This window comes from Talpa occidentalis, unplaced genomic scaffold (assembly GCF_014898055.3).
Source record: "Talpa occidentalis isolate TD23 unplaced genomic scaffold, MPIMG_talOcc4v2.1 talOcc4.12, whole genome shotgun sequence".
Taxonomy (NCBI): domain Eukaryota; kingdom Metazoa; phylum Chordata; class Mammalia; order Eulipotyphla; family Talpidae; genus Talpa; species Talpa occidentalis.
The window spans coordinates 8,256,327-8,324,496 of record NW_023601212.1 but is presented as its reverse complement, the minus strand read 5'-3'; the positions used below and the strand labels follow the sequence as shown (position 1 = coordinate 8,324,496).

At 52.9% G+C, this 68,170-nt stretch overlaps 4 protein-coding genes across 5 annotated transcripts in view; 2 read left to right on the top strand and 2 right to left on the bottom strand.

Moving 5' to 3' along the window:
- EEF2 (eukaryotic translation elongation factor 2) overlaps window positions 1-5,185 on the top strand; it is a 9,758-nt gene extending 4,573 nt beyond the window's left edge. Inside the window, exons 7-15 of the mRNA XM_037505078.2 lie at window positions 1-15; window positions 186-324; window positions 486-681; window positions 1,336-1,594; window positions 2,046-2,153; window positions 2,688-3,041; window positions 3,229-3,411; window positions 3,489-3,621; window positions 3,778-5,185. The exon at window positions 1-15 is cut by the window's left edge and continues 99 nt beyond it. Coding sequence (XP_037360975.1) covers window positions 1-15; window positions 186-324; window positions 486-681; window positions 1,336-1,594; window positions 2,046-2,153; window positions 2,688-3,041; window positions 3,229-3,411; window positions 3,489-3,621; window positions 3,778-3,971 — 1,581 coding nt within the window. The 3' untranslated portion in view covers window positions 3,972-5,185. The remainder of the gene's footprint in view (window positions 16-185; window positions 325-485; window positions 682-1,335; window positions 1,595-2,045; window positions 2,154-2,687; window positions 3,042-3,228; window positions 3,412-3,488; window positions 3,622-3,777) is intronic.
- A 5,245-nt stretch (window positions 5,186-10,430) lies between these two features.
- DAPK3 (death associated protein kinase 3) lies at window positions 10,431-22,744 on the top strand. Of its 2 annotated transcripts, XM_037505076.2 has the most exons (9): window positions 10,431-10,525; window positions 11,449-11,587; window positions 14,227-14,587; window positions 14,776-14,905; window positions 15,151-15,199; window positions 16,123-16,149; window positions 18,643-18,795; window positions 19,136-19,181; window positions 19,555-22,744. In XM_037505076.2, exons 2-9 carry the CDS (start codon window positions 11,526-11,528, stop codon window positions 20,089-20,091), a joined length of 1,365 nt encoding a protein of 454 aa, XP_037360973.1. In that variant the 5' UTR covers window positions 10,431-10,525; window positions 11,449-11,525; the 3' UTR covers window positions 20,092-22,744. The 2 variants fall into 2 exon arrangements, with proteins under 2 accessions (XP_037360973.1, XP_054549030.1); XM_054693055.1 differs by lacking the exon at window positions 11,449-11,587.
- Window positions 22,745-31,255: 8,511 nt separating this feature from the next.
- Window positions 31,256-35,217, bottom strand: NMRK2 (nicotinamide riboside kinase 2). Its single transcript, XM_037504711.2, has 7 exons — window positions 35,168-35,217; window positions 33,326-33,416; window positions 32,800-32,848; window positions 32,558-32,714; window positions 32,005-32,076; window positions 31,589-31,695; window positions 31,256-31,347 (listed from the first exon to the last, which is right to left on the bottom strand). The coding sequence occupies exons 1-7, from the start codon at window positions 35,191-35,193 to the stop codon at window positions 31,256-31,258; spliced, it is 594 nt and encodes a 197-aa protein (XP_037360608.1). The 5' UTR covers window positions 35,194-35,217.
- A 5,343-nt stretch (window positions 35,218-40,560) lies between these two features.
- ATCAY (ATCAY kinesin light chain interacting caytaxin) lies at window positions 40,561-67,840 on the bottom strand. The gene is made up of 12 exons (XM_054692939.1): window positions 67,764-67,840; window positions 57,638-57,696; window positions 56,082-56,303; window positions 54,099-54,284; window positions 53,628-53,730; window positions 52,500-52,631; window positions 51,670-51,756; window positions 47,049-47,147; window positions 46,129-46,170; window positions 43,983-44,054; window positions 42,856-42,888; window positions 40,561-40,594 (listed from the first exon to the last, which is right to left on the bottom strand). The coding sequence occupies exons 1-12, from the start codon at window positions 67,838-67,840 to the stop codon at window positions 40,561-40,563; spliced, it is 1,146 nt and encodes a 381-aa protein (XP_054548914.1).
- Between the last annotated feature and the right edge of the window lie 330 nt (window positions 67,841-68,170).

Sequence of the window (68,170 nt, the reverse complement as noted above, 5' to 3'; positions counted from 1 at the left end):
AAGCCGCTGCTAAAGGTACTCACCTTTAGTGGGGCACCCACCCACGGCCTCATCAGCTTGGGAAAACCAGCCTAGGGTGGGGGTTTGCCCTTGTGGACCTTGGTTCTTTACTGCTGGAAGATATACTGTGCGTGTCTCCAGTATGGGGGCAGGGGAGCTAAATAGTGCACCTTCTCCTCCCACAGGCTGTAATGCGCCGCTGGCTGCCCGCTGGGGATGCACTGCTTCAGATGATCACTATCCACCTACCCTCCCCCGTGACAGCCCAGAAGTACCGCTGCGAGCTCCTGTATGAGGGCCCCCCCGATGATGAGGCTGCCATGGGTAGGTGGGGGTGACTGTCCTGAAGGCTCAGACTGCAGGTCAGAGGTCCTGAGAGTGACCAGCGACTGCTTGGAAGGCTCATTGCCAAGACTTGGGTCAATGGGTCTGGAAGGTGGAACTGATGGGAAATAACTTTTGGGTGCATTCTTTTTCCCCCACAGGGATTAAAAGCTGTGACCCCAAAGGCCCACTCATGATGTACATTTCCAAAATGGTGCCAACCTCCGACAAAGGCAGGTTCTATGCCTTCGGCCGAGTCTTTTCAGGGTTGGTGTCCACTGGCCTGAAGGTCAGGATCATGGGACCCAACTACACACCAGGGAAGAAAGAGGACCTGTATCTGAAGCCGATCCAGAGGTGAGGCACACCTGGCGCTCTGAGCAGGAGTTGGTCTTAGCCTTCCATCCTCACATAGTCTTCAGGAAAGATGGGAGCGAGGATGTTACCTTTCCAGGTTGTAGTGACAAGCCTTTCCAGCCACTTCATTTTGTTTTCACAAATTAGAGGGACGAGTAAATTCCCCGGGGAAGCTAAGGGGCTGTCTAGGTGACATCACATCAGTGATGCTCCCCAGCTATGAGTTGGTGCTCACGTTCCTGAGCTTATGGTTGTGGCAACACAGTTCTGTTATGTACCCAAAGAGCCGGCACCAGCTCTAGAATTTGTATGTCTCACACCCCATTGCTCTGGGCACAGGTAGGGAGAGATAACAGCCAATCCTCCAGCTCCTGAGGATGGCTGTACCAAGGACTATTGGTGCCTACTATCCCCTCACCTGCCCTTAGTGCACTTGTTTTGTCAGACCTAGGTCAGATATATAGTCCTGTAAGGAGTGCTGGGACTGTTTTAGCCTAAGTCACAAAGGCTTGAGGACCCAGCAGGAATAGCAACACCACAGCCACTTCAACAGGGATGTGATGACCACAAGCCCCAGTGGCAGGAGGCTTTTCTTTCATCCCTTCAGGAATCTTGGGATGGTGATCCATATTGACATCTTGTGTGTTCCCCCAGAACAATCCTGATGATGGGCCGCTATGTGGAGCCCATTGAGGACGTGCCTTGTGGGAATATCGTGGGCTTGGTGGGTGTGGACCAGTTCCTGGTGAAGACAGGCACCATCACCACCTTTGAGCATGCCCACAACATGCGAGTGATGAAGTTCAGCGTCAGCCCTGTCGTCAGGGTGGCAGTGGAAGCCAAGAACCCGGCTGACCTGCCAAAGCTGGTGGAGGGCCTGAAGCGGCTGGCTAAGTCGGACCCCATGGTGCAGGTATGTGAGCCCCTGTAGGTGTAGGCGGGAGGTTATAGCACCCCTGGGGTGCAGGAAACCACTTGTATGGTATAGCTGAACTGGGAAGATTGGCTTCTAAGTATTTGGAAATCAGATCTTTGCTGAACCCACAACTTCGTTGGTGGATCTCCTGTCCCTTGTAGTTGGTAATTTTCTGCCCAGGCTTCTTCCATACTGAACTGGTTTGCGGTTTGATTATAGACCGGCTGGATCATTCTAGGGTTTAATGCTATGAACCAGTAGATTGTCACGCAGCATCTTACTGCTGCTATAGGACCCTTACACCTTTTTCAAGAGGCCCAATTTGGCAGTCACTTTGTCCACTAGGTGGAGGGGAGCTTGGTACCTGATATCCAACTCCCCATTACCCCCTGGGTTCGCCAGCATTTTTCCGGGGGCTCACCCCAGAACTAATACCCTGCCCTTTCAGTGCATCATTGAGGAGTCCGGGGAACACATAATTGCAGGAGCTGGTGAGCTGCACCTGGAGATCTGCCTGAAGGATCTGGAGGAGGACCATGCCTGTATTCCCATCAAGGTGAGCCCGTGCAGAGACAAGGAGACAAGACCACAAGGCCAGCCTAAACCCTCTGCCCAGCTCAGTTCTTCCCTGCATTCTCCTGATGAAGCAGCACTAGTTTACATATGCGCCCCAAAACTTGGGAGATTTTGGGAGAGGCCTGCTGTTTATCTAAAACTTGACTATTAGAAGCTTCTGAAACAGCAGAAAACTTCTGTGGTAATTGTGCTGGTGGGCCAGCCCTTACCTGTTTTTGCTGTGTCATTTATTCTAGTTTATTGATAAACCTAGAATATCAAAATCATTTGACAGCCCTTCAGGTGAAGAGCTGCATATCTCACATTTGTTCTTTTCACATTTATTCACAGATGCTGGGCATCACAGTGTGAAATCCAGTGAAATCTGGTGTCTGTATCTCCCCTCTTGGCTCTCGCCCACCCCACCCCACCCCCCATGCACACACTAGTGTTTCCTGGATCTCCTTAGGAAAAGCTTTTATTTTAGTCCCTTTTTTTGTGGACAAGCCTAATCTTTAAGCTTTTCCTTTGGCAGAAATCCGACCCCGTGGTCTCATACCGTGAGACTGTCAGCGAGGAGTCTGATGTGCTCTGCCTGTCCAAGTCTCCCAACAAACACAACCGGCTGTACATGAAGGCCCGGCCCTTCCCCGATGGCCTGGCTGAGGACATTGACAAGGGTGAAGTGTCTGCCCGTCAGGAGCTCAAGCAGCGGGCTCGCTACCTGGCTGAGAAGTATGAATGGGATGTGGCTGAGGCCCGCAAGATCTGGTGCTTTGGACCTGATGGCACTGGCCCCAACATCCTCACTGATATCACCAAAGGTGTGCAGTACCTCAATGAGATCAAGGACAGTGTGGTAGCCGGCTTTCAGTGGGCCACTAAGGAGGTGAGAAGCTGCTTGTTGTCAAGCTGTGTTGGGTTGGTCAGTGGGGGCGCGGGATCTCATACTAAGTCCTTGTGGGTGGAGGAGGCATAAAACTAGACTATAACTCAACTGTCCCTGCTTCCAAGTAGAAGAGTGGGTGACAGTCCTCATACAGGAGTTTAACGCTGGTCTGAACCCTCCTTTTCAGGGGGCACTGTGTGAGGAGAACATGCGGGGTGTGCGCTTCGATGTCCATGACGTGACACTGCACGCTGATGCCATCCACCGTGGGGGTGGCCAGATCATCCCCACAGCCAGGCGCTGCCTTTATGCTAGTGTGCTGACTGCTCAGCCCCGGCTTATGGAGCCTATCTACCTAGTGGAGATCCAGGTAAGGACTTGGTTAGCCCACTTCTGACTATCCAGTCCTGCCAAACATAGTTGCTGAGAGTCATTCTCTCCTGACAGTGTCCAGAACAAGTGGTCGGTGGCATTTACGGTGTCCTGAACAGGAAGCGTGGCCATGTCTTTGAGGAATCCCAGGTGGCCGGAACCCCCATGTTTGTCGTGAAGGCTTACCTGCCTGTTAACGAGTCCTTTGGTAAGTGCCACTCTCAGACCCTGTTTCATGTTGTACCCTCGCTTGGGGCCAGCCCAGGGTCAGAGTTGTCTGTGAATTCTGCTGTGATCCTAAGAACAGGAAACGACTCTTGGGGTGTCTGGTGACTGACCCCTGTCCCCTCCACCTTCTCTGCAGGTTTCACTGCTGACTTGAGGTCTAACACAGGTGGTCAGGCCTTCCCCCAGTGTGTGTTTGACCACTGGCAGATCCTGCCTGGAGACCCCTTTGACAACACTAGCCGCCCCAGCCAGGTGGTGGCAGAGACGCGCAAGCGCAAAGGTCTGAAGGAGGGCATCCCCGCCCTGGACAACTTCCTGGACAAGTTGTAGGCAACCTGCCCCCTGGGGACTCGGCACAGCCCCGCACCCAGCCGATGATCAACCACGCAACAAGCCCTTGCATTCTCATGACACCTTGGGACTGTCCACACAGTGCTACTCTGCCTGGCAGGTTCTGGAGCTGCTCCGTGCCATCGCTCAACATGAACACTTGATGCCATTTCTTTCGATATTTATTTCAGGATTTCAGAGGCAACAGAAATGCCCTCATAGTAGGGACTTAATTTGGCTGGTGGTGGGGAAGGCAGGTGGTACACCCAACCACAACGCTTTTTTTTTTTCCTTCATCAGAGAGAAACGTTCAAAAAATTAAAATAAATGCATTAAGAGGTTTATTTGGGTAAATGGCCTGGAGTGGATTTCCCCAGAAAGGGGGTACTTCTCTTTGGACAGAAGCTAGAAGGCAGGAAACCTTGTGTGGTGTCACCATGAGCACCTCCAGCTGTTATTAGTGCCATTGAATAATAAATTTGACATGGTGGTGACCACTTGTGTGTCAGTGCAACTTCTATAAGACTGGAACAGCTTTCCCCTTTGTACTGTGCCTGGATTCAGGGATACTCCACAGAAGGTTCAGAGTGACCTCGGGCAACTAAGTTTAAAATGGTCAGACCTGAACCCAGGGGCAAAAGGTCCTTGGAAACTGGCCCCCCATCTGTTACTTGGAACCCCCCTATTGCTGCTATATCAAAAATTGACCTCAAGTGGCTGAGTGCTCCATAGGAGACCAGTGCAGCCCAAGAGCTGATGATTAAATATTTCAAGTTGAGCATTTGGTATAGTGTGTGGCATGTAAAAATTAAGTTAGTTGCTATTAGAGGCTCGAATTTGTTTCTTGGTATTCCCCAAGTATTGAATGCATTCATTCATTAAGCGGCTTACTGAGGTCCTTATCTGTGCCAGCCCCCTTTGCTGAGAACCCAACAATTAGAACCCTGGGTCTCTGCATTTGCAGTTCACCATACAGCTGAAATCAAGCCTGAGGGGGTAAGTTAGTATCAGACCCTAAAGTACAAAAATCAAACTTGTCTGTAAGACTTGCTTTTACAGATACAGTCAAGGCTGGAGAAGGTTTATCCACAACCTTTTGAGCTGAGTGAGCTGGGCACTCGGAGGTGGGGTGCATCAACAGTAATTCAAAACTCCAGTTGTCAAAATAATAAAACTTTAATGTTTTATGCACGAGTACCTCATTAATAGCCAATAAACTTGAGCACAGTCCATATATCATTGCCCTGAAATCAATCTTTTGGTCTTTCCCTCAAGGGTATAAGCAATAGAGTTAACTGTGGCACCAGTGGCCTTTCCAGTTATGGACAAACTACTGTAAGGGCTCCCAAATCTCTGCCCCTGTGCAGGAGGAAGCAGTTCAAGAAGATGGACCTTAACCCATTCCCCCTCAAGAATGAGGATTGGCTGGGTATGTGTGTGTGTGTGTATGGGGGGGATCCTCCCTGGTGGCCTAAGGGTTAAGTCAGCGCTATCACCACTATGGCCTGAGTTCTGCACCCTGCCAGAGAACTAACCTACACGGCACAGCAGGCCTCTCCTGTCTAGTCCACTACTCCCCTCATCAGTGTTAATTTCAGTAGATCCGCCTGTTCTCCCCACTGACTGGTGAATCCTTTCACTCCTCACACCTCTGGCCTACATCCCAGTTCTATGCAAAAAGATAAAAATGGGCAGGATATAAACAGGAGAAGATGTCACCAGATCCAGTAACCATAAATTCCTTACACTTGCTTTATATGAAGGCAAAACTACAGAAAACTAAAACTATCTAGCCCTTGCCCTTGGCCAATGATACCAGCCTTGTCATTGGGTGGCCATAAGTCAAAATTACATCAACACAGAAGCTGCTGGCCACACTCACACACAGCCCTTTAAAGACCAGGTGGTTTTTTTTTTTTTTATGCATACAGGAGTTGGGGTGTAGGCCAGAGGTGTGGAACTGGGGTGGGGTGAGGTGAGAGGATTCACTAGAGACAGAGTAAGGGAATAGACAGAACAGGCGGATTGACTGAAGTACACTGCTGAGGGGAGCAGCAGGCAAGACGAGAGGTCTGCTGTGCCATGTGGACCAGCTCCCCAGCCAGGGATAGCTTCATAGTGCTGAGACTGAACCCTTTGTGCCACAAGGGAGGCCCAAGACCAGATGGTCTTGAGGCAACAATTCACCATCTCCTCAGGGTACTGACTCCCAAGAAAACCCAATTTCCTCCCACCCACTCTTGTCTCTCCAGGACTGGCTTCCCAGCAATGAGCAACTAGGTAGGCCTGGGCGCTGGTGACACAGGGAAACATGCAAAACTGGTAAAAAAAATAACCAGCCACACCCGTCAGACAAGTTCTTACCCAATTTGGCTGTTCAAAAAATGCGAGAGCAGAGTTAAAAAAATATATACTTGGCTCATTTTAATTTTAACTTATTTTTTTAAATGATTATTTAGGTGGTGCAGCAGTTTGAGTGCAGCGCTGTGAAGCTGCAGCCTCTGCAGCACGGGTTCGATTCCCAGCTGGCTAAGGAGATTCACACATGGCACGGCAGACATCTCCTGCCTCGCCTGCTGCTCCCTCAGCAGTGTTTTCGGTTGTCTGCCTGTTCTGCTCCCTGCTCTGTCTCTGGTGAATCCCCTTACCTCCCACACCTCTGACCTGTACCCCAGTCCTAGTATGAGTGAGTAAATTTTTTTTTTTTTTTTAAAAAGCCTGTGACTGGTGGCATCTGAGATGGCACAGCAACATCTAGAAGTGCATCTAGTCTATGTCACTGACCTGCTCTGTGACTTTGGATGGGTTATTTAACCTCTCTGGACCTGTTTCCACATCTGCAGAATGGGGGAAATATAAATATATTTTATCTCCTATTTGGTACACACTAAGGCTCAATAAATGCTAGCTGTAAATTTTTCATTTATCTTGGGATGAATAATCACAGAAGAATCCTCAAGCACACCTCATTTGCACTTTGGAACATGGGCTTTGGAACGTGGACAACCTTTTTTTAAAAAAAGGATTTATTTGGGGCCTCCCCAGTGATGCAGCGATTGAGCGCTGAGTTGCGAAGCTGCCCGCGGCCTTGCGGCGCCGGTTCGATCCCCGGCTGCTCCCTGGCCACCAGAGGAGGGTCCCACATGGCGCGCAGACCTCTCCTGCCGCCCGCTGCTCCCCTCAGCAGTGTCCTTTGGTCCTTCTGCCTGCTCTGCTCCCTGCTCTGGCTCTGGTGAATTCTCTCACCCTCCCGCGCTTCTGACTGTACCCAGTGCTTGTATAAATAAATAAATAAATAAATAAATAAATAAATAAATAAATAAATAAATAAATATTAAAAAAAAAAAAAAAGGATTTATTTGTACAAGAACTGGGGTACAGGCCAGAGGGGTGTGGGGGGGGCGGTGAGGGGATTCACCAGAGACAGAGCAGGGAGCAGAACAGGCAGATGTACTGAAATACACTGCTGAGGGGAGCAGCGGGCGAGACAGGAGAGGTCTGCCGCACCATGTGGGTTGCTCCCTGGCCAGCCAGGGATTGAACTTGCGCTGCAGAGGCTACGGATTGCTTCATAGTGTGGTGCTTAACCCCTTGCGCCATCAGGGAGGCCCTTGATTTGTTTCTTTGTGTACCATATATGAGTGAAATCATCCACTGTTGTCTCTCTTGGTCTGATTTATTTCACTAAGTATAATATTCTCTAGATCCATCCATGTTGTTGCAAGGATTGAATTTGCATTATAGCTGAGCAGTGGTCCACTGTATATATCAACCACATTTTTATCCATTCATCCATCAGTGGGCACTTAGGTTATTACCAATTCTTGGTCATTATGACTACTGCTGCAATGAACATTGGGGTTTATATAGCCCTTCAAATTAATGTTTTCATATTCTTCAGCTAAATACTCAGACTCAATGTAGGGTAAGTGAATTAATCAGGCTTTTTGCACCACTAACCTCTGTGGCTATCACCTGTGGCCTTGATGGTATTGATGCAGAAGGCACTTGGAAGCTTGGGCTCGGGGCACGTGTGCCTGCTTGTGAACACTTGGCGTGTGGGTATGCATGCATGCCTAAATGTGCACACTTGAACCTGGGGGCCAGGGATAGAGGGGCGGTGTCACTCAAAGACACAGGATGGCTACAAGGGAGAATGAGTGGCGTGACTATAGAAGAGGCGAGACCACAAGAGAATGCCCGAGAAAGACTAGAGAAAGTAAAGATTCACTAGATGGGGCCTCCCCTGGTGGCGCAGCAGTTGAGCACTGGGTTACGAAGCTGCCCGCAGCCTCTGCAGCACCGGTTCGATCCCTGGACACCAGCGAGGGTCCCACATGGTGTGGCAGACCTCTCCTGCCACCCGCTGCTCCCCTCAACAGTGTACTTCGGTCCATCTGCCTGTTCTGTTCTCCGCTCTGGCTCTGGTGAATTCTCTCACCCTCCCACGCTTCTGACTGTACCCAGTGCTTGTATAAATAAATAAATAAATCTTTAAAAAAAAAAAATTCACTAGATGCTGGAAGACTTGCCGGCCTCCTGGCTCCCCAGCCCCCACAACCCCCAGCCCCCTGCCCATCTGCCCACCCTGCACCTGGTTGACCCACAACACTCAGTTTGTAAATTTTTGAGAAAATGCCTGCCAGATACCTGTCTCACTATAGTATATCAGTTGTTTTATCACATAAAAATGATATTCCAATTCCTAAGTGTGGGCTGCGTACAAATAACTTTCTCCCAAAGAATACAGTATGGAAAAGACAGGAAGAAAAAAGAGAAACTTCACAGTGGAGATATGTGACAAGCATCCCTGCAGCCAGGTGAGCAAGGTCAATACTAACAGTGATAAAGCATGCTCATAGTATGGACCATTGACATGATGAGATGAAAATAGCACTTTACCTGTGATTTTCTTCCTAAAACCAGTCATCCCAGTCTAGCGACTAGGAAGACATCAAATCCCAACTAAAGAAAATCCTACAAAGCACTTGATGAATCCTCTTCAAAACTGTCAGTCATCAAAAAAAGGAAATCTGAGAAATTGTGATAGTCAAGAGGAGTCTAAGGAGATGTGTTAACTATATGTCATGTGTGACCCTAGATGGGGTCCTGGGACAGAAAAAGAGCACTGGGGAGAAATGAGGATATGCAGTAACGATAATAATAATCTGTTTATTGGTGTGACATGTAAGATGTCATGTGGGCAGACTAACGTAAAGGGGGGACTACCGATACGGAGTATGCCAGAAGGTGTTGCTTTTGCTGTGAACTGAAATGTGCCGTAGGAACTGGGTTAAGAGGAAAAGGTGATCTCCAGGCAGAAGGAACAGTTCGTGTGAAGATCTGGGGTAGGAATGAACTGCTTGATGTGAGCCATAAGGTAAGTTGGGTTAGAGTGGAGTGAACCAGGGGGCACTGAGGTTAGAGTGGTTGGCAAAGGCAAAGCTCACAGTCTGTGATTGGTGGCATCTGAGATGGCACAGCAACATCTGGGAGTGCATCTAGTCTGTGCCACTGACCTGCTCTGACTTTGGATGGGTTACTTAACCTCTGCAGAAGGGGGCATATATAAATATGTATTACCTCCTATTTGGGACACACTAAGGCTCAATAGATGCTAGCTGTAAAATTTTCATTTATTTTGGCAAGAACAGTCACAGAAGAATCCCCAAGCACACCTCCTCATTTGCACTTTGGAACATGGACTTTGGAACGTGGGCAGCCTTTTACAGAGGAGGAGAGTGCCATTCAGGGACCAAGGCTGCTCTGTCTCTTTCTTTTTATTTTTTTTTTTTAGATTTATTTATTTATACAAGAACCGGGGTACAGGCCAGAGGAGCGGGAGGGTGAGAGGATTCACCAGACCAGAGCGGGGAGCAGAGCAGGCAGAAGGACCGAAGTACACTGCTGAGGGGAGCAGCGGGCGGCAGGAGAGGTCTGCGCGCCATGTGGGACCCTCGCTGGCTGGCTGGGATCGAACCCGCGCTGCAGAGGCTGCGGACAGCTTCACAGTGCGGCGCTCAACCGCTCTGGGCTCCACCCAGGAGCCGCCACACCCGAGCTGAGCCTTTGCTTCGCGTATCTCCCGCGCCAGAAAGACAGGAGGCCTGATGTGTGACTTCATCACCCCTCCTTCCCGCTTCAGGACCGAGGTCAGAGGAGAGTGGGTGGCACCGACCAGGGACCGGAAGTTGACCTCCCGATTTCCCTAAGTTTGACCGGCACCCATGACAGCCAATCAGCTGAGGGGAGGCCAGCCTATCGACCAATGGGACGGCGGCATCCGAATGCGGTGTTCCGGGTCGAAAGTCACGGGCCTCAGCCTGGAACGTGGCCGAGGGCGGGGCGTCACATGAGCGGCGGGCTCGCCGGCCAATGGGCGGCGGGGCCCGCTCTCCGGAGGCGGGCACGGGCGGATGTGGTGACGTTAGCGCTGGTCCGCGGGGCGTGTGGGCCGAGGCGGCGGGCCCGGAGGACGCGCTGGCTGCTGGACTGGCTGCGGGGCCGACCCGGTGTTCGGGGCTACGGAGAGCGCGGAGCGGCCTGGGTCCGAGGTTGGTGGGCTGGGGGGGAGCCGGCTGCACTTCAGGGGCTCTGGGGACGTGGGGGAACGTTTGCAGACCCTTGGACCGGCCGAGCGGGAGAAGGGGCTGAACCCAGGCCTGCGAGGGGCGTGGCGGCCTCGGGGACTCTTCTGCAGGGACTTCAGGCTTTGGGGAGACCTTGGGGTGGTCTGTGAAGGGGTCTGCCTTGGAGGTTGAGCAGAGGTTGGGGGCGGAGGGGTGGAAGCGACTCCCGTGTTCTTTCTGGGAGCCCCTCTGATAGCTGGAGAAGTTGACTTCCAGGGGGAAGAGGTTAGTCTTGCCAGGACGGCGAGGTCAGGGGGAGACAAGAGTGTGCAGGGAGCTTGCAGGAGCTTGGAAGCCTTTGTCCAGTTCGTGGGGAATTCAGGATTGGAAGGAGTACGTTGCTGAAGGTGATCTTAAAAGAGTCTTGTCTAGGTCTAGAGGATATGTTGGGGGGCGGTAAGGACTCGGAGGGCTCGGAGTTGCTGATGCACGGGGAGATGGAAGTGTCTTGGGACTAGAACTAGTGACGTTGTGCAGGGAGTTAGGGAGCCCCCCCCAGGTTTGGGATGTGAAGAGTGTGGGGCGGCCTGCAGGAATGTGTGGGAGTTCTGGATGAGCAAATTAAGAGAAACCTAGGAGGGAGAGGCAGAGAAAGACTGGAACAGTGCGTGGGGAACCATGGCAGTGGCTGGTGGGAGTTATGGGTGCAAAGATGGGGCTGTGGGGCTGACTGCGACTCTTTGAGTCGTTTGGTGTCTAAATGAGGTGATGCATGAAAGTAGCACATCCAGCAAATGTACATGCCTTCTGTAAGAGTGATGTGAAACCTATTTTTGGTGCACAGAGTACTCAATTTACCTCAGAGAATGGCTGGCATCTCAGCCCCTGCCTTCCCTATCTGTATTTAGGGAACTCCCCAAGGTCCTGTCCGAAGGCCACAGTGACTTCACTGGAGTGGAAGGCACTGGAAGGAAGAACGGCCACCATGTCCACATTTAGACAGGAAGATGTGGAAGACCACTACGAAATGGGGGAGGAGCTGGGCAGGTGAGCTGTCTCCTTCCGATGGGATTCTAGGGGTGGGCATGGACTCTGGGGTTTTCTGAACATATTTCTCCTTCTGTCCTTCATCCTACACCCCAGGAAGGAATGAGTCAGTATCATGTGCTGGTGGAACAAGTTTGGGCTTTGGAGTTGTGAATTCGTGCTCTGTGCATTGTCTTTGGGAAAAACTGGACTTAAATGCATGTGGCACTTAAGGTAGTGCCGGGTATGTGGCCTGAGAACAATAGATGTTAGCAATTTCTATTAGTAAAGGTCTGTCCCTCTTTTTAACCCTGCCTTGTGGGAGGCACTTGTATCTTTCCAGAAGGCATCCTGTCTGGGCCCACACCCCTGCCAGTTGTTTAGCATTCTTGTGGGAAAAAGCGAGGTTTTGTGGTTCAGCCAGGCAGCTGATTTCCTGCCTAACTAGGCCTTGGAGTATCCCCTGGGAACTCCCCCGCCTCATACCAGGCGGGCACCAATGGAGCTTCAAACCTTATTTGGTGAGTTTGCTGCTGGCTGGCCAGTCCCATTATGTCACCAGAAGGGAATGTAAATAACTGAGCTGTGTGTCAGGCCTTTGCTGAGAGAGTATGTTTCAGGCTCACTTGGGATTCTGATATTCTTCCTTAAAGAATTTTTCCTGTTGCAGCGGTAGCTAATGCATATTCACTACACCCCCTGCCCCCCAAAGAAATCTTATAGTTTATTGTTGAAAGTATATAGGATCTCTTGAGAGTCATCATAACTTGGTGAGCCGGCAACATGTCATAGTATACAGTTGTGCATTGATTAATGCTGAGGACATGTTTTGATAAATGTGTTATTAGGTGATGTCATTGTGTGAAAACTATAGAGTGTAATTACATAAACCTAGATGGTACAACCTACTAGACGCCTAGGCAACATGGTGTAGCCTAATATAGCCTATTGGAAGCACCGTCATTGACTAAAACATCGTTTTAGTCTAAAACTAAAACATGCAGGCCTATATGTTCTCTTTAACCCACCAATTCTACTCCTAGGAATTAATTCAGTGGGAATATGTACATACATGGACCCAGTGGCCTAAGAATCATGCTGTCATGATTTTGTATGAGAAAAAACTTGGAGGCATCTATCAGTGGCCGCCAACGCACCTCATATGTGGGTGGAGTATTGCACAGCTGTTAAAAAGAGCCAGGCACCTCCTACACTGTGAAGCACATAGGAAATTTATTGAAATTTCCTAGTAGCTATGTCAATTTTATTTATTTGTTTTCTTTATTTTTTAAGATTTTATTTATTTATACAAGAGCTGGGGCACAGGTCAGAGGCCAGGAGGGTGAGAGACTTCACCAGAGACAGAGGGGGGAGTAGAACAGGCAGATGGACCGAAAACACTGCTGAGGGGAGCAGTGGGCGAGACAGGAGAGGTCTGCCACGCCATGTGGGTTCTCCCTGGCCGACCAGGAATCGAACCCACGCTGCAGAGGCTGCGGACAGCTTCACAGTGCGGTGCTCAACCTGCTGCGCCACCGGGGAGGCCCTATTTATTTGTTTTAAAGATTTATTTTCATTTATACATACAAGAACTGGGGTGTAGACCAGAGGTGCAGGGGTTGAGAGGATTCACCAGAGACAGAGTGGGGAGCAGAACACAGCGTCTTCTCTCTGATTTGGATCCTCTTCCCCCCTCTATAAGGACCCTTATGGGGACCCTGGGTCCCTGGGGATCCAGCATCTTCTCCCATCTCGGGGTCCTCAACTCAGTCCCCTCTTCATAGTCCCTTTTATCCTGTGAGTTCACATGTCCTCAGATCCCAGGACCAGGATGGGGAGGTCTTTGGAGAGACCATTATTTGGTTGCCATGATTAGTAATAATTTTGCGCCGCCCACCTTCTCCTCACCCTAGGGTGTTCAAAGTGTATCTTTGACAGCCCACTCAGGCACTCTCTACCACACTGTATATGATGGAAACATAGGATCCCACCTCTTCAGGTGTCACCTCACCACACCCACTGCTGAGGCATCCACAGTCCTCACCATAGTTCCCTGAAGTCAGTGGCTTTTTGGTTTTTGGGAAGGTGAAATACGCTGTGTAAAGGTCAGTTAGCATAGAACTATGCAAAATAAAAAAGTCCACTTTACTGTTTCCTCCGTTCATTCCCAAAGGCATCTATGGTTAATGGATTGGCTTGTGCTTTCAGATGGTTTCCCCGCATACACACATCAATACATCTGCATGTGGGTACAACATACTCCATTTTAAAATCAACAAACTCCGTTGTGTGTGCTGGTCAGCTTTTTTTTTTTTTAAAGATTTATTTATTTATGCATACAAAAACTGGGGTACAAGCCAGAGGCACGGGAGGTGAGGGGATTCACCAGAGACAGAGTGGGGAACAGAGCAGCCAGATGTACTGAAATACACTGCTGAGGGGAGCAGTGGGGATTCAGGAGAGGTCTGCTGCGCCATGTGGGTAATTCCCTGGCCGGGGATCGAACTTGTGCTGCAGTGGCTGTGAACAGCTTCATAGTGATATGACTTAATCCCTTGCGCCACCAGGGAGGCCCTATGCTGGTCAGCTTTTTAAACCGAGCAGCCTTCCCAGGCGCCTGGTCTGCACAGAGCCCTCCTCACCGCCCTCTCTGCCTGCAGCGGCCAGTTTGCAATCGTGCGGAAGTGCCGGCAGAAGGGCACCGGGAAGGAGTACGCGGCCAAGTTCATCAAGAAGCGCCGCCTGTCCTCCAGTCGCCGTGGGGTCAGCCGCGAGGAGATCGAGCGGGAGGTGAACATCCTGCGGGAGATCCGGCACCCCAACATCATCACGCTGCATGACATCTTCGAGAACAAGACAGATGTGGTGCTCATCCTGGAGCTGGTCTCAGGCGGGGAGCTCTTTGACTTCCTGGCAGAGAAGGAGTCGCTGACGGAGGATGAGGCCACGCAGTTCCTCAAGCAGATCCTGGATGGCGTGCACTACCTGCACTCCAAGCGCATTGCCCACTTTGACCTCAAGGTGAGCCCGCCTGCTGGGCCTGGGGACAGACCTGGGCCAAGGGGGAGAATGAGGGCTGGAGAGAGAGGGTCGGGCTCCTTGGCATGGCTGCACCCCTCAGATTGGGAATGGGCGGGCTCCCAGGGGTGGGGGCATTATTCATGGAGCTCTGAGCCCACAGAAGCAGCATAATTCATCTCCCATCCCAGCCAGAAAACATCATGCTCTTGGATAAGAATGTTCCCAACCCACGGATCAAGCTCATTGACTTTGGCATCGCCCACAAGATTGAAGCAGGGAATGAGTTCAAGAACATCTTTGGCACCCCAGAGTTTGTGGGTAAGCTTCGGGGACAAGGGCTCGTCAAGGGGGCATTTGAGAATTTCCCACCCCCAGATGCCTGGCCCACGGCCCTCAGGTTGCTCTCCCACAGCCTGGCATTGGGCATGTAGGAGCTACAGGCCTCAGGCTGGTGCTGACCCCATTTTGGCCTCCCTGCCCTGAGCATGGGGTCAGTGCCGCTGCCTGTGGCCAAGTGTCCAGTGCTGCCTCAAGTGCACCGTCTGTCTCTCTGTCCCTCACAGCTCCTGAGATCGTCAACTATGAGCCCCTGGGTCTGGAGGCGGACATGTGGTGAGTGGTGGGGAGAGCCAGGGGCCAGCACAGCTGCCCGGGCCTCATGTCCCTCCAGGGAATTCCTTTGCTCTCCTCAGGAGCCACTGGGCCACAGACTAGGGACAGCCAGTCTTCGTGCCACTGGTATGGTCAGACTGTTGCCTTGGCACAGGGGTTCACAAGCTATAGCCCAGACTGGGCCCAGGGTTTAGGAATGGTTTCTTCATTTTTAAAGGGTTTTAACAAAGTAGATGAACATGCAGCAGATGGTGGTTCGCAAAACTTAAAATACTTGCTGTCTAATCCTTTATTTATCTTTTTTTTTTTTTTTTTTTTTTTTGCATACAAGAGCTGGGGTATAGGCCAGAGATGCGGGGGTTGAGAAGATTCACCAGAGACAGAGTGGGGAGCAGAACAGGCAGAGCTACTGAAATACACTGTTAAGGGGAGCAGCGGGTGAGACAGGAGCGGTCTGCTGCTCCATGTGGGTCAGCTCTCTGGCTAGGGATCAAACTCAGGCTGTTGTGGTGATAGCACTGAGACTTAACCCGTAGGCCACCACAGATGCCCTGTCTGATCCTTTATAAGAAAGAGTTTGTGGGTCCCCTTCCAGCCACAGCAGCCCCCCAACAGGTTCCCACATCTGCCTGGTCTGTGGGGTCTTTGTGCTCTGTCTGCCTTACCCCCCATTGTCCAGTTTGAGCCTTGACAGGCAAGCATGGCTGGGGGGCTTCACTTGAATCCTGAGTCTCCCAGGGCCTGAAGGGGCAGCAGGTTGGGTGGAGGGTCCCTCTTGTCCCAGGTTGACTGATCTGCTGCCCTCCTGGCTTGAGAACCTTGGGTTTCTGGCTTCTCCACTGTGGACTCTGTAGAGAACTTGGGATTGGGGTGCCCCTTCCCCCATTTGGTGATGGGGCTGACTCTCCTCTCTTTTTCTGTAGGAGCATTGGCGTCATCACCTACATCCTGTGAGTACCTGGCTGGTGCTTCTTCTGGCCTCTCCCTGCAGCTTGCCAGGTCAGGGAGACTGCGTGTTGGGACAGTGCCCTTGTGTGCCTCTGTGGGCCGGGCCCTCTCGCATCACACAGACTCCCAGCACCCTGCCTTGCTGCAACACTGCAAATTCTGGATGGATGAAAGAATGAATGCATGATAGAGTAGATCCATTTGTGCAGGAGGAAAACAGTGTGTCCTGAGTCTTGGGGGTTTCTGGAGAGTTCTGAAGGCCTAGCACCCTCTGTGAGAGTCCTGCAGGGCTTGTGCCAGGGTGATGTGTCCCCTCTCTGTGTGAAGCAGGGATCTGACTCTAGGTCATCTCAAGCGCTGGGTTGGTTTTTCGACCCCGCCCCTGCATCAGGCATGCCCCTGCCTTCTGTAGTCCCCGCTTGCGGAGAGGGCATCACATACATATCTTGAGGTTTTGGGAGGTGGGTTTTTAAGCAGCTTTGGCTTACCTTTTGCATTTTTTGGTTCTGAGATAGGTTATGCATACAAGAGCTGGGGTACAGGCCAGAGATGTGGGAGTAAGAGGACTTACCAGAGACAGAGCGGGGAACAGAACAGGCAGACTGGCTGAAATACACTGCTGAGGGGAGCAGCAGGCGAGACAGGAGAGGTCTGCTGCGCCATGTGGGCTGCTCCCTGGCGGGCTGGGGATTGAACTTGTGCTGCAGAGGCTGCAGATTGCTTCATAGTGCGGTGCGTAATCCCTTGTGCCACCAGGGAGGCCCTCTGAGGTAGGTTTTGATTTGTGTAAGAGTTGCAAAGCCAGTACAACTTTCCCATCCCCCCCCTTTCTCCTTCCCCCTGCGTCCCTGGTGTTAACTTCTGACACAAACAGATAGTTTGCCAGTACTCTGTCCCTCACAGCTCCTGTGAGGGAGCATAAGTGAGTGCGGGATGATGGCAGCTTCATGCCACAATATGGAAGCCAGGCAGCTCTCCCCTGTCCTCTCTCTGGTGTAGGACACTGTCCTGGATCCTTACTATGTCTAGTCTCCTCCACTCTGGAAGCTTCCACTGCCTTTCCTTGTATGTCATCACCTTGACATTTGTGAAGAGCCCCAGGGCAGGAATTTCGTAGGCTATCCCCCAGCACGGGTCTGCTGTGTCTGCTCCTGACAAGATTGCTTTCCTCTGCACTGCACCAAGTGAGCTCACTACTCTGCCCCGCGCTGCTCTGCTCTCAGTACCTCTGGGCTGCTGGCCACCAGGTGTGTGAGGGTTTTCTACTCCGGCAGTTTTGCCATCAGCTGTGTGTCTCATCATTTAACTCAGTTCCACACCAGCCACCTAGAGATGGCGCCAGACCCCAGAGGTTCAAGGCTTGGTCTCACAAAACTCCTCTCTTCAGAAGCCAGCCACAAGCCCAGGTTGTGTGTCACTTGCGCCTTTGATCTACCTGCTGTAAGTTGGGGTTTCCATCACCCTGATCAGGTTGCATAATTTGCCTACAGAACTCAGAAAAACTTCACATACAGTTACCAGTGGACCCAAGTGTACAGGATTCAGATGGGCAGCCAGATGAAGAGGTTCATGGGGCCCAGGCTGGGGAGGGCCCCGCGCATAGGAGCTTCTTTCCCTGAGGAGTTTGGAACACACCACACTCTTGGCCCATGGACGCTTTCACTAACCACCCAAAGCTCTCTGAACCCCATATTACAGAGACTTTGAGGGTAGTTACATCATGTAGGCATGATTAATTAAATCATTGGTAACTGAGGATTAAATTCCAGCCTCTCCCTTCGCCAGAGGTCAGAGGTGGGGATGAAAGATCTACCCCCTAGTCCCAGGCCTGGTTCCCCAGCCCCCATCCTTCACAACTTTCTAAAAGTCACCTTGTTAATATGAACTCAGGTGTGGTTGAACGTGTTCCTTAGGAATAGCAAAATGTGTACCTCTGTCACTGGCGCTTTTTCAAGGCACAGACCAACTACTACAACAAAATAACACTCTCCCTGCGTCATCTTTGGGCTTAAGAGATTGCAAGGGCTCGGGAAGCTTTGCCTGAGCGAGGGCAGGGATTGCAGCTAAGGGTTTCTTACTGTCCATCACATGCCCCTTGCCCGGAGGCCCACGGTGTGCGGCCTCCTCGGTGCCTTGTTTTGGGAGGCTTGCCACGCCTGCGGCGCTTGCCTCGCCCACATGCTGCGGTGATTTTGGCTGGGACTCTCCCTACCAGCCCCTGGTTCCTCCTCTGATTACCAGACACTTTGGGGGTGATGCTTGGAAACTTCATGTCTTTTTAGATACTTAATAGTTTCTCCAGAGACTTGTCTGTGTGTTGGTTGCTGCCTGGGTGATGAATTTTGATGCCTTCTGATTGGGTTGGAGGTTCCAGGGAAATGGGGGGTGTCTGTCATGGCTTGGGGTCCAGAGTCCACCTCTCCTCTGCATCTACCCCTCGCGGGCCTAGCAGGGCAGGGTGAGTAGCCCTACTGAGCCCCGAGTTCATCTTCTAGCTTGAGTGGTGCGTCCCCGTTCCTGGGTGAAACCAAGCAGGAGACCCTGACCAACATCTCTGCTGTGAATTACGACTTCGACGAGGAATACTTCAGCACCACCAGCGAGCTGGCCAAAGACTTCATCCGCCGACTGCTTGTCAAAGACCCCAAGTAGGCGCGCAGAGCTGGGCAGGGGGCTCAGGAGACAGACCCTGGGCAGGGAGTGTCAGGGTATCCCCCAGAACAGGGGTGTGACTGTGAGCTAGGGATCCCCCCTACGCCCCCAGTGCTCTAACCAAGAATGGGGTGTGGCTTCCATATTGGGCTGAAGATAGTGGAAGGAGGCTTACCTTGGCATGCACTGTGCCTTAGGAAACTTAATTCATTGCCGAGGTCTAAGTAGGTTTCATGTAAAATTATAGCAGCCCAGAGCCCTCGTTTATAGGGGATGCTCCCGTTGGGTGTGGTCCTGAAATTTGACTAACCACACACGGGGGGTGGTTTCTTCCAGGAGGAGAATGACCATTGATCAAAGCCTGGAGCATTCCTGGATCAAGGTGAGGCAGATGAGCTGCTCCTTCTCGAGGCTGGCAGGGGGCATGGGGTGGGCATGGAGATGGTGCTGGAGCCACCTCGCTGAGACCCAGCTGCGGTGTTGAGCCCCTGTGTGCTCGCAGCAGGGCCTTCCCAGTAAGGGCACCCCTCCGGCGGGGTCGGCACCCTTCTCCAAAGAGCCAGATTGCTGGTGTTTTCAGCTGTGTGGTTTCTGCCAAGGCTACTCAGTTCTGCCATCCAGGCAGGAAGGTGCCAGAACCACGTGGATGCGAATGGGTGGGGCCACCTGCCAGTAAAACTGTACAGGTGCAAGGGGAGGGCCAGTGTGGCCCCTCCCCCTGCTCACCTCCACACCTGGTTTCCCCACCCCCGCAGGCCATCCGGCGGCGCAATGTGCGCCGGGAGGACAGTGGCAAGAAGCCAGAGCGGCGGCGCCTGAAGACAGCGCGCCTCAAGGAGTACACCATCAAATCGCACTCAAGCATGCCCCCCAACAACACGTACATCAACTTCGAGCGCTTCTCCAAGGTGCTGGAGGAAGTGGCGGCGGCTGAGGAGGGCCTGCGCGGGCTGGAGCACAGCCGGCGCCTATGCCATGAGGACGTTGAGGCTCTGACCGCCATCTACGAAGAGAAGGAGGCCTGGTACCGGGAGGAGCACGAGACCATCGGCCAGGACCTCCGGCGCCTGCGGCAGGAGCTGCACAAGACTGAGGCGCTCAAGAGGCAGGCCCAGGAGGAGGCCAAGGGGGCTCTGTTGGGGGCCAACGGGCTCAAGCGCCGCTTCAGCCGCCTGGAGAACCGCTACGAGGCCCTGGCCAAGCAGGTGGCCTCCGAGATGCGGTTTGTGCAGGATTTGGTGCGTGCTATGGAGCAGGAGAAGCTGCAGGGTGGGGAGTGTGGCCTCCGCTAGGGCCCTGGGGGGTGGGAGGGGAGGCAGCTGGGGAGGACAGGCCAGCCTGCGCTGTGGGGCCAGGGGAACTGGAACCCAGGAATTCATGGCCTGATGGAGGGGCTCGGTTTGCTCTGGGCCCTGCCCCAGGAAGACTTGGCTGGTCTGGGCCTGCAGACTACCTTCTGTCCAGCTTAGCTGCTTTCCTGAGACATTGGTGACTCGGGGGTCTTTGGAGGCCTCGTGGCCTTGGGGACTGAGAACTCTGCAAAGGTTAGTACCGCCAAGATGGAAGTGGCCATGGAGGACAGAGGTGCTGCACACCTGGCTGTGGGCAGGGTGGCAACGTTCCTGTCTAGGGCCTGGGCTGGGGGCTCCAGGTGGTCAAAGCACACAGCAGGGCCTGGGTCTGTGTTCAGCCCCTCCACGCCAGTCCAAGTTCTCAGGAAGGGTTTGCCAACTGTCCCCACCCTCCAGCTCCCTGAGCTGGGAATTGAGGGGCCTCTGAACACAACTCTTGTGATCCCCGAGGCCCTCACCCTGCCCTGACCCTGGGTAGGCACAAGGCTCAGAGTTTGAGAGTAGTCCTCCAGGTGCCCAGAACCCCCAGTGCATTTTAATTTCTGGGGTAAGCTGCCCTAGACCAGGTGTGTGTGTGGGGGGGTGCCATGGGCCATGCCACCATGCATTGCCAGGGGCTGCCCTCAAGCTGGGTCTGCCTCCAGAGGACTTTGCCTGCCGCTGAGGCTCTGTGAGGAGCAGGGCCCTGGCCCATGACTGCTCTGCAGCAGGTTATGCCTCTCAGGGGGGCCCTGAGCAGCCCCCTACTCTTCCTCAAGCCCAAGAGGAGTTCTCAGGACAGAGGCCAGCCTGGACCGAGTGCAGGGACAGACTAGGAAGGGAGGCTGGTTCTCTAAATGGGACCGCCTGAAGGGTCCCCAGGGCCTCTGGGTGTAGCATGGCCCAGCCCCAGGACTTGCGGGTCCTGTGCGTGCCCCTCCGAGGGCGCCCTGGTGTCGCTGTGCATGTCTCCGCAGCACTTGCCTGTTGAAAGCCTAAAGGAAATAAAGCCTGTTTCCTGCTGCCCGGCTGCTCGGCTCAGGCACACGCCCTCTTGGCTCCCGGGTCTCTTCTGTCCACTGCTGCGCCCCGGGGCTCCTTGGGAAGAAGAGGGAGAACCTGGGAGGCCGCCCCACTCTTGGGGCTTGGCTGGTTTCTGGTTTTTTGGTTGTAGCAAGATGGAAGCTCCCAGGTGTCCAGTGTGGGCCCAGAGGCGTTTTCTTTCCTTTCGTGCTGCCTCAGAAGCTGCAGGTTCACAGTACGGGCTGCACCCTTGCTGCTCCTGCACCACCTCGGTCCGGAATGTGGCTCCAAGGGAATGTGGCTCCAGAGGGAATCCTTACCCTCCCCCGGGAGCTCTGACTTTCCATAGCCCCATTATCCTTCCGGTAGCTCCTTCCGGACACCAAGGGGCATGTTTTCCTTTTTTTACTTAAAACAAAAATGAGACAATACCATCAATTCGTGTTTTAATATTTTCGATGTTTTTGATGGACAGCCTTGAGTTTTAACGTTTCAGTCCCTCTCAACGCCGCGAATGCTCAGACCATATGGCTGTTCCTTCAGCACGTGGCTGGCCTTTCCAGCCCTTGTCAGGTAGGATTTGGCCTGGCACATGACTCGGGTCCCTCAGGGGCTTTCCTGGGGGGCGAGGCCCTGAGCTTGTGGGGTCTGGCACTATGGGTAGGTCAGGGGCAGCGCTGCTGGATGTGAAGGAAAACCCTGTTTGCTCACAAGGGTTGAGAGTAAAGAAAGGGAGTCCTCTTTTGCATTCCGATTCAATTGTGTAGCCCTGGGCCCAGCTGGCAAAGGGGTAAGTTGGTGATACATGCAAGGTGGCTATGGTGGGGTGAACTGTGTCCCCCCAAAGGAGATGTTGAGGTCCTAACCCCCAGAACTGGGAGTGTGTGATCACATTTGAAAACGGGATCTTTGCAGATAGAATTAAGATGAGAGCAGACTGGACTTGGGGCTGGGGGCTCCTAATCCGGTGACTGTGTGTGTGAGGCCACAAGAAGCAACAGACACGGGCAAGGCCACGTGAGGATGGAGGCCGAAACAGGAGCTATGTGGCCACCCACTGAGGGCTGCCGGCGTTGCCTGCAACACCAGAAGCTGGGAGAAGCAGGGAGGATCCTCCCTGGAGCCTTTGGAGGGTTCACAGCCCTGGGATGCCTTGATTTTGCACTTCTGCATTCCCGATCGGAGAGAGAATAGACTCCTGTTGTGTAAAGCTGCCCAATTTTCTGACATTGCTCCAGAAACCACAGCAAACACAGGCTCCGGGGTTGAAACAAAGCCGTCTTGGGCATCCGCAGTTGGACACAGCACCCGGCACACAGGGATATTCATAGCCAACCCCGAGGTCATTTCTACAGTTGGTCCATACCTGGCAGTTCCAGACCTCAGCTCCCCCAAGCCCATGTGTCACTGGTGTGGTTTCCAGGTGGAAAAATACATTGACAACCCTGACAGGGCCCCAGCCTCCCCTGCAAAACCTGGCCCTGAAGGAGTCCCCACCTTCAGGATGCGACGACAGGGCAGCGCCAGACAGCTCCCCATGCAGGCAGACCACCCACCGGGCACACCAGTGGCCAGGGAGAGCATGTGGAAGGGCTGGGGCCTGGGGTTGGCGGAGGGGGGAGTGGGGCGTGGTTTCAAGGACACCCTGGGGCAGGGGTTTGGCACGTGGCCGGCTGATGTTCTGCAGCAGCCTTGTGGCTGTCCCTGCTGCTTCTGTTGGTTCGAGTGGTTATGTAGGGTCCCTCTGGAAGTCAGTGGGCACAGGCAGTGTGGTGCAGTGGTGAGATGCCCTCGGGGCATGGCAGGCTGGGTTCAGAATTGACCCTGGAACAGCTATACATTCCTGCTCCCCCACTGGGCCTGTTTTCTTCTCTACTACTTGAAATGCTAAAGGGCAATCAGGGTTAGGGGGTGAACAGGGTGGGTAGCGCTCCAGGCAGGCTGCGGTGGTCCTGGAACGGGGAGCCAGGGCTGGGTGGGCTCAGAGGTGTTAGCCATGACTGTGCTGCTGACCATGGGCCACTGGGTCAGTGATTTGCGCTTAAGTCACTTCTGCACCCTGTTCGAGAGGGCGGGAGTCCCACCCTGGGCCACCTGACACTGGACAGATGAGTGGACAGCGGTTTCACTCACTGGGCGCGAAGGCACGGTGCACCACACAACCAGGCCACGCGGGGGCGCACTTGGGTGAGCCCAAGGGCTTTGGGACCTGGACTGCTTTGTAGTCACAAGAGGGTGTCACACCCTGGGGAGGATGTGACTGGCTTGTTAGAAAAATACTTGGGGTTGAGCACGCGCTGCGCCCTGTCCCTCCTTTGGGAGGGTTGGCAGAGCTTGGGAGGCAGCGTGCAAGACCATTTGAGACCCTCCCAGTTCCACCAGTACATAAGATGAGCCTGAACTTAACTCATGCCACAGCGTGGAAAGAAGCACGCGCCCTCACAAAAGGGGTTGTCACCCCTGGGCTCCAGTTCAGCCTGGGGGCTCCTGCCTGCGGGTAACGGTCCTCTTCCTGTGTGCCTTCAGCTCGGCCTTCCCTTCGGGACAGCGCTTCTGTCTGCCTCCTAGAGAGGTGTAGGGGGTCAAAGGAAAAGAGGGTGTTGGGATCCCGCACACGCCAGCACACCCCTAAGTCTGGGTCCTGGCAGATTTGGGGGCTTGGGGCTAGAGGCCACTGTGACACTCAGTGCCGGGCAGAGCGTTGCCAGTCCCTTGCCGGTCAGATGTGTGCTGTGTCCCGGCCCGGGGGCCACAGGCGGTGCCAGGAGAAGGCCTGGGCCAGCCAAGCCCGCAGCTGCTGCCCTCTGACCATACTCGGGCAAGAAAGAGCAGCGCGGGGAGGGCCGCTATTAATAGCCGCGCGGCCTGCCCGGGGCTCAGGGCGCCTGCGGCTCCTATAAAGCCAGGCCCGCCGGCCGCCAGCGGCTCCTTCAGCCCCTGAGACCTTTAGCCCCCCTGTTGTGAGAGAAAAAGAAAAGTAAGTACCAAAACCATTCCCCTGTCCTCCTGCCTGGCCCCACCGTGGGCCTGAAAAGTGAGACACGGAACAGTGGTGAAACGACATACCCCATCCAAAGGACGTCTGCAACACAGCCTCGGTGGCACTTAACTGTCCCAGGCGGTTGGGGGCCTGTCCCAGTGGGGGAGAGGGCAGTGAGGAAGAGAAGGGGGCTGGGCCTTCTCCTGTCCTGGAGGGGACAGAGCCGGGACCTCTACCCCTGGCCAGGAAACCCCAGAGTGCATGTGTGTCTGGCGGTGATGCGGCCACAGGGATGACTCCCTCCGGGAGTGGACCGGCAGGGACGGAGACCTGGGCGCCCTCCCTGCTCCACCCCCCCCACCCCAGACCCCTGACGTCCCCCCTCCCGGGGTTGTATGTTTTAAAGGTCCCTTTATAGGAGTCTCACAGGCCAGTGTGGGATGAGCCCTGTTTTGTCCGTTGAATGCCCTGTTTCTGGGGCTGCCAGACTGCTCCCCTCCGCCTGCCCCCTCCCTCCCTTCGAGGGGGCCAGACCCTGTACTCCTGGACTTAGTTGTGTTGTGACCTTGTTGAATGTCAGAGAAGCTGAAAGGGAACAGGGAGGAGAGGAGGCCATTTCTTATGCTCCCAGCTCCCCCAATACAAGCTGGGTAGATTTGGGGGGCTCCATGGCAGTGATGGAAGGCATGTGGGATTTGTCTGCAGCCTTTAGTTGCCCCTGTATCAGCTGGCCCCCGGTAGACCCCAAAGAACCCCTCCAGGGGCCTGGCACTGGAAGGATGGGGTGGCAGAGCTGGGGGTGGCCTTAGAAGTAACCTTCTGGCCCTGTTGGGAAACGGGTGGGGGTGGGGGCCGCCCCGGCAGAGTAAGTGCTGATTAAGAGGCCTGCTGAGTGCTACTTGACGTGTGTGGCAAATGCTTGGGGTGGCGTGGGGCTCTGAAATAGAGTGCGTTGGGCGGGGGCGGGGGGGGGTCTGGGAGATGGGCCTGGCCTGCCACCTCTGGGCCTCTCGGCTCTATCACAGTAGATTTCAGTGTCTCTCCGCCCGCGGCGGTGAGGACATTTGGAGAAGGGCACAAGGTCCGGGTTCTCGCGTGACCTGGTCTGGGCCAGCCGGAGGCACAGAAGGCCTCCTGTCCCTCTGTGTGTTTACAGTGGGCTGGGTGGGGTAAGGTCGCCCCAGCAGGCAGGGGGTTTCAGATTGGTTTCTTAATTGGGGGAGCTGCAGTGGAGCTGGGTTTCAGCAAGGGGTCTTGTGGGGCACCCCCATCCTCTCTGCTCCGGCAAACCTGACCATCCCTCTAAGTGACCTCACAGGTAGGCCGGGGTCATTCCTCTTCCCTCCACGGGGTGGCTGCCCTGTCACCCTGGGGCTCCTCAGGAATCAAGAAAGGGGGGCTGAGGCCTGATTAAGTCCTCTGGGCAGGGAATGACTTGGCCCGGGAGGGTGTGAGCCACAGGATGGTCAGGCGCGTGGGAGCACGTCAGGGTCGTGCCCATGCTGGGCTGTCTCCTGCTCTCTGTGGCCTTTCCTCTGCAGTGCGCCCCATGCCAGGCATCTGAAGGGGACAGGGCAGGGTTTGAGCCCATTTGTGTACCTTGGGGCAGGGCCCGTTCCCTGTCAGAGTCCTGACATGGGGGCTGGGTTACCTCTTTGGGGCCCAGCCTGGGCCCTGTGGGGCACTGTGGGGTGCCTAACAGCATCCTTGGCCCCTCCTACGCAATACTGAGAGCACCCCCAATGTGACAGCCACCCCAGGACATCCCCTGCTGTCTCCTGGGGGAAAGGATCACCCCCTCCCACCATTGAGAACTGCTGACCTGAGGTTGATCTTGGCTTTGAATGTTTGAAAGGTGGGGTATGCATTGATGGGTGACCCCGGGACGATTTTAGGTGATCCGTGGGCCAGCCTTTTAGCTTTATTAGTTATGCGGTTTATTCCAATGGAGATCACACAGTTCAAGTCTTCCCATCAACACCAACACCTTAAAATTTCCCCTTCAAAAAATTTAAGTAAAAATCAATAAAATGAGTGAGCCTTAGAAAGGTGATAAATGCACACACGACTGTAGGGGTGCCCATCGCCTAGGCCTCCATCATGAGGACTGGAGTCAAAGGTCCCTTGAAGGGTTCTCGGAGGCTCTGGAGCCTGGTCCAGGACTCCTGAGATGGTGGGGGGCCCTGGGAGCTGAGGGGCTCCTCCAAGGGAAAGGGGAGCCCACAGGTGCTGAGTTCTGCCCCTGACTGTGGGCACAAGACAGAAGACACAGCTGGGTCCCCAGGTCACCTTCACCTGGAACCCTGTCTTTGCTTTCTGTGAGTGACCTTGACAGAATCTCCGCCTCCTGGAGCCTCAGTTTCCTTTTATGCAAAAAGCCATAAATTGTGCTGTGTTCAGGCAGGGGTGGGGAGGGTTCCAGACCCACCTGGAGCCAGCCCGGGTTTGTGAGGACCCTGGTCACAAAACCAGCAGCTGCAAGTGTGCCAGGCTCCCTGGTGAGGAAGGTGAGTGTACAGGTGGCGTGTCACCTGCCTGAGGACTGGGCACGAGCTGGGGTCTGGCGCTGGGGTCTGGCGCTGCCTACTCACGCTCTGGGCAGCCTGCTTTTGGGCTACCTCATCCTAGAGTCTGGGACACCACCCGGCACTGACTGGGGCCTCGACCCACAGCGTGTATGGTGGAAATAGGAGGGGACACGTTGGTTAGTCTTAGGGAGCTGCCCAGGAAGGACAGGGGCTGCGGGACAGGCCCAGGTGAGCTGACGTCACCGAGCGCTCGTGACGCATGCCACAGGGTGTCCATCCAGCCACTTGTTGATCAAATGGGTCTCGGGTTACTTCTCTACTTTAGCTACTGGGAATCACGTTGCTGTGAACATGGGTGTGCAAATATGCCTTCAAGTCCCTGTTTTCATTGCTGTGGGGTGTGTACCCTGAAGTGGCATTGCTGGGTTACATGATAATTCCATGTTTACCTTTTGAAAGAACCTCCATGCTGCCTCCCACAAGACAGCACGCATGCGGCGTGCCATCCAGACACAACGCCACCTGCCCCATTTTCCCTTTCCGCCAGTCAGGCCCAGGATTCCCTTCGCCCCATGTGCCCATCAATACTTGCTACATGCTATTTTTTTGAGCTGTTCACCAATGGCTGCTGCTCTGTGGTGACCCAGGGCTGGTGGCCGGCAGCGCTCTGGCAGCCCCAGCTCCCCTGCGTCCCTGTTCCATCCTGGGCTATTTTGGGCCAGTGACCACAGATCATCCTCACTGTGCTCCGTGCTGCAGGCAAAGGGCAAGGCTTGGCGCCCTCCAGGCGCTTCCTCCTGGCTGTGTGCCTGCGCTCACCTGTCCTCCAGGACGGGTGACAGGGGCACCGCCATGCCCCGAGGCAGTGTCTCCACCCAAGCCCACCCGTCAACTAGGCAGCAGAAAGGAAATATTCCAGCTTGGCAGGCCACAGGGTCTCTGCGGCTCCAGAGAGGCCACAGATGACGCGCGTCCCCGTGGGTGTGGCCGTGAGCCAATGCAGCTCTTCACAGACACCGGAATTCCGATGTCACTTAATTTGCATGTGTCACAAAATGGAATTCTCCTGTTATTTCCCCCTCTGATTAAAATTATGAAGCCACTCTTTTTTTTAAATTTATTTTTTAAAAAGATTTATTTTTATTTATTTATGCACGCAAGAGCTAAGGTGTAGGCCGGAGTTGCCGGGGGTGAGAGGATTCACCGGAGACAGAGTGGGGAGCAGAAGAGGCGGCTTTACCTGAAATACACTGCTGAGGGGAGCAGCAGGTGAGTCAGGAGAGGTCTGCTGTGCCATGTGGGTAGCTCCCTGGCCGGGGATTGAATTTGTGCTGCTGTGGCTGCAGATAGCTGCATAGTGTGGCGGTGGAAACACGGAATCAGTAGGCTGCAGTGTATTTCCCTTTTGACTTTGGGGATGGTGCTGTCTTGTCTCTAGCTTACCTTAGTGTAAGGATAGTCTAGAACACATGCAATATGCAAACTACCTGCTGCTCCACCGCTTGTGATGTAAGGTTTCTGATCAATAACAGGTGATGGGTAGTTAAGTTTTTTTTTTAAAGATTTATTTATGCACACAAGAACTGCGGTACAGGCCAGAGGTGTGTGTGGGGGGGGGGGTGAGAGGATTCACCAGAGACAGAGCAGGGAACAGAACAGGCAGACTGACTGAAATACACTGCTGAGGGGAGCAGCGGGCGAGACAGGAGAGGACTGCTGCACCATGTGGGTAGCTCCCTGTCTGGGGATCGAACTCGTGCTACAGTGGCCACGGATAGCTTCATAGGTTGCTTCTCAACTCCTTGCACCACCAGGAGGCCTGGTAGTTAAGTTTTGGTCAAAAGGTATACGTGGGATTTTCAAGTCACGGCCTCTAGCCAGGATCAGCTGTAATGTGATATTAATGAGCAGATGGGTATTCACACTTTTTTTTTTTTTTTTAGATTCCTTCACCTCTTGTTGACATTTTCTCCAAATGTTTGGCATTCTTGGATAAAGCATTAGGTTTAATTTTTTTTTTTAAGATTTATTTATTTATTTATCTATTTATTTATTTATTTATTTATACAAGCATGGGGTACAGTCAGAAGCGCGGGAGGGTGAGAGAATTCACCAGAGCCAGAGTGGGGAGCAGAACAGGCAGAAGGACCGAAGTACACTGCTGAGGGGAGCAGCGGGTGGCAGGTGGCAGAAGTCTGTGCGACATGTGGGACCCTATTCCGGTGGCCGGGGCGCAGCCGGGGATTGAACCGGCGCTGCAGAGGCTGCAGGCAGCTTTGCAACCCAGCGCTCAACCGCTGCGCCACCGGGGAGGCCCCCACACATTTTTTTTTAATGAAAGTTGCAAATGTCCAAAATACTGAATAAAATAGAAGTCACATTGGGTGTTTTTTTTTTTCTTATCAAGTCCTAAAGAATTTTTAGGTGGTTTTATTGAGATATAATTAACAAATCATACGATCTGCCCATTTGATGTGTACTTTTTATTTTTTTTTACAACATTCACAGGCCTGTGCAACCATCGCTTCAGTCAGTTTTAGACTCTTTTGTCCCCTGAATAAAGAAACCTTGTCTCCATTGGTGGCCACCCCCAGCCCTCTCCCCCAGCCACTCTCTGTCTCTGGTTTTTCAGGGTTGCTACCTCCTGAGGCATCTCTCCCTGACTTGCTCACGGCAGCCTTTGCACTGTGTCTTTCACGACCCCCCCCTCCGTGCCCACGCGCCCCTCGGTGACCGCAAGTCTCCTCTTTGATGGATGCAGTCATACTGGATTAAGGTCCACCCTTGCCACCCCATTAACTGGAGCACCTCTTTAATCTCTCCCAAATGCAGTCCCATTCTGAAGAGCTGGGTATCATGAACTTCGGGGGGACAAAATATAGTTCCTACCAGTGTCTGTTTCTATTCTGTAAAGAGAGAAGATTTCACAGATACACGAGCTCATAGGGCCCTGAGCTGTTAGAGACCCAGACTTGTACCAGCTTGTCAGGCCCATGCCCGGGTCCTTTTAACTTCCCTTCTGTGGTGTCCTTCCCAGGAGGACGAGTTCCCAGGTCTGATCTATTTCCCCCCTTCTCTTTCTATTGAGGTGAAATTCACATAAACCAACTAATTCTAAGGGAGCCGTTCACTGACATTTCACATACTCTCAGGGCTGTGCGGTCATCACCTTTATCAAGTTCAAAACTGTTTTCATCACTCAAAAGGAAATCCTGTTCCCATTAGCCGTCACTCCCTGTCCCTTGGCAACCACGGATCTGCTTCCTCTCTTTGTGGATGTGCCTGTTCTGGACATTCGCATCAGTGGGTCACCTGCTGTGACCTCGTGCGTCTGGCTTCTCTCCCTGAGCACCACGTGTCCAAGGTCCCTCCCCGTGGAAGCGAGCATCAGCGCTGCCTCCTTTTCAGGGTTGACTAAGATTCCAGGGTGTGGGTGGACCACATTTTGCTTATCCATTCATTTATTGATGGATGTTTGGGTGTTTCCACCTTTTCATCATGACCAGCAGCGCGCTACGAAGCAAAAACCATGTGCAGGTTTTTGTTTGAAAATCTGCTTTCAGTTCCTTTGGGTCCACCCCAGGAGTGGAGTTGCTGGGTCGTACGGTAATTGGGTCTTTCTTTTCTTCTCCCCAGACCCCCATCGTGTCCAAGCGTTCGCTGGCTTTGTCCAAATCTGTTTTAAGGGCAGCTTTTCCCTGCCTTTCTGGACTGAGAGGGCCGGCGGGTGCAATTCCATGGCCGGCCATGGGGTGTCTCCCTCAGGCCGGGGGCCACCCCAGCCTTCCACCTCCCTCCCTGCGCCTCCGTCAGGGTCTCCACGGGACCTTCTCACCTCCCTTGGGCATAAAGAATGGGGAGAGGGATCTGCGGAGACTCAACTCAAACCCCAGCTCTGCCAGGCCACTGGCCGCCTCCACACCTCCGTCTCCCCGTCCGGGAAGTGCGTGTAAGTGATAAAGTCTCCGTGGTTTCTGGGAGGACTGAGGGGGATGGGGTTTCTGAGACAGGAAGTATGTTCTTTGCCAGCCTGCTGGGTAAGAAAGCTTCCTGGGAACCCCACCCGTAGGTGTCAGCTGCCAGCACAGAGCAGACTCGGGGTGAAGGCAGGTCTCCGCCCGCCCTCTGCTCGGGCAGGTGCCCCCTGTCTGGTGAAAGCTCACAGTAAATTTCCCATCTGGGGAAACTGAGGCCCCAAGGATCCTCAAGCAGTCCCTTGCTGTCATATCAGCATGGGTGGGGATTAGGATAGCCTGGGGGTCTCAGTGCTGTCTCCAGAGGCCACCGACGAGCCAGGGAGAGGGCACAGGAGGGAACGTCTCGGCGATTCAAACCACAGGCAGGACCCAATTGTTAAAAAAATAGGACTAGGTTTAATACCTAAGCCTCTGTGAAGTTACAAAGGCATCTTGGGGTTGGATCCCAGAGCCCCAAGAGTGTGAGCTGTGAGTGGGGCCTCCACTCTGATATGTACAGACTCCCCTAAAGGGAAACGGTCCCGCCGGGATGCCACAGACCTGGCATTCTTGCAGCTGGGTTTGTGCACGATTCTTCTGTGGGTCCCCGCGACTGGGGCTGGGCCCTCACGCCCCAGTCACACCGAGGAGTGATTCAGGAGGGAGTTCTGAATGTCTTCCAGGACTTGATAGAAGAGCTCCTCGCGGGACTTGGTGCCATCCAGGTACACTGCACCAGAAAGGCCATGGTCAGGGGCAGGGAGAACTGAGCTGTGCCCAGGAGATAGGTGGCCAGCTCACAGGGAGATGGGCAGACCAGGAGGAAGTTGCCCTGCAAAGTTGAGCTGCTTGAACAGTCCTCCAGGGCCAAAAGCAAGAGGGGCTGGTGGTGAGACTCGAGGAGGGACTGCCAGGTTCCCCAAATGGTCCCGAATGGGGAGGGGCCGGGTTCATCGCACTCAGGGTCTTACCCACTTCCACATTGTTGGCCTCCATCTCCTGCTTATACTTCTGGTACATGGGCCACACATGGCCATCGAAGATGCCAGGGGGATCGGGGACTGTGTAGTTTCTAGTACTGGGGAGAGAGAAGAACAAGAATGAGTGACACCCATGTTGCCCACGGATGGTACCCTGGGCAGAGACTGGGGAGGTGTAGATGAGGTCAGGGATCACCAAGAAAAGGGACCCCAGCTGAGGTCTGGATGCTCCAACTTCCAGCATTCCATGGGCCTAGGAGATGCTGGCCCTGTACCAGCCAGCTGCATGCCTGCTGCTCATCAGACTCAGTGGCAGGGCAACCCATGTTTAAGGGGCTACATCCAGGCACCTGATCCCACCTGGGCGGCCAGACGGGCCAGGGAGCACGGCCGCAGCCCCGGCTCACCTTCTCCTCCACTTGCTCTCTTCGTATGGCACCGTCAGGAAGTACCTCCGGCTGTACAAGTCCAACAGGGGCCTGGGTGGGGTGGGACACGCGATCAGTCCCCATGGGAGTCAAGACCCCCCAGTCTCCAGCCCCCAGCTTGGCTTCTAGCGACGATCTCTGGGGGTGAGGGTTGGGGGTGTGTGAGTGGGATCTGGGCTGATTGGTTTTAGGGGTCAGGGAGGGAATAGCATCAGCCAGCCTACACATGCCCCGGCAGCCGCCCACAGCAGCTCCGGATTCAGACAACCCAGAGGGCACAATGTGTAGCCCAAGGTCACACAGCAGGACTGGGAGTCCGGGAGCCTATGCTCTGCCTGAGAAAGTTGAGGGTCTAGAAGGAGAAGTCAGTTTCCTGAAGAAGCGTGGTCACATGCCCCAAGCCCTGGATCCGAGCCCAGCCCTGCCCTCCACTCCAGGTCCCCGGGGTCTTTTTCTCCCCTCTGGGGAAATTGAGACTCAGCAGCCCCTGGGGGGCCTGGAAGGTCGCAGGCCGCTGCGTGCAGAGGCTCACTTGTAGCTGTAGAGCAGGAAGCCTTCCAGGAGGAGGATGTGGGTGTCTGACGCATCGGTCTGGACACTGACCCCATGGGCTCGGGCGAACTTCTGGGGGTTGCTCTCCCAGGCCCGCACGGTGCTCAGCATGGCGTCCATGTTCAGGGACTCCAGCACTGGGGACGAGAGCAGGTGTACCCAAGGGGGCCGGGGCCCAGGCCCATCTCAGGAGGGGGCGCCAGGGCAGCCCTCTGTCCTTACCGTCCCATTGTTTGAAGCCGTCCTCCCCAACTGCTATTTGGTCTTGGGGCTGAAACAGAGGAGCCCATGCCCCAGGTTCAGTGCCCTCCTGCCCACCTCACCCCCGCCCTGGGGTGACAGGGTCTCCACAGGCCGCTGGGTGGCCGCCCCCTCTCCCTGCTGTTGATGCTCACAGGCTCTGGGGTCCCGGGGCGGGGGTCGGGGCACCCCAGGGACTCATGAGACCAGGAGGGAGGGGGCTTTGTATCCTCATCTTGTCACCCTTCACCTTCCACAAAGCATCGAACTCTTGATGGCAAAGTGGGGGTGCAGAAGGATGAAAGATTCTTGGGGTGAGATTACCATCTGCTCTGGGAACTCCCCTGGCCCTCCTGGCTCAGGTTAGCTCAGGCAGGACAGTGAGGGTCTGCACCTACCCCTGCGGGCAGTGAGCAGTAGGGGTGGGAGGGACGGGACCCGGATGCTTCCCCCTAATTTCTTTCTCAAGGGGCCATCCCCACCCCCACCTCTGGGTGAGGGCAGCCACCTTGAAAAAATCATCCTGGTGAATCACACAGCAGTTGGGCAGGGACTTGAGCAGGCTGTTGGTCAGCGTGGTCTTGCCGCCATTGGTGACACTGTGGGGAGAGCGAATCCCTGAAGATGCTGCCTGGGGGGACCCCCCACACTGCTGATGGAGGAGCCTCCCTGCAAACAGGCCTCCTCGGAATCAGACCCTGATGTCAAACTCCAAATTGTAAAACCCGCCGAGAGTCAGAGGGCCTTTTTAAACAGAAGGAAGGTTAAAAGCATGAAAGGGGGAAAAAAAAAAAAAAAAAGGCAGCATCATTCAGCCCTAGGGAGCAGGACACGGAGCCCTGCTGTAGTTTACACTCATTCATTGTGGCTGCAATCGCGGGGCTGGGCCACCGGTTTCTGTGGACAGAACTCCAGGCGTGACTCCCAGGGAGGCTTAGGAAACAAGGCAAAGTGTTAAAACACCTGTTAGTAAGATGAGGTCTAGCCACACTCTTCACCGGGGAGAAAGGTGAAATACAGTCATTTTCAGCAAAATGGAGGGAATTTGAGGGAGTTACGCGCAGTAAAGCAAGTTACAGGACATCTACATACTAGATGACTTGCTAAAGAGAGACGGCCTCTTCCTTCAGGTTTTGCAAGCTGCCAATTTTCCTGTTGCAAATATTTCATTCTCCCCCACTTTGTTTTACCATTTCCCCACCACCCCCCGGTGCAACTCCTGAGCTTTTCTCCTTCCACCGCCCTCCCAACCTCAGAGCCCGACGGGGTTTGCTTACTGGGGAAAAAGTGCTATTGGCAAGGTGGAGTGACCGCGCGCTCAGGGGTGCCCCCACTCCCCTGGTTTTAGCTGTGACCATCCTTGGGTCGGTCACCCAGGGAGCAAGGGCTCTCGGCTGACTCCTGGGCTCAAGGAGGTCAGACAGATGGAGGTCAGAGAGGGCACGGTCAGAGCTTTTCTGGAAAGGAGTGTTCCTTGACAGGGTTATCCCTGTCCGGGGACTCAGTGGTGCAAAATTGGCAGAACAGGAGAGATTGCAGCCATTGAAAAGGGGACCACCCATATATTGGGGGTGAGCGCACACCCCATATTAATTTGGGTCCGTACTGAAAGACACATCTTGTGCTGGTAGTTTGCTTTAGAATGTGGAGCCCCCACTCCTTCAAACACTTTAGGAAGTTCTAGAGAGTGCTGAACTGCAGGCAGGGGCCCTGGGCAACCGCCTGGGGGGAGAGTGGCAGCCACCTCTTCCCCCCCCAAATGCCTTCCGGCCATTTAAAAGCATTTCTTCTCCTGATGCAGAGCGGGCATCTCCAGGAGAGGGAGAGGCCCCTGCCAGAGGTCACCAGGCGTGGCCAGGATGGACGGCAGGCGCCGTCACATGGAAGGCCTTTCTGGGGTCGCCCCACCTGCTGGCGTGTGCCCCTGGAGTGGGGAGATGTTATTCCCACCCCCAGCAGGGTGCGGGTGAGATGTCCCCCACTCCCAGCACCTCCCGCCCCTCAGGACGCCCCGGGTTTTAGGAGGGTCTCCCAGAGCTTTGCATAGTCCCCACTGACTTCAGTTTGACACTGAGCACAGTTGGGGAAACTGATTTTCTTTTGGGAATGGAAATCTGGGCCCTGCGCCTCGCACCCTCTGCCCCTGGGGAAGCCCAGCGCCCGGGGCCCGAGGTCCCTCCACTGCCACAGGCCTTGGGCGGTGGCCCAGGCTGCTGCAGGTGCCGGGCAGCCTTCCATTCATTCCCGGGCCTCCTCCTCCGTCCAGGGCGCCCCCGAACCCCATCCCCCCTCCGGCCCCCTCCCCCGCGCTCCTCTGCGCCTTCCCGCGGGGCGCCTGCCCGGCGCTCACCCTCCGATGCCCACTATGTGCTTCATCTCCGCACGGAGGGCGGCGGGGACCGCGCTCGAGGCCACTCCCGGCACCTGGCGGGGCCCGGCCTGCAGTGCCCGGCGCGTCCCGACTTCATTGAGGGACCCCGCGCCTTTATAGGCCGGGGCGCGGGAGGCCACCCCGGGGAGGCGGCCCTCGTGGCCCGCGGCCTATGGGGAGCAGCCGGCGGGGAGGGGGCGCGGGGCGCCGCACCTGTTCCCACCCGATGGAAATAGCTCCGCGACGCCTTTGCCTAAATTAGTCACGGGTCGCCGGGAGGGGGCGGGGAGGGGGGTGCGGGTGGATGTCACCCCAGCTGCCTCTCCCCGCCTCGCGCTCTCTGGTTCCTTCCCTCTGCGCCCTCCCTCCTTCCCCCTCGGAGCCAGAGATAACCGGCCACACCTCTTCTCTCCCTAAAAATACCCCGCTCGGCTGCGTCCCCTGCCTTGACCCTGACTTTAGGAGCCGCCCGTCCCCCCCAAGCTGCAGCTCCCATCGGCTCAGCGGCGCGCGGGTCCCAGAGGCTGAGGTGCTGGGAGAATTTCCCTTTCCAGGGGGGTCCGGGCCAACATGGGCTTAAGGTCTGGCGTGGTGAAGCCCAAAATAGCTTTGCTCTGACGACTGGGGGGCCGTCAGAAAAATGTCTGCGTGACACCAGGGATCTTCATCCTTCATCGAGTGCTCAGGTGAGGCCTGGGTCACTGGATGTACCCTCAGCTTCTCAGCTGCCTGGGGCGTGGTGGGCATGACCTGTCATCCCTGCTCTGTACCCCCAAGCCAAGGGGCCATGACCTTGGTCAAGTTGGCAGTCACTTGGCAGGACCCACATTCAGACTGGGTGAGAGGCCCCTCCCCACCCCCCATGGACCTTTTGGTTGCAGGATTGAGGGCCCTGAAGACCTTTTGTTTACAAGGATTATAGTTACTGGTGATATTTACCACGTTATAAATCAAAGCTTTTTATTTAAGAACATTTATTGACATTTTAGAATGAGAACCATCAGCCATTACGCGGTTAGGTAAATATGTATTTTATGAAAAAAAACACTAGTTTTTAAAATAACCTTTAGAGAGTGATCGTGATAAAAAATTTTTAAATGTGCATGGAAGGACATTATTAAGAAAGTGAAAAACTAGGGAAGGAGAGAAAATATTTGCCATTTTCATATATTAGCCGTGTATCTGGTAAGGGTTTGACGTCTAGAACACTTAATAAAGAGGGCCTTTCTGGTGGCACAAGGGGTTAGGCACCACACTATGAAGCAATTTGCAGCTTCTGCAGCACGAGTTCGATCCCTGGCCAGGGAGATACCCACATGGCACAGTAGACCTCTCCTGTCTATCTGTGCTCCCCTCAGCAGTGTATTTCAGTAGATCTGCCTGTTCTGCTCCTAACTCTGTCTCTGGGGACTGTTCTCCCCCCACCCCTTGCCTGTACCCCAGGCAGAAGGTACAGGTGGCCTTGATGGGCGTTTTCCAAGCTAGTCCTTCCCTCTCCTCCTGTCCCCACCTTAAGCCCAGCCCCACTTCCTCTCTCTCCCTCTCTGAGCCTTGGTTTTCTCTCGTTTGGCAGCTGGCTGGATCTGTGACCCCTGAGTTCCACCACGTACCAGCAGGCGGGAGGGAAACCCCAGCTCTAGGGATTGACCTCTGGCCCAGTTTCGAGGCAAGAATTTCTAGGAGCCTCCGGTGGAGCACATGACCTGGGCCACAGAGACAGTGACAAGCTCAGCACCAAGGCCCTGGTCAGCGCCCCTGGAGCCCTTCTGGTTGACTCATCTGGCACAGAGGCTCCCAGTGCAGCCTTCCCAGCCCCCAGGCGGCACTCAGGGCCAAGGTCAGTGAAGACTGACCTTTCTGCCACAGGGTGTGTGATTCCCTTCACGTAAAATAGACAAAGCAGACAAATCCATGGACACAGAATGGTGCCAAAGGCTGGGGAAAGGAGATGGGGAGGCTGCTAGTGGGGAGGGGTTTCCTTTTGAGGTGATGGAATGTTCTGAAACTGGATAGAGGTGGTGGTTGTATAACACTGAATACACCAAATGCCACTACTGGTAAATTAGGAGAGAGACAGAGTGGGGAGCAGTACGGGTGTACTTAATGAATTATACTGCTCAGGGGAGCAGCAGGCGAGACAGGAAAGTTCTGCTGCGCCGTGTGGGCCAGCGCCCTGGCTGGGGATGGAATTCCTGCTGCAGTGGCTGCCCATAGCTGCATTGTGCTGAGACTCAACCCCCTGTGCCACCAGGGAAGCCCCTGTGTTAGGTATTATAAATGCATTCTTACAATAAAGTAACCTGTAGAAAATATGAAGAAAATCGTGGAAGAAAAAATACACCTACAGTATTTTCAACTGTGCAGTGTTCAAGGGTGTTGTGTATTTATTGGAAAATATCTACATATAATTGAACCCAGACTGTTCAAGTTCAGCTGTGACTCCAGACAGAAAGAGGTGGTACTTAATAAGCTCTTGAACCACACCCGAGTTTAAGCTAAATGAGGTGATTTTCGGAACACCCTGTAACCATGTACGGGGGCAGGGGGACCCGCCGTGGGATTAGAGGGATGAAACCGTGACCCCTTCTCCTGGCCTCCAGGGAGAGGAGGGGACTGGAGGTTGTATTAATGACGCATGACCAACAACTTAGTGCCTACAAGATGCAGTCCCCAGAGGGGCCCCTGAATGAAGGGGCTCAGAGGGCTTCCTGCTGCGGGCGGGAAGGTGGCTGGAGAGGGCATCTCTTTCCTGTCTCTGCCTGAGTTCCATTCTTTTATAGTGAATTGGAAATCTAGTAAGTGAACTGTTTTTCTGAGTTTTATGAACCTTTCTAGCAATTATGGACTCTGAAACAGGGAGGGTGTGGACAGAAGTGCGGGTAACCTGAGGACCCACTACTTGCCACCTGAAGTGGGAGCAGTCTCGTGGGGCTGAGGCCTTACACTGTGGGGTCTGCACACACTTCGGTAGCTAGTGTTAGAAATGGAGTTAACTCGCAGGCCACCCGCTGGTGTCTGTTCAGAACTGGAGGTTCATTTACTTGGAATCCCCCACCCACACCCCCAATCTGGTGTCAGAAGCGCTGGTGAGAGTGTAAGAAGGAAATTGTTTTTTCTTTCAATTATTTCAATAATAACATTAACTGTCGACTAGGTTTGATACTAGAGAGGATTGGCGCAGGGAAGGAGCTTGAATCACAGGGAAGCAGAGCCAGAGGGCCTGGAGGCTAACCCGCTGCACCCCATTCTGCAGATGGGAGATCGAAGCAAGGGAAGACAGACGTGGCCCAAGGTGGCCCAAGGTTGCATTGCATGGAGCTGTGCCCGCTCCAGGGTCTTTTAAAACTGCAGCATGTCGGGCCTCCCCTGGTGGCGCAGCGGTTGAGCGCTGGGCTGCGAAGCTGCCCTCAGCCTCTGCAGCGCTGGTTCAATCCTTGGCCGCCGGCAAGGGTCCCACATGGCGTGACAGCTGCTCCCCTCAGCAGTGTACTTCGTCAGTCTTCTGTTCTGTTCTCCGCTCTGGCTCTGGTGAATTCTCTCACCTTCCTGCGTTTCTGACTGTGCCCATTGCTTGTATAAATAAATAAATACATCTTTAAAAAACAAAACAAAACTGCATCACATCTACGACCAGCGTCGAATCCCTTGGAAATGGACAAAAGTCACAATTCTCCCTTCTCAGTTACGGTTTATTTATTTCACATAAAAACCCCCCATAGCTTATGGAAATGATGTCTTCACATCACGACAGTAATCATAATGAATTTTTTTTTAAAAACTGCAAAACTTGCCTCTGGAAGTATGGGCGTGTGCACTAGGACTCGGGGGGAGGATTTATGATGCATCCCACTTGTCACAAGAACCCAACGCCCCTTTATGACAAGGACTCAGGGTCTGTTGCATTTTGACCAAACCTGCCCCACAGTTACAGCAGGTCCTCAAATAACAATGTTGCCTCGACATAACATTCATGAGCCGACGCTGAACAAAGCACTGCCGTCGGAGGGTCTGAACTTCTCTCGTCATTTCGAGGCCCAGGTTTTCAGGACTTCACGGACAACATTAGTGAGGACTTACTGCACAAACTATTACAAAGTCAGCTTTGGGACGGTGCAGGCAGTAGCCTGAGTGGGCACAGTGGCCGTTTGGACAGAGCTGTGGGGCGGGATTCTCACACCTGTGGACAGGTGGCCGACCTGGGCCCTGCGGGTCTCTCTTTATTCCGAGGGGTTGATGTGTGCTGAGTCGGGGTCCTTGGTGCCTCTTGCCCATTGTCTGTGGCTGCTGGTGGTGCAGAGAGCTGGCAGGTGGGCCACGGTGAACCAGTGGGTCCCTGTTAGAATTTCTGGTGCAGCCAGAGTTAGCCCGCAGCTTCCTTGACAGGATGAGGCTGCCTCAGTGTCTCTCAGGCCCGGCCTTCCAGGAGTTATTGCGTTCATTGGCATGGGAGTTTGGGGCCTTCTGGGCCACATGTCCCTCTCAGATCAGCAGCACTGGCCACCTTGATCTGTTGGGGAGGGTACCAACTGGACCTGGGTTGGCGAGGGCTTTTGGGGAGCAGCTGGAAAGGTCCACCACCACCTCTGCTGCCTCCAGCTCCAGGGTGACACACCCAAACCTGGAACACCATCTTTTATTTGACAACTGGGAAGCAGAGAAGAAACACCTTCAAAAAGTTCCACCTGGCCCCCAAATGTGCCAGCTTTTCCAGGATATGTGCCAGATGTGGGCCTGCGCCCCCTCAGAAATCTGGCATTTTTCAAGGTGGGAGCTGCTGGCATTGGGGTCCCTCCTTTGTGGGGACCCTCTCTTCAGTGGCAGACTTTTGAGCACCCCTTTCCCTCAGCACTAAGTGCCATTGGCTCCCTCTTGTCTTTGGGATAATCCCATATGTACCCCCTTACCAGCCCGGGTTGAGAAACATTCCACAGAAGCACTGAGGTCAAGAGCTTCATTCTTGAATGGTGGGGCCAGCGGACCAAACCTTGGTGACGCTTATTAGGAGCCGGCAGAGGCTCCTGGAGGATGTGCCCGCTCAGCTTTTGCTCAGATTCACAGAAATAGACTCTTGGAATTCGAGGTAAGCATAAGGGCCACTTTCTGCAAGCACCGTCTGGCCTTTTTCTTAAATACCTGCAGAGACGGGGAACTCACTACCTTAGTGGCCACCTGACTGCTGTTTGGACATTGGAAAATGTCTTTCATCCCAAGGAAATCTGCCTCCTTTGACTGTACAGCATCCAGGTCCCTGGGATTTATTTGCCCAAGTGATGTCCTCAACATTCAAATGTCCAATATCCCATATCTTACTTTGTCTCAGTCTGTGTTTCCAGGATGAGTCTATTTCAGTAGTTGGCTCCTCAGCCTCCGCTCTAAGGGGGTGTCAGGGGCACGTCCTGATCCTGCCTGGGGGGATTTGGGGACAGCTCATTCTGCCTATAGGAGGTATTGATTGAGATTGCCCTGTGGTGTGGCATCCACATTGAACAGGTTCTAGATTGAGGGGGAGGGGTGTGTTTTTGCAGCTGTTGGACAAGGATGATTAGCAGGGGCTCTCACTTGTGCTGTGGGCTCTGATGCTCCCAAAGTAGGTGGGTGTTACAAGGAGGTTATGAGGTCAAAGGTCAGGAAGTACCCAGGGATAGCCCTGCTTGGGGGCTCAGCTTCCCGGCCAGATGCCCAGAGTTGTGAGCGCTGTTCTGGAAGGAAAGGCACAAGAACGAATCCAGACCCACCCAGGGAGTCGGTGGGTAACTGTGGCTCTGACCGGAGCCAGTGACAGATAAGAGAAAGGTCTTGAACTGGGGCTTTGTGCAGTGGGAGGGTTTTGAGGCCCTGGGGGTGGGGGAGGAGCAGGAGCAGAGGCCACTACGGACACAGGGGCCACTCCCTGCAATTCCTGCTCTTCTCAGCCATGAATTCATGAATGTGGAAAGGTGGAGGGCTGAGAACGGGGTCCTTTTCCAGAATGCACTAATACTGCATTGTTTAAAAAGATGTTTTCAAGCAGCTAAGAAGAATGTTGAGTTTCAAATGTGGATGAAGATACTGGCACTCTGTGAAGACTTAACTCGGGATGAGGCAGGGACAAGGTCTGGGGCCAGAGGGCATCTGACAGAGGTTTTCTGGCATCTGGAATCTTCCTTCACGTCCATGTCTATATTCACCCAACTCAGGACATGCTGGAGAGGGAAAAACAGAGTTAGTGGGAAATGCTGTTCTATGTGTCTGAAACCTAAAAGAATGAAGTAAGGCAACATTGGGAGCCCTCGACAGCAAGAATGGCCCCTGGACGTCAAGATCTCATAGCTGCCACCCTCGTTCCAGTTCTGAAGAGAACCCAGCAAAAGAACAGGCCCTTCACTTCAGAGCGAGGCTTCAACTCGCTCATCTGCTCATCCTCCCTCACTGCCCATGACCCAGCCGTGCGTCCATCACCCGTCCAGTCATCACCCGTCCATTCATCTGTCCTTCCACCCCACAGTTTCTTTCTTCGTGTCTGCAACCACTTTAAACATGCTTATTTGATCATCCCTATTTGAGGATTTTTGGGAGGGGATCTGATTCTGCTCCTTGTTATATGTGCCGACTTTCACCCATGGTGGATGACTCCCTTGTGTCTTCTGTCGGGGGATGAGAATTCATCTCCAGAAGGCATGGATTGAGAGGGTCCTGCCCGAAATGCTTTGCGGGCTTGCTTTTCAGTGTCCCGGGGGACAGTACTGGTCAAAGACCATTTTATTTCTCAGCTTGGGGCTTCCTGAATCACATGGCAGTACGAAGGCATGCATTCAGGCCGCGTTAAAGGTTTTTAAGAAGTGTGTGGTCAAGGACAACCCTGCACATTCCAAAGAACGCTTTGGCCCTTGCCTGGTTCCTGGGAGGTCTCTTCTAAGCCCTTAGCTTGATCAGTGTCTTTATTTGCTGGGACTCGGCGCACACCAGAGTGTATGCTAACCATGTGATTTAGGGCGGGGCTCTTTGTGATCAGCTCAGCTTCTGGAAATGCTTAGGACTAAAGTCAGCCACCTGGGGGGTCAGGCGTGCTGGTATGATCACCCCCAATGAATATCCTGCAAACCAAGATCAGGTGAGCCTCCCAGGTTGGCAACATTTGGTGGGTATTGCCTATGTTGTTGCTGGAAGAATGACGGGGTGTCTGAACAGCGCCCCTGGGAGAGGACCACGGGAAGCTCACACCTGGTCTCTCGTGGTGCGCGCACCTTCTCCTGCTGCTCGTTTTCGTCTGTACCCGTCCTTGCACCATGCTCAGCATACGTTGAGCATAATGGCTCTCGTGTCTTTGGGACACAGAAGCAGGAACCAGGTGGAGACACCGGGACAGGCCGTGGGCCGCCTTTGCACCTTCGCTGAATTATATCCTGAACGTCTGGGGACCAGTGCCAGGGGGGCATCCTTTGGTGCCACATGTTGCTCAGCTCTGGGGCCTCATGTTAATGGTGCCTCCTTGGAGCTCGGCAGGGCAAGGGTGTCCTGCCACAGGGAGGCCCTGTTGTCATGGCAACCACGGTCTCCCGGTCTCCCTGGCAAATACACCCCCTACCCGCAAACAACAAATCATGGGGCAGTAGTCACAGCGGTGTAGACGCGACTTCAAACATCAAAAAAAAAAAAGGCAGAGAGGTCACTCCCCTTTCCACACTCACCTTGTTTCCTGATCTTCCGTGACCAGAGCAGACCTGTGGGAGAGGCAGGGAATCTCAGCATGATTTCCCTATTCTGGGGGAGACTTGGCATCTGGCTCTGAGCCCCGGGAGGGCCCACACTGTTTTGTCTTCATCTGGTACAAAGCACTAGCACGTGTGTGCTGGGAACAAATGGCTGGGACAGGCAGTGACGGAGACCAGGTCCTTCCAGGGACACAAAACGATACCACTAACACTGCTCAGGGTGCCCCAGGCCGGGGGAGGCTGAGCCACCCATGGGGATGCCATGGGGATGCTGGCACTTTCTTCTGGGAGGAAGGTCTGATCTCACAGCGGCAGGGCCAGAGCCAGGTGTCTCACCGTCCCCGAGGCTGGCCAGTAGAGGCTTGTTGGATTTTAAAAAAAGAAGGGAGGGGGGTGTAGGGTAAGTGAACTGGTCCAGCTTTTTGCACCTCTAACCTCTGTGGCTCTCCCCTGTGGCCTTGGTGGAGTTAACACAGAAGGAGCCTGGGAGGGTGGGCATGGGGCATGCGTGCCTGATTGTGGACACCTGGCGTATGGGTGCGGGCCTGCGTGAGTGTGCACACCTGAGCCTGGAGGCCAGCTAGATAAGGCAGCATTACTCAGAAGATGGCCACAAGAGGGAGGGCAGCTGCAGAGGCAGAGACCATAGGAGAAGGCCCGAGAAAGCCCAGAGGAAACTGCACATTCGCGGGGGGCTACGTTGCTGTCTGGAACCAAAGGTGAACCCACCCCGCCCGGGATGGTTGCAAAACAGGGGGGAAGGGCTGAATGGAAGCAAATGTTTAATGTTGAATGGTATAGGGTCTCCTTTTGGAGTGATGGAATGTTCTGGAATTAGAGAGAGGTGATGGTTGCACAGCCTTGCAAATGCACCAAGTGCAGCAAATCCAGCACTTTAAAAGGGCTCATTTGCTGCATGTTATGTGACTTTCACCGCAAAAACAAACAAACAAACAAAAAACCAAACAAAAAAAAAAAAAAAAAACAAGGGAGAAGGCAGGAGGCTTGGGACACGTAGTTCTACTTTCTGTCCCTTGACGGAGGCCAAGTTTTCTCCCCAGGCCCCCCAGGGTTCAGCAGCCAGTGGTAACTTGGGCATTTACCTGTCCTCCTCTGGCTCCACCTCTGGCTTCTCTTCAGACCTGGGCAGGACAAATTCCGGCTGCGGCCGCACGCTGGGGTCAGAAAGAGGGGGTGAGGCAGGACAAGCCAGTGCGGACTCGGGGCTCTCAGCTCCCACTGCTGCCTGCACTGGCCTGTCTGGAGTGTGACCTGGGAGGTTGTTGCTAGGGGGAAGTGTGGCCCCAGAGTCTGCCCCACCACTGCCCAGGGGGATTGAAGCTGGAGGTGACCGTGAGGAGGACGGTGTGGGCCTGAGCGGGGAGAGGCAGGCCCTCGGCCCTCCTTTGGAGCACTTATCGCTGCACATCGCTGGGGAAGGACTTATCCACGCGCGGGGAAAACTGCCCCTTCCCAGGCTGTGATGCGGAGGGTGGGCCCTGCGTCCTGTCTGTCCCCGACCACAGCTGAGGCATGGGGCGGGAGGAGAGTCATGTGTACACATACACACACACACGTGTACATAAAGAGAGACACAGCTATGGAGAGACAGAAAAGACAGAACGACAGGGAGACAGAGAAGGGAGCTACAGGAGGGAGGAAGAAGGGAGGAAAAATAAAAAAGGCCGGTGGACAGACCCACCTCACAGCCATGGGGATGGCCAGTGCATAGCAACAGAGAGGAGCAATGGTGGGGGTTGCAGCGGAGAACCCTGGGAGGAGCTCAGCGTGGAACCCTGAGCACTGCTGGTGGGAAGGTAAAATGGTGCAGGCTCTAGGAAACCAGAATCATGGTTTCTCAAAAAACCAAACAGATAATTACCACACACACCCAAAAGAATTAAAAACAAGGACTTAAATAGACATTTGTAGGTCCACATTTGTAGCAGTGTGATTCACAACAGCTGAAATGCGGACACAACCCAAGGGTTATTGAGGGAGGAGAGGGCGCACGTGGTGTGTCCATCCAGATGCGGGAGTAGTATCCAGTCATAAAAAGGAAGGACCCTCTGACAGCTACAGGGTGAATGGACACGAGGACATGGAGCTCAGGGCCATCAGCCAGACACAGGGACAAATGCTGTGTGATCCACTCATGGGTGGGGCCGGGAGTCACATCCAGAAAGACAGGAGTGGATGGTGGTGCAGGGGCTGGGGGGGTGGGAGTAAATGTTTAATGGGGTCGAGCTCCAGTTGAGGAAGATGGGAAAGTTCTGGAGCTGGAGGGTGGGGACAGCTGCACAACAGTGTGTGTTTAGTGCCACTGGTATGCTTCAAATGGCTAAGAAGGTACATCTTATGTTACTTGTATTTTGCCAAAATGAAAAAAAAAAAAAAGACAGGATGGAAGGAACAAGAAGGCACAGGTGAGTCCTACCTTCCTGCAGCTGCCCCGCCCTCCAGCCACCTCTGGCTGGTCCACCCTCCATCAGTATTAAATGTCTCTGGGTGACACAGTCATGCTTTTGCTTATTATGTGTCTCCTCTGCTGAACCCCCTTCTTATCTCCTGGACTCCCCGTCCTGGCAAGCCATACCCCTCCTTTGCTGTCAGAGGAAACTTCTAGATCTGGACTCTGTCTTATTTGCCTCTGTCTCCCGCAGGGCTGGCAGTGATGCTCACTCGCGACCCACTCAAAGTCTGGTTCTCTCAGGAACTTGCTGGTGGCCTCGGGCAGGTAGGTGCCTCGCCAGTGTGAGTCTCAGATTTCTGGGCCATAAATGCCAACAGGCAGCCTCGCCCTGCCCAGCTCTCGGAGTGGGTGGGAATGTAGCCGGGAGGGCCAGGGAGGCCTGAGGCTCTGTGAGCACTGCTCAGGGTATGCCGCCAGCCATGTTAGTGCAGGAACGTTTCTGGGTTGGTCAGCGCTGAGTAGGGCTTGTGTCCCTCTGTAAAGGGGAAACTTAATATTCTCTTTGCTGCGGTGACTCCTGTGGAGCCCACCATTTTGTCCAGTGGGTTGCACGGTTCCTGATTTCTTACCGTAACTCCTAAGGAGGTTGTGAAGTTTTTCATTGTCTAATATCACTCCAATTGGGGACTCAAACCCAGGTCTGACCCTAACCCCTCGAAAGAAGGGCATGAGCTCCTGAGCCGTCTGTATTCATGACACTGACGTTAGGTCCTGCGGAGCCTAAACCACCATTCGGCCCTAAGTGTGACCCTGGCTCAGCCCTGACCCAAACTTACACAGACGTCTCCCTCCGGGCCTTGAGCCTTTCCTCGTCATACCTGGAAGAGAGAAGGGAAGCAGGTGAGACACAGCCTCCCTCACCTGCAGGGAATCCCCTCCCCTTCGGAACCAGAGAAACAATTCTCTGTCCTAACTGAACGCACACCAATCTGTAGAGATATTTTTACACCCATGTTCACAGCCAAGACATGGAAACATCTCGGGTGTCCATCGGTGCATGAATGGATAAAACAAATGTTAGCGGTCAAGTGTCCCTGAAAGACCTCTCTGTCACCGGGACCACGCGTGCCATGGTCCCGAGGGCCGGCGTACCATCCAGGTCTGTGACTCCACTGCATGACTTTGTCACAATGGTGCAACCTCTTAATGATGCATTTCTCGGAAGGTGTCCCCAGAGAGGTCGGTGACTGTACAGACCAGGGAATATTACTCACCCTTAAAAAGGACACAGCTGCAGTGGGGATGGACCTTGAGGACATGTTGCTCAAAAGGACACGCCCTGTGTGACCCACTCAGAGGAAGGCCCTGGAGGAGCCACATCCAGAGAGACAGGAAGTGGATGGTGCGTGCCAGGGGATGGGGGAGGGGAGGGAGTTAGTGTTTAATGGGGACAGAGCTCCAGTTGGGGAAGATGAGAAAGTTCTGGAGCCCGAGGGTGGGGATGGCTGTACAAAAATGTAAGTGCTTAATGCCACTGAGCTGGTTAGATGGCAAAATTTAAATTATTTTACTGCAATTTGATATAATGCTAGTGCAAAATAACAGGAAACACAGCTGTTGTCCTCAAGTTCTGGGTGGCCCAAGGGTCGGCAGGATGTGGAGTGTGTGGGCCCCCATCCCCTGTGGTGTGCTGACCCCCTCTTGGCAGGCTTTGGGGGGCTGGGGGTGCAGGGGTTGCCCGTGCCGGGACACTCACTGTAGCACGCAGTCTGGGATCTGCACGTGCTCCATGGGGATGAGCTGCTCCAGGTCTTCCAGGCTATGCACATACTGGATCTTGTTGATGAATTTGACACTGGCAGGAGAAGAAGGAAGGGGTATCTGAAGTCCTACCTTGGGCTTGGTTGCTTAGGGCCAGAAGGAGCCAGAGCTCACAGGGGGTATCCACACAACCTGATTCCAGGCGCCTCTCCCCAGCCTGCCCTCCCCGTCCATGGCAGCCTCGACCTCCTGCCCCTCGTGGGTGGGTGGACAGAACAGAACTGGGGGGTTCTTGCCCTGCAAGAAGGGTACCCAGGGTCTCCTTGGTGCAAGGGGTTAAGTCTCAACACTATCCATAGCCACTGCAGCATGAGTTCAATCCCTGGCCAGGGAGCTGACCCACATGGCACAGCAGACCTCTCCTGTCTCCCCACTGCTCCCCTCAGCAGTGTATTTCAGTCAATCTGCCTGTTCTGTTCCCCACTCTGTCTCTGGTGAAGCCTCTCACCCCCCACACCTCTGGCCTGCACCCCAGCTCTTGTATGCAGAAATCAATAAATCTTAAAAAAAGAGAGAAGGGTCCCCAACCCCCAGGAGCATCAGATATGGGTCCTTGCCGAGTTGAGGAAATTGTTTGAAAGGAAACAGAAAGGCAAGACAATCTACCAGATTCTTGGCTGTTTTTCCATCCTCCTAGGACTGCTCCTGAGCCTTAATTTCCCACCAGGATGCTTTCCTACCACTGCCGTCAGCACTGGGGATGGCACATTAGTCAGCAGGGCACGCGGAGGGCATGCGTGGGCTTGCTGACTCACTGGCCATTCTCTGGGGATGAACGGCCTCTTCTGCCCAGCCTGCACTCAGGTCGTCTGTCACATGGAGTGCTTTGTCACGCCACATTGCTTTGAACTCATGGTTATTCAAAAAATGTTTTAAACCTAATTTTGGTAAAATCAACTTTTTTCAAGGTTAGACAATCTTTTCTATTTTTTAAAATTAATTTACTTATACAAGCACTGGGTACAGTCAGAAGCGCAGGAGGGTGAGAGAATTCACCAGAGACAGAGCAGGGATCAGAACAGGCGGACTGACGAAATACACTGCTGAGGGGAGCAGCGGACGGCAGGAGAGGTCTGTCGCGCCATGTGGGACCCTCACCGGCGGACGGGGTTCGAACCGGCGCTGCAGAGGCTGCGGGCAGCTTCGCAGCCCAGCGCTCAACCGCTGCGCCACCAGGGGAGGCCCCTAGACAGTCTTTTCTAATGATGAGAAATATAAGGCCAAGATTATTAACTAGTATACTAATAATCAAAGAATGAAGTAACAGTTAAAAGGAGCTAAAAGGAGCACAAGGAGCTAGAAGTCTCCAAAAGTGTGTCAAGAAGTTTTATAGCTATTTTTAGAGGTTTGATAAAGGTTTGGTTCAAGCTTCCTGGCAACCAGTGTAAAGTGAGCCACGTGATGAATGATGCAGTCCAGAGCATCTAGAAAAGGACATTAAGCCAGGTACTCAGCAGAAGGCTGATGGGCGGTGATTAAGTGGAATTTCTCCCTTTGCAGTTAAGTTGGTTTCCTGGACAGAAGCCTCCTTTTTTTTTTTTTCCTTAAGATTTATTTATTTATGCATACAAGCTCTGGGGTACAGGCCAGAGATGCGGGGGTGGGGGGTGAGAGGATTCACCACAGACAGAGTGGGGAACAGAACAGTTTGGCAAGGACCCATATCTGATGCTCCTGGGGACTGGGGACGCTTCTCTCTTTTTTAAAGATTTATTTATTTCTGCATACATGGATGTCTCTCGCGGGGTCACAAAGTGGCCAGGTGTTCAGAAACGCACATCTCCATCTGCTCAACACTTTTTTCATGAAAAAAATTATCCTCAGAAAAGAGGCATCGGGGCCTCCCTGGTGGCTCAAGGGGTTAAGCACCGCACTATGAAGCAATCTGCAGCCTCCGCAGCACGAGTTCGATCCAATGCCAGCCAGGGAGCAACCCACATGGCGCAGCAGACCTCTCCTGTCTCCCCGCTGCTCCCCCAGCAGTGTATTTCACTCGGTCTACCTGTTCTGTTCCCCACTCTGTCTCTGGTGAATCCTCTCACCCCCCATCCCCGCATCTCTGGGGCTCTGGGGGTGGACTGATTGGATTTGTTAGAAAGATTTTTTATTTATTTTTAATTTTTTTATGGTGCATAGAGCTAGCGCCTGATGCTCTGAGCACCAATCTATAAATACGGGTAAAAGTCACATCCTGAGCCTGGTGTGATAACAGCTGCAGTGCCCAGGGCTGGAAGCCGACACCGAGTCTCGGTGTAACGATCCTCTGCCTGGCTGGGTCCAGCTTTCTGTGCCATGGGGGACTCTGGGGAGGGAGAATGCCAGTCCAGGGTGAGGCACATTCCCCATGTTTAGCTCATCAGAGGACAGCTAGGAGTGTTCTTCGAGGTATAATCAGTCTCTGAGGGCTGGATTGATTGCAGGTCAGCATCAGCCCACTCCCCTGCTTTCCCCACTTTTAAATAGGTAAGCTGACTTCTCTTGCCCCTCTCTACCTTTTCTTTGTTGTTTTTTAAAAAAAGATTTATTTATGCCTACAGGAGCTGGGCCAGAGGTGTGGGGGTGGTGAGAGGATTCACCAGAGACAGAGTGGGGAACAGAGAGGCAGACTGACTGAAACACACTGCTGAGGGGAGCAGCGGGCGAGTCAGGAGAGGTCTGCTGCGCCATGTGGGTCACTCCCTGGCCGGGGATCGATCGAACTCGTGCTGCAGAGGCTGCGGAGGGCTTCACAGCGCTGTGCTTAACCGCGTGCGCCACCAGGGAGGCCCTCTCTATCTTTTCTTTGAAAGCCCATAGTAGCATCCTCAAAATTTGTCATGAAGAAACTCAGAGGGAGAGAATTATCTCTATTCAAGGCCAGTGTACCTTCCCATTGTGGACACTCGAGGACGCAGGCTGCTCTGGGACGTGTGTGTTCACCCTTTTGTCTGGTGCCTTCGCCATCAGCGCAGATTATCCATAAGTAGCGCGTCAGTCACCTGACTTTTCTAATACGCAAATATTTTCGGATGCTTGGAGCACAGAACATAGGCTCCAAGGCCACCACCTTGCCGGCCTGTCATGCTGTGAGTGAGCAAGGCGAGATGTCAGAGCAACGTCTGACTCGCTATTCAACTCACCCAGCCAGATCTTTCCGCTGGGAAAGTGGAAATTAAGGATCTTGATTTAATTCAATGCTTTGAATTACATTACATTAATGTACATTCAGTTTTATTTGATTGACTAGGGCATTCAACGGGCCTCATTCTGTTCTACTCCGTCTGTATTCTTCTGGGTGCCTTCACAGACCCGTGTGGTTAGTGACTTTTTGCCGATGCATATGACGGGGCCCCAACAGGCTATGCTGCGTAGCCGAGGTGTGCGGGGCTCACGCAGGCCCCTGGGATGACGCTCTATGACTCTGGCGGGACAATACTACGGAACCAGGCGTTTCTCAGAACGCAGCCCGTTCTGTGAGGGATGCACGCACCTGCTGGAGGTGCTATAAGGGTGAGGTAAGCCAACGGGCTTGAGCGCCCAAAGTGGATTTGACCTGCATGCTTTTGCTGTTGTAACCACGAGTATAACAATCTGAGTTTTGTGAATCCTCCAATCTGAGAGTGGTTTTGGGGACTCCCCAAAACACACATGGATTGGTTTATCGCATCACTGGCCCAGAGTGGGTCAGCCCCCCTAGGGTCACCCCCCACAGCTCTGGAGTGGTGGGAACTAGGCTTGTTTCTAGGGGAGTGTGGTGGGCTAGCCATCTTGCTGTGTGATAGGGTGAGTCCCTTGACTTTTTTGAGCCTCAGTTTTCTCATCCATAAAATGGGCTTAAAAGTATCCAGCATCCAAGAGGTGTGGGCTGGTTGTTGTTATTTTTCCTTTGTCATTCAATAACAATACATGGATCTTGCAGGTGGGTTCTAGGCCACTGCAATAAAGCAAGTTGCAAATTTTGGGGTTTTCCAGTGCATATGAAAGTCATGTTTATATAATACTGTAGTCTAGTCAGTGAGACAGCGTTATGTCTAAAACACCAATACACATACCTGGGCCTCCCTGGTGGCACAGGGGTTAAAGACTCAGCACTATGAAGCTGTGGGCAGCCACTATGGCCTGAGTTCAATCCCTGGCCAGGGAGGTGACCCACAGGGTGCAGCAGACCTCTCTTGTCTCCCCGCTGCTCCCCTCAGCAGTGTATTTCAGTCAATCTGCCTGTTCTGCTCCCCACTCTGTCTCTGGTGAATCCTCTCAACCCCCCATACCTCTGGCATACACCCCAGTTATTATATGCATAAATAAATAAAAATAAATCTTTAAAAAACCCTAATGCACATACCTTACTTTAAAAATAAAGAGCAAAGTGAGTACCTGCAGTTGGAAAGTGGCCTCAGACTCAACTGACACAGTGTTGCCATAAACCTTCAATTGGTAAAAAAGGCAACATCTGCCTATACAGACTCTAAAACTTTTCAAAGCTGTGATATTCATCACAGGGGATCTAGAAAGTGCAAATGAAAAAAAAAAAGAGGTGCAGCAACCCCCATGGGGAGCTTCACAGGTCACAACCTCACCTGATGAAAGGGCGGGAGATGGCCAGCACGGTGCGGATGAACCAGGATGGGTGGACGATGATTAAGGACTTCAGATTTTTCCTCAACCTGTGTGGGGAGGCAGAGGAAGTCAGATGGCTCCCGGGGGAGCCCTTGGGGAGCAAGGAGCACAGGAGGGTCAGGAGAGGGAGTGGAGAGCAGAGAGCAGCATGCATTTGCCATTTGTTAAGTCCATGTGGTCACACTGCCTGTCAGATCCCAACCCCCGTGGTGGTGTTGGGAGTTCGTGGGGGTCCCTAAGGCCCCAGAAGCAGAGTTGGAGGAGCCCTGTGGTGCAGAGCCAGCAGCCAGACGGGCAGGAGCTGAGAGGCCAACATTGTGCAGTCATCACTGAATGTCCAGGGGTGTCCAGTCCTGCCTCCAAGCTTCCACCACTAACCTGGGGTGCAAGCATGCATCAGCTGCTTGAGTTAGAAATCGTTCATCTTGAGGCTATTCATAGTAGCCAAGAGGTGGAAACAACCCAAGTGTCCACTGACAGATGAGTGGATAAATGAAGGTTATCTATACAATGGAATACTACGCAGCCTTAAAAAGGAAGAAAATTCTGACACGTGACAGTGTGGATGGATCTGGACTGAGGACACGATGCTCAGTGAAATGAGCCAGACACAATAGGACACAGCAGTCATGGCTCCACCCCCAATAGTGTTAGGATAAAGGTTTGTCGGTTATGCATCCTTGTCTGTGCTGCGCCGTAACAGTTGCCTGAGCTAATACACAACCTTCCAGAGGAGCTCAGACTTGGGAGTCCTTGGTCCTGGGGGTGGCCCCCAGTCCCACCCACTCACCTCCTGTCAATCATCTGGTAACACTTCTTGAGCCACCCGATGCCAGGCATCTTCCGCCGGGGGGTAGCACCATTCAGGTATACGATCATATAGTCCTCCGCCACCAGGAGTTCCAAGCTGCTGATGACATACCTGGTCACAGGGCACACACAGGGTCATGACGGGGGGCCGGACTTAGGAAGTCCCAGTCAAGAGTGACCACCTGTGCTTTCACCTGCTTTACTTCTCCTGGCTGTGCTAGGGTGTTCTTGGCTATCCTGGCACACTCGAAGGTGGGGGTGGTGTGTGTGTGTGTGTGTGTGTGTGTGTGTGTGTGTGTGTGTGTGTCCCGTCCACCCTGAATGTGCATCAGTGGGCATAATGACAGAAGTAGCTGCCATTCTATCGAGCACTTAATAAATGCCAAGTGCTTTAGATTCGTGGCTACATTTACTTTCTCCAAAAGCCCTGAGTGGTCTCTGAAGCCCCAGAAACAGGCAACAACAGGCACTTACAGCAAACAGCCCACTGCATTGGACTTTAGGACCCCGGAGCCTGTCCCTGTGCCATCTCTTCCTGAATAGTTTCGGAAAAATCTTTTCCTCCATCCATCTTTATGTTGGGGGAGGGACTGGGCTGGACGCCCTGGTATCTTAGGCCACTTTCCTGTCTGACCTTCCAAGGGGACCTGCTCATCCTATGCCCTGCTGGGTAAGATGGAAATCCTCAAAACAATGATAATATGAGTAATAATGATTTATTGAGCTCTTTATGGTTATCTGTCAGGGGCTTAAGTGTACCAGCTTTCTCCCATGTAACAAAACTATGCCTATGTGTCCTCAGTTGAGTGTCTTAACCTCTCAGTGCCTCGGGCTCTGCACCTGTACAGTGGGAGACACGGACCTACCCCATGGGGCTGTGGTGAGGGCAGAGCCATTCATCACTGAGGGAGCCCTTGTGCGGCCACATAATAAATGCTCAATAAGTGAGTGACGATCATGATAATGTTGCTGCTGATTGTGCCAGTGAGGTCCAGGGGGCAAGCAGGGGACTCAGGTCCAAGTTGACCAGCTGTGACCAGCAGGCTGAGGCCACACCCACCATCTGGGACCCCCAGAACTGCCGGCAGAGTGGCGGAGGGGCACTTACAGGAAGAGGTTCTCCATGATGTAGTGGTAGTCAGGGGAGCTGCTGTCCGGAAGGAAGCAGGCAGCAAAGACAATGATGGCGTTGAGACCTTCGCCATAGTACCCTGGGGAGAGGCGGCCAGTGAGTGACCCCAGGCGGACCTGGGCAGCACCTTCTCTGAGCTCCAAGCCGGGTCTGGGTCACCCCAGGCCCTCACGGGGTCACCCCAGCCCTTCCCGCTGCCCATGTTCAAAAGGTACAGATTTGAGTCACAGCCGCCTAGCTGGGGGAGCCCGCAACCCCCGGCCTGTCTCTGCCTTTGATGGGACCACCGGCCACCCCCGTAGGCACCCCCTGTGTGCTGTCTATGCCTCGCCCCAGGCAACTTTCCACCCCTGCCCACCCAGAGACTCTGGGACTCAGATGAAGGGGCCGCTGAGCAGGCTCAGGTGCCCAGCTGGAGGCGCGAGGGGGCCGAGGGCGCGATCTCACCTCCATGGGTCACCACCCTCATGTAGGGCCGGATCATGTGCAGGTCAATGCGATGTTCTTGTTCTCCGATGATCACCGTCCGCCACAGGCGCCCGTTGGCCGCCCCGCCCTCTTCCGCAGCGCCGTCCCCAAACAGATCCGCGCTGTCCCCGGGCATGTTCTTGGCGGCGGCCACCGGGGTGTCATCTGGAAGCAGGTGGGGTGAGCAGAGCAGAAGCCTGAGTCCGGACTCCCTGAGCTGCCGGGACCGCTGAGTCCAGCTCACAGGCCAAAATGCTCCCCCGCCCTTTGCTGGTGGAATGTCAGACTGGGCGACGGGGCGAAATGGTGGGTCTGGGAGTCAACATACGAGGTCCAAAGAGTAATTTTTTTTGCAACTGTGGGATATAGGAGAGCGTTTGGGGCAGAGGTCAGGCCGCGCACCTCGGTAGAGCTGCTTTCTATGAACGACTTGCTGTGTGATCGTCCACATGTCCTTTCCCTCTCTGGGCTTTTCAGGGTATTAACGGCTCTTAAAATAGCCACCTCCTTCTCGGCTTTCATCCTGCGATCTTCCCGCCTTGGGAAATAGCTCCTCTGTATTCCTAGCTGCGCAGGTCCCGAAACCTGGTGTCACAGTCACTCACTTTTCTCCTTCCTGTCACATCCTGTCCCCCAGTGCTGTGGGCTCTGTGTCACCTCCTGGCCACCACCATGTCCTGTGAGGACATCCAGCCACCCTTCTCTGGGGCCTCCCTTCTGTCCCCAATCCCGTCCCACCATCAGCTCATCCCCCAGCCCTGCAAAGAGAACATTCCAAATACAGATTGGAAATCAGACAGGTCCACCCTGCTGCAAGTTTCCGGTGAGTTGGGAATAAAAGCCACACTCTTGGAAGTAGCCTCCTAAGCTCTGTGTGATCCATGCAGCCTCTGCTGGCCCCTGAGTCTGGCTCCTTTCAGCCCCCCATACTCCAAGCACACTGGTTGCCTTCCCCATGTTCTTGCTTTAGGTCAGCTCAAGTAACACCCACCCAGTGAGACCTGTCCCGACCGCCTTCAACCACCCCCACCATTGCCCTAGCTCATGCTCTCCCCATTGGTTTTGTGGATTTTTGAACCTGGGTCATTTTCTGGGGTGGAGCATCTCCGGCCTGACCCACTCCACGCCAGGTGCATCCCCAGTCATGACAATCACAGGTGTCCCCAGACTTCACCCAGTGTCCCTGGAGGGTGAATCACCCAGGGGAGACCCCGTGTTCCACTGACCCCAGGAGACTCTGTTCCATCCTCATCTGCCCTCTGGATGTCTTGGGAGTTGCACACATTTAAATATACACACTGAGTCAGAGGGAGAGAGGAGCAGGGGTCTACTTAGTCCCCCCTCCCCAATAATGTCAGGGCCTCTCCTGTTGGCTATGTTGATATCAGGTGGGTTGTCGGGCACTGTGGGGTGTTGGGTAGCATATAAGCCCCTACCACCCAATCATAACCTCCACAGGCATCCCGAGACATCGCCCAGTATTCCCTTGGACAGAAGTAACCTCACTGAGACCCTCTGCTCTATCCCACCACTTCACCCCAGTTCCCTGCAACCAGCTGCAATTACCTTGCACACATTTCATCTGGTGGCATCTGTCTTTCTGACCCCCTGCATGTGGCAGGCACATCCATTCCTGACACATCGCCACCGTATCCCCTGGGCCTCAGCCAACCCCAACTTCTGCATATATAGTCTACAAACACTTGCTGAATCGGTTGGCGGCACTTTGTTTTGATCTTGGTTGCTTTTGAGACTCAGATGAAATCTGTTGCCCCAGAAAAACCCACTAGAGAAATATGCATGAAGTCAGAGGGGCAGATAACCCTCAGGTGTTAGAACCCCAGCCCCACCCAAGCTTGTGGACTTGCATGGATGGCTCCAGTAAGCTGGTCCAGGAAGCCAAAGGTGCACTGGGGTTGGATTTGGGGGCTAGGCATGCCGGGAGAGGAACCCCATCCTTACCTTCCCACTCCAGTTCATTGCCATTCCCCAGGAACTCCAGCGAGTCAGTCTCATCAGGGGTCTCAATGTCATCCACGTTAATATCCAGGTCATCGGGGGTATCCAAGAAGTCATCAGACAGCAGGGAGCCCTCACTCTGATCCAGGGAAATGTTGATCTCCGGGGCCACCAGTGTCTTCCGCTTGCGATGAGCCCCATTGAAGTTTAACGTGTTTGGAGGGGCTGCCGGAAAACAAAACAAAACAAAAATCCCATTGCTCTTTCTGTCTCGCACCTCCTCTTCATGCCCCCGCCTGGTGGGAGCTCCATCACGTCCTGGGCATGGATAAGGTTCAGAGGACACCCTGTCACAGCAGCAGTTAGTGTTATCAGTGCCCTGCCATGGAGATCAAGGACAGGCACTTGGATGCGGGCAGACTGGGGTTCCAAGCCTGAGCTTGCTACTCCTGAGCTTCATGACCCTGGAGAGCCACCTCACTGCTCCAAGTCTGACTTGCTTTTACCATCTGCAAAATGGGATTCACGGGAGGGGGGTGGGGTAGCCTGCCAGGCTCTAGACTTATCTATAGTGTGATTATTGTTACCCTTGAATAGGACCAGCAGAAAATGCCACATTCTTTTTTATCTTTCTCTGATGTTGGACTCTTTAATAACCAACATTTATTGACCATGTACCAGGGGCCAAACACTCTGTGAAGCTCTCCCAGGGCATTTTATGTTTTAACCTTGCAATAGCCCTATGAGATGAGTTCGGGGTTCAAGCCCATTTACTTGATGAGCAAACAGAGGCACAGGCCACTCAACTGGTTGTGTGGCTATTCTCTCAGGACTTGGACAGACTCTTAGCTTGACTCTAGTCTCCCTGGAGAGGTGGTTGCTCTTCCTGGGCTACCCTCAAGGCATTCAAGTCAATCAGATAACTAGCTGGGACAGAGAGAGTCCTTCCAGGTTTACATTGGAGGAAAACCATCATCTGTCCCCAAATCTAGTTCGAGGGAAAGGGGCTGATCTCCCAGAGACTTTAGGAACTCACCCTTGGTTTCATTCCGTGGTCAGGGATGACAAAATTAATAAACCTATAGGACCATCTTGTTCCTGCTTATAGGATGGAGATTCAGCCATAATGAAATGGCCAGTTTCTTAGCTTTTTTTTTCTTTTGAATTTTTTTCTTGGACTTAGGGTAATGGGACAGCAGAGCTCTCCCAGGACCGACTTTACACCTGGAACCCCCTGGGGAGTTTCCTGGAATCACCTCGTTGAATTCTTCCAAGCCCTTTCTGGAGGACGCTCACTACCTGTGTTTACTAGGTGAGGCTTTGACAGTACAGGGAGGGTAAGCAGCTGGCTCAAGGACACACAGCAGCACGGTGCTGGCTTCATGCCTGTGCCCACTTGCCTCAGGCCACCAAGGCTGCTGTTCCTGCAGGCCTCAGAGCAGAGCAGCCCCCGTTCCCTGACACTGCACCCGGAGACACGGCTTCTGGCATTTCTGCAACTACAGTCCCAGGCAGAAGCTAGAAGCAGAGCTCCCATTTCTGCACGTGTGCAAACTTACAGGATGTGTCTTCTGCAGGGCTACCAAGGGTGTCCATCCCTGTGTCTTCTGGGAGTGGTCTGCAGATCCAGCCAGGAGTGGACATCAGGTACCCCAAATCCAGTCACAGGAGTGTGGGGTTCAGACAAAACAGCAGCAACAAAATCTGTTTAGTTCTGGGGAATCTTTGGACCAAAACACATTTGTTTATTGGCACAAAAAATCATAAAACATCAGTGCTACAGGGTTTCCTTCATCGTCCAATAAATAAGCCTCTCTGTTCTTTTCATGCAGGGAAAGCTGGAACCCAGAGAGAGCGAGAATGTTGTCCAGCACAGGCTCGCATACCTGGGGATCTGAGTAGCATTGCTCATATGTGACCCTACAGGGCTTGGTCTTTGATGATTACTGCTACTAAGAGCAGCAAGAAGTAAGTGATGTGCACAGAGCAGTTATCGGAAGGGGCTCTCTATGGCTAATGTTGGCTCCATTTGTGCAACTAAGTAAATAATGGAGCATTGGATTGTAAGCCAAAGTACAAGGTAAGTGCCCATGGGTCTATGCGGATATTAATAAATGATTAAATAAGTAAATAGGGGAGAAGAGACGATCCCCTGCAGAAATCCAGGTAACATATGTAGATACTCAGTCCTCCACTTGGTCATTGTGGGTTATGCAGAGTGACTCCCTTCCAAAGACAGCAAGATGGGGGGAAGAGCGACTTTATAGAGGGGTGATCTGGCCGCATACCTTGGCCAGAGGACCAAGGTCAACTCGGCAGCGAGGAGCTGTGGGGATGGCACACCCCAATACCTTGAGATGAGAAGGACCCTCACCTCTGCGCTCTTCCTCCCCAAACCTATCACTCCAACCTAACTATGAGAAAATATCTCATAAACCCCAATTGAGAGTATTCTACAGAATCCTGCCCAGTTCTCTCAAAACTGTCAAGGTCATCAAAACCAAGGAAGTCAGGGCCTCCCTGGTGGTGCAAGGGGTTAAGCACAGCACTGTGAAGCTGTCCGCAGCCTCTGCAGCACGAGTTCGACCCCCAGCCAGGGAGCTACCCACATGGTGCAGCAGACCTCTCCTGTCTTGCCCACTGCTCCCCTCAGCAGTGTATTTCAGTCAGTCTGCCTGTTCTGCTCCCCACTATCTCTGGCGAATCCTCTCACCCTCTGCACCTCTGGCCTGTACCCCAGTTGTTGTATGCATAAATAAATCTTTAAAAAAAAATAACAACCAAGGCAAGTCAGAGAAACTCTCCAAGAGTTGTCTAAGGAGAAGTAATGAGCAAATGTCATGTGGGAACCTGGACAGGGTCCTGGACAGAACAAGGACTTTAGGAGGAAACCAAGGAGATCTGCATCAATTGCAGACTTCAGCTAATGCTAATGTATCAATACTGGTTTATTAACAGTGACAAATCTACCAGCCTAGTAAAAATGTCACTCCTAGAAGAAACTGGGAACGGGGGGGTGAGGGGAGATAGTATATAGAAACTTTCTCTAGTATCCTTGCAATGTTTCTGTAAATCTAAAACTTTAAAAAGTTTTTTTTTTCCCCTTTATGACATGCAGGCAACTATGCATGTGTGCCCCTTGAAACTTGGCTAAGCATGGATTCGAAAAGAAGATCTGCTTCTCTGGCAATCACTGGCCTGCTTTTTGGATCAGCGGCTCACGCTACCCGAGTTTGACCCAAGCTCTGGCTGCTTTGCTCTCCGGGGAAGTATTCAATTGCAGGGAGACATGTCAGAGTGCACGTGGCTTTCAGAGGCTCTCGCTGCAGGTCGGGCTGACTCAGGGAAACTGCAGTTAATTCATCTCTGCAACTCTGCTACTCAGCAGTGCCGCAGAGGAAAGCTGGAGAGGGACTGAAAGGAAGCTGAAAACACAGGAAGGCCAGGAGAATGCTTCTTCCCTTTCCTTTTCAAAAACAATTTCTTCCCTTGCCTCTGCTCTTTATTTGGTGCAAAGTGCCGGTTTTTTCAGGGTGGAATCTAACCAAGCTTCTTCCTTTTCCTTCCCCCAGCCTTTCTCCCATTCACCATGTACCCAGAGGTCTTTGAGTCACCACTTCCTCCCAGGTGCATTGGTTGTCTTAGAGGTAGTGGATGAATCGGACACCACCCTCCTCTCATGGAGGTCAAAGGCCAACACAGAACTGAGGTCTAAAGGGCATGAAGACCATGTCTACACAGAAACTCATATGTGAATGCTCATAACATCATGATTCAGAAGAGCCAGAAAGCGCAAAAAACCTAAATGTCCATTAGTGAGTGAATGGAAACTCATATGTGTCCATCCCCTCAACTGGAACAATCACTCCGCCATGAAAAGGGCGTGGAGTGGGCTTCCCCGGTGGCGCAGCGGTTGAGCGCTGGGTTGCGAAGCTGCCCGCGGCCTCTGCCGCACCGGTTCGATCCCCGGCTGCTCCCCGGCCACTGGAGGAGGGTCCCACATGGTGCGCAGACCTCTCCTGCCGCCCGCTGCTCCCCTCAGCAGTGTACTTCGGTCCTTCTGCCTGCTCTGCTCCCCGCTCTGGCTCTGGTGAATTCTCTCACCCTCCCGCACTTCTGACTGTACCCAGTGCATGTATAAACAAACAAACAAACAAACAAACAAACAAATAAATAAATAAATAAATAAATAAATAAATAAATAAAACATGCCTCTATTTAAAAAAAAATAGTTAAAAGAAAAAAAAAAAAAGAAAAGGGCGTGGAGTGGTGGAGTGGAGGGACCTTGAACACACGACGCTCAGGGGGAGAAGCCAGACACAGCAGGCCACACGGTATGAGTCCACTGATGAGAAACGTCCAGGACAGGCCCAGCCACAGGGAAATGACAGAGAGTCATGGACGCCAGGAATTGAGGGGACCGCTAATGGGGACAGAGGCTGCTTTTTGAGGTAATGGAAATTTTTTTGGAACTAGAAAGATGATGATCGCACAATACCATGAATGCACTGTTACTGGACAGTGTGTTTAAAATGGTTAATTTTATTTTACATGAATTTCACCTTAATTTTTTTTTACCTTGGCAATTTTTAATGTTTCAACTGTGCAGAACTAAAATTTCTATTTAAAGCCACAGAAGGAAGAAAAGGGAGTTATCACAGCATGAATTCATAGAAAAAGGATGTCACCTCAATTTTGAAAGAAAACACAAACTTCAAATAAAGTCAGAAGGTTGTAAGGAGCAGGTGGGGCTGAATAACTCCCACACCCACTTCATGAGCATGCTCTGCCCCTCTTGTCTGCAGGTGCAACCCCTCCCCTCAACATGGGGTGGAGGAGCAGCCAGTGGCTCCTGAATATGGTCTAGGGGCCCCAAGAATAGAAAGCACACTGCCATCTGCAAGGTTACCCAAAACTTCAAAGTTCAAGACTGACTGCTGAAGCTCTGTCCTGGTTTTCTTCTGCCCCCACACAGCATTTAAAAATATTTTAAATTTGCTGTCAAATCAGAGATGTGACATGAAAAATTGAGATTTCCACCGTTTTTGCAATCAGATCTGCCCTTCACATGTGATAACAGTCACCAGGCGCTGAGTGGCCACTCCATTCCTCTGGGCCTTACTTATTTCTTCCTGATCTCTCAGTTACACTGCCTGCCCGTCAGTCAGAGGCTGCAGTTCCTGTTGTTCCAGAGTCAGCTAAAATCTCTACTTACCCCACCGACAGGGCACTCACTTTGTGCCAGCTTGGAATGTTCACAGCATGATCTTATTGGGTCCTCACAGCAACCCTGCAAGGCGCCTGTTTCACAGAGGTGAGAGCGGGCTGGGTTGCAGAATTGCCCTGGGGATGAACCACCCAGAGGTGTAGGCGGCTCTAGGCGCTGCCCTCTATTGCCCCCTAGTGCCCGCCCAGAAGGTGTGTGTCATCCCTTGTGGGGACAACAGGGAGGAAACCCAGGGACCCGCATTCCCCTGACCCCCGGCAGCCAGGGACCCTTTGGTGCCCTGTCCCGTCACTGTCACTTCCAGAGGAAAACTATGTTGTAGCCCCCCTATCTCCTGTTCTCCTCAGGATGTGATTCAGCTGCTTCTCCCTGGACCATCCGCACAGATGCTGCTTCGGTGACTAATCTGTCTGGTTGCAGGAAACACCGAAGTGAGAACCTGAGGATGACGAGGGAAACTGCACAGAAGTCTGAGAGCCGACAGCCCATGCCAGCCCTGAGCTCTGCAGCGCTGTGTGTCCGGTGTACTCTTCCCGCTCCGGGCCTCGGTTTCCCTCATCAGTAAAATGGTTAGTATTAGTGCTTTTCATCCATCTAGCAAATACAGCTGGCCCTTGAGCTATGAGGGACATGAAGGACTACAGCCCTCCAGAGGCTAAAACACCCCTCTAACATTTGACTGCCCCAAAACTTAACAGTCTTCTCTTGGTATCCACGGAGAATTGGTGTCAGGGTCCCCTCACCCCAATATGAATGCCAAAAGCCACAGAATTTCAAGTCCCTTATAGTTGGCCTTCCATACCAGTGGGTTTCTCATTTAAGAAATCAACCAGTGCGGATGTCAGATGGCAGTGGGTTGAATCCACACATGCCCAACCCTCAGACACAGAGAGTCAACTGTATTTATTGGGAAATTTATTGGCTCACACAGTGTGAACCCCTGTTGTTCAAGGGTCAGCTGTGTGTCTTAGGTATATAGGTAGAGGCAGGGTCCTGGCTGGGAGAAGAAGAAAGTCAGTTTGATGCCAACTTGGTTAGGTTCTAGTGCCCATCTATTGGATCAAGCAAAATTCAGGAACTGCTGTGAGGTATTTGGTACATATGGTTCACATCTACTATCTTCTGGCTTCATAAGTGGCTCCTCAATCCAATTCTACTCTCTAATTCTAGCCTCTGACTTAATATTACTTGTGCTGTGAAAAAGTGCATTGGAAATGCACTGTGGGCCTCAGGATCCTTGACAATGCCTCCTGTGTCTCCCAAGCTGTGCTCTGGGGCTTGAAGGGCATTTAGCCTCCTAGTGCCTTAAGTGTGAGCAGCACAGCCTTGGTCTCTCCTCTAGGGCTACCTAGCCTCTGTTTCTGTCTGACTGAGTCCACTTCTGGTGCATGGCAACAGCAAAAACACTTTCTAGACTGGGCCAACAGTGTTGAAACTCAGTAATATGATGTCCAAAGAGTTAAGCCAAGGGAATCGGAGAACTTCTGAGAAGCATTAAAAAAATATTGGCAAGTTGTTGGTTTTAGATGCTAAGACAAATCTGTGCCTTTTCTTCCCTATAATTTTTATTTCCCTGTAATTACCTCTGTCTACTCATCTTGGTCTGTTGACTCTTAACTGGGTTAGAAGGGATGGGGCAGCGATCAGGACCATGGACAGTGACACCAAGATCTTTGCTCCTAGAGGTCATGCTTAGTCTTAGCAAAAAGGATGTTAGAGACTAATTTGATTCCCCACCCCCAGCCCCCACCAAAATCCACACATTGAAGGAATTCCCCCAATCTGTTTTTGGAAGTAGGGTCTACAGGAGGCAATGAAGTTTAAATGAGGTGATAGGGAGGGACCCTGATCCCATAGGGAGGGAGAGAGCTGTCTGTATAAGCAAGCCCAGGGGAAAGTCTGCTCAAGGACACAGTGAGAAGATGGGCATCTACATGCCAGACACAGCTCTAACCAGGAACCACCCTGCTGGCACCTTGATCTTGGACTTCTGAGATCCAGAACTTTGAGAGAATAAATATTATTCAAGCTGCCCAGTCTCCAGGATTCTGTGTGGCAGCCTAAGAAGACTAAGACAGACAAAGAGACAAGCAAAAATGATCTGGGTGTGGCTAGAACACAGGAGAGAGAGAACTGTGGAGTTGAGGCAAGCAGAGGGAGTTGAGAATGCTCTGAAATCTCCATCACTTTCTGTCCCAAACCCACAGTTCCTAGAATGGCTGAATTGAGTGACACAAAATTAGCTCTGTGGGTATGTTGGGCCAGGGGCGGGAGGAAGGGTGCATGGGTATACCCTGCACAGGGGTGGGTAGATTCGAATAGGAACTGAGCTTATGTACATGGAGAGACACAGAGGAAAAAAAGACACAGTGGGGGAGGGGAAGGAAGCAGAGGGAATTTATGACAATGCAAAGAGAGTAAAATGTTGAAAATTGGAGCATCTGGGTAAAAGTTTACAGATATTCCTTATGCAATTCTTTTTTTTTAAATAGAGGCATGTTTTATTTATTTATTTTATTTGTTTATTTTTTGTTTTTTGTTTATACATGCACTGGGTACAGTCAGAAGCGCGGGAGGGTGAGAGAATTCACCAGAGACAGAGCGGGGAGCAGAGCAGGCAGAAGGACCGAAGTCCACTGCTGAGGGGAGCAGCGGGCGGCAGGAGAGGTCTGCGCGCCATGTGGGACCCTCCTCCAGTGGCCGGGGAGCAGCCGGGGATCGAACCGGCGCCGCAGAGACCACGGGCAGCTTCACAACCCAGCGCTCAACCGCTGCGCCACCGGGGAGGCCCTCCTTATGCAATTCTTGTAATTTTTTCTGTTAAGTTTGGGGCCATATCAGTCTACAAACTTACAAATAAATAAATCCTGTGCTACTCAGTTGTGTAGAGAAGAGTCGGCTGAGGCACCAGTCAGACATCTAACCCTGCCGCTGTCTCACCTTAGCTGTGGACCCTGCACAAAGTCCTCCCCACCAAGGTGGAGAAGTTTCTTTCCTTTGCCTTCTTTCAGCTTTCCCCAGAACACTGCATCCATTGACTTCAGGGCCTTTGAATGTACCACTCTCTGCTTGGTCCCTACCCCCAGCATCCTTCCCCTGTTCACCTCTCTTCAACCTTCAAAACTCAGGGTCAGAGCCCATCCAGGATCTTTCCAAGCACCATGGACCCAGCTGCAATTTTACATTGGGTGGTGATGTCCTAAGAGGACAACCTATCTCTGCCCCAGACTGTGAGTACCCTTTGAAGGGGGCTGCCTTGTTTTCCATGTGCCCCCAGCGCCCTGGCATATAGTTGGGTCAGATCATTAGAACGAATGAATGGAGAAAATAAGGCAGTGAGCTAGATGACCTCCAGGCTGCCCTCTGGCTCCACAGGAGTCTGCAGGAGGGCACGAGGCAAAGGAAAGCTGAAATTAATGGAAGGAGGAGGGGGTTGGGGGCACAGAACAAGCACTCTGACACCCCTGGAGAGGCAGGAAGACAGAGAAGGGACCACTGGGCTAGAAGGAATAGAATTGTAGGCTGTCTAGCACGAGACAGAGGTGCTTATGTTGAGATGCAGCTGGGCCCTGCATCAAGGAGCTGCACTCATTTCTTCCAGAATGAGGAAGACAGAAGTCTTGACAAAGGCATGCCTCCTGACTGGGGGCCCACACAGCGAGACCTCTATACTACAGACACTGGCTTACTGAAAGGGGAAAGGCACCCTCTGCAGCTGGGAGAAATTCACATTTGCAGCTGTCTTCAGCTCCATTTTTGTCCCATGAAGACTTGGAAAAGGGGGATCGCTTTTGAAATATGGAGGGGGCAGAAAAATGGAACTGGGATGAACAAGATACAAGCTCATGTACTTGGGCAGCACTTAGCATTTCCATAGCCCATCTCCCTTCACATGCCTACTAGGATTCTCAGCTTCGTGCTTCCTGCGGGCAGGACTGTTGTTCCTAGTTTACGTATGGGAAACAGAGGCACAAAGGTGCAGCTCTGAGAGTCAGTCAAGGTGACTGAGCAAGCCTGTTGGAGAATTGGGATCTGAAATCATGGCCATCTGGGTCTGAAGCTCATACCTGTGGTTTGCGTTGTGCTGCTGAAACAAAAGTAGAGTAGGTAAGGTGAGCACTGAGCTGAGTCCTAAGATAATTTCTCATATTTAGGGTGCATTGGGGTTTGCTGCTGCCTGGAGAGATGAAGTTGAATCAGAAGGTTCTTAAGGTTGAGGTCCAGGGTTGCTTTGGGCTCAGCAGAGGCCAGAACTTGTGGGATCAGATGGTAAATGAGGCAAAGACTGGCCAGAGACTCCACCCAGCCCAGACATTTGGTGCCTCTGGAAGGAACCCATGGAGAGCTGCTTTCTACATAGGATGAAACAAACCTCCCATGCTAGGAGCAGTGACCACCGTAAAAACCAGTTCTTGTCTATTCCAGAGAATTCCTAACAAAAGTTCATTGCAAAAAAATACCCTTAACTGTCCAAGCCTCAGGAGACGCTTTGTGCACAGGCACACATCAGTGCTTCTTATAATTGCGTTCAAGAGAAGGGTGTACAAGGAAGGAATACATCTGAAAGGGGGAAAAATTTAAAGACAAGAGGACAGGAGGTTGGAGCTGACAAAGGGGCCATCTTTTTCCCCAGAACACTTGCTTTCATGAAGACAAACTCCTGTAGACAATGGAACTGGACATAAGAGATTCTCAGCTATTCTGAGAAAGGGCACCTGTCACTATAAAGAACCTCAAGTATAATCACTCAACAATAGGGACATGTCCTGTGAAATGTGTCCTCAGGCAATTTTGTCTTTATGCCAGCATCATAGAATATAATTATCCAGACCCCGGTGGCACAGCCTGCTACACGCTAAGCCTCTAAGGTATAATCCACTGGGACTGTCTTCATCTATGTGGGCTGTCATGGACCAAACTGCTACGTGATGCGTGGCTACATGAGCTTGAAACTTAGAGACTGAAGACAAGTAGATTCAGAAAGGGACTAAAGTTCCCAGATGAGGCAGTGACACCCTCAACATAGCCTGGACTCAATCAACAGAGTGCTAGTGACCTCCCCAGCAGCCCACTCTGTCTTGTAACGGGGCCAATCCAAAACATGTATGGCCCATCGGGTAGTGTAGTCTGTCTTGGACTTGAACTCATGTCCCTTTCATGCCTGTTCATCAGCCTAGTTTTGCTGTCTTGGGAACGTCACTGACTGAGATTTTCTGGAGCTAGAGATCGTCTTTTTTTCAGGGTGAATGTGCTCAGTTCCTTTGACAATTCTTTCCCAGATAGTTATAGAGCGAACTCTTTGGTGTCATCTCCTGAGGGCAAACTCTTGCTTTTAAAGGGGGAGGGAGATGAGCAGATATAACCTGCCAAAGAATGAGGGAGAGACTGTGCTGATGTTTCTCCTTACCTAGTGCCTCTCTGGGGGAGAAAATGAGGCGGGGGGAGAGTTAAGGTGTGGTGGCAGACATATCGCTGCAGCAAATGGCAAAGTTTTCTTTCTATGCATTTTTTATTTCCACCAGTGGCTGTCACCCCTTCCCCCAATATCTATTGAGCACCACTGTATGCCAAATGCTGCCCTTGTGCTGGCATACAGCAGTCATTAAACCAAAGACCCCCGCTCTTGCAGGGTCCCATCTGGTGGGGAAACACACCACGAATAAGAATGTAAAATATTTAGACTATTAGGACAGTATGAATATCCTATACCTGCTTGTAATAAATTACAACCATGTGTTACTTAGCAATGTTTCTTTTTCTAAAGATTTAAAAAAAATTTATGCATCTAAGAACTGGGGTGTAGGCCAGAGGTGTGTGGGGGGAGGGGTGAGAGGACTCACCAGAGACAGAGTGGGGAGCAGAACAGGCGGATCTACGGAAATACACTGCTGAGGGGAGCAGCAGGGAGACAGGAGAAGTCTGCTGCCCCATGTAGGTAGCTCCCTGGCCAGGGATTGAACTCAGGCTGCAGTGGCTGGCAACAGCTTGATAGCACTGAGACTTTAACCCCTGCGCCACCAGGGAGGCCCTGCTTAACGATGTTTCAACAACGTTTGGGTCAGTGGTGGACCATGTGTATGATGGGGTCCCAACAGGCTACGTCAGAGAGCCTGGGGGTATAGTAGGTTACACAGGTTTGTGTCCTTAAACTCTATGACATTTGTGCAACAACAAAATGTCCTGACACGTTTCTCAGAATATATCACTATTGTTAATGAGAAATGACTATAATAGCCCATGAGATAGTTTTAGAAGAATGTTTAGAGTTCTTAAAATAGTGTTGGAATGGGAGCTTTTTTGTGTGCTTTGGGTAGTGGGGAGAAGGGGAATCCATCTTAAAGAATTCGTCAGATCTATGTGCCTGGCTGGGTCAACTGGCAGTGTCTCCAACACCCCGAGCTCAGAGAAACATCAACCCACTCTCTCCGCGGTTGGCATGTAGCCCTGAGAAGCTGTACCTGGGAAGACCTTCGTCCTGCCATTCTTCCTTCACATCTACATTTTCCATCCGGAGGGTGGCTTCAGTAGTCCCCATGGGTGCTAGGAAGAGGGGCCGACTTGAAGCAGGAACAGGCTCTGCAGGAGAGTCACAGACAGAGGTTTTACTGGCAAATCATCATAATGACAACCCACTGCTCACACAAAGCATTTCAGATAAATCTGCAAAGAGCTCGCTAGTCCATTGTTCTATGGAAACCAGTTTCACAAGGTTTTCCCATTTTACAGATGGAAAAAAAAAACCACTGTGAAATGGAGCCACAGAGGGCAGAGCACACCCACGTGGATCTGGAGTTTGAACCCAGGAAAGAGTTGCGCCTCCAGTTACAAGTCCCCTCCCTTTGAAACTCTGAAAGCGTTTATCTTG

What these genes read in the sequence shown, in the direction of transcription:
- DAPK3 (XM_037505076.2), top strand. Translation starts at nt 11,526, where the DNA reads ATGTCCACATTTAGACAGGAAGATGTGGAAGACCACTACGAAATGGGG. An exon ending in TTGCCCACTTTGACCTCAAG is followed by an intron (nt 14,588 to 14,775) that starts GTGAGCCCGCCT and finishes CTCCCATCCCAG; the next exon opens with CCAGAAAACATCATGCTCTT. An exon ending in GGTCTGGAGGCGGACATGTG is followed by an intron (nt 15,200 to 16,122) that starts GTGAGTGGTGGG and finishes CTTTTTCTGTAG; the next exon opens with GAGCATTGGCGTCATCACCT.
- NMRK2 (XM_037504711.2), bottom strand. Translation starts at nt 35,193, where the DNA reads ATGAAGCACATAGTGGGCATCGGAGG. An exon ending in CACATAGTGGGCATCGGAGG is followed by an intron (nt 33,417 to 35,167) that starts GTGAGCGCCGGG and finishes CTCTCCCCACAG; the next exon opens with TGTCACCAATGGCGGCAAGA. An exon ending in GGCCAACAATGTGGAAGTGG is followed by an intron (nt 31,348 to 31,588) that starts GTAAGACCCTGA and finishes TTTCTGGTGCAG; the next exon opens with TGTACCTGGATGGCACCAAG.
- ATCAY (XM_054692939.1), bottom strand. Translation starts at nt 67,840, where the DNA reads ATGGGGACTACTGAAGCCACCCTCCGGATGGAAAATGTAGATGTGAAG. An exon ending in GAGGGTGGTGACCCATGGAG is followed by an intron (nt 53,731 to 54,098) that starts GTGAGATCGCGC and finishes GCCTCTCCCCAG; the next exon opens with GGTACTATGGCGAAGGTCTC. An exon ending in GTGGAGCCAGAGGAGGACAG is followed by an intron (nt 42,889 to 43,982) that starts GTAAATGCCCAA and finishes CCTCTCCCACAG; the next exon opens with GTCTGCTCTGGTCACGGAAG.